General features: G+C 37.4%; 2 pseudogenes; both read right to left on the bottom strand.

Moving 5' to 3' along the window:
- Nucleotides 1–3,466: 3,466 nt before the first annotated feature.
- LOC113696628 (uncharacterized) lies at nt 3,467–20,020 on the bottom strand (annotated as a pseudogene).
- A 236-nt stretch (nt 20,021–20,256) lies between these two features.
- On the bottom strand, nt 20,257–22,241 carry LOC113696629 (mediator-associated protein 2-like; annotated as a pseudogene).
- Between the last annotated feature and the right edge of the window lie 49,848 nt (nt 22,242–72,089).

A 72,089-nucleotide genomic window follows, 5' to 3' on the forward strand; every position in this document is an offset into this window, starting at 1 on the left:
AAGACCAACCCGGTCAAGCTGGAATCTGGACTGAATGAAGGTGAATCCTGTAGCAAACGAGTATTTTTCTCATTTGTTGATGCAGGAGTGCATTCACGTGGGTTACCGCAGGTAAAATCTCCAATTCATAAAAATCTGCCAGAAAATTTTCTGGAAGAGGCTGTTTTTGGCTTAAAAGATCACATCTAAGCCTCAACAACTTTAAACATTACAGAATGGGGCCAAACTAGGCTGGAAAGGACAGTAAGGTCTGCATCCTCATTTTTTCTTTGCAATCTTACCAAAGAAACTTGAATCTGGTGGAATCAGTATTGTAGATTTTTTCCTCAAATGTAAAAGAATATGTTTTCTCCAAATTATCCGCTCAGCCAGGTATTTTGGCAACACAATAATTTTAATCTTAAATCAAGACCATTGGATCAGTTTGTTTATTCCACAAAGCTCCCTGAGGAGATCTAGACTACACTTTCTTTCAGCTAATGTTGCCACAGATGTTCAACATTTCCCTAATCTTTTAAATAGGCTCGGAACTTAGACGTATGACAGTCAAAGTGATTAACGAAGATAATTCCAGTTCTGTGATCAAAGGGACAACTAGAAATGATCACACACTGTTGCACCATTGGCCATGCATTGAGGGTGAAGAAATTTAAAAAACTCCTGTAAATGCCCACTGATTTTTCCAGGCTGCAAGGTTTTGAGATGATATCAGATATGTTTAAAGCTCAATGAGATCTTGCCTACTGGGGTCAGTTTAATTTGAGATGATATCAGCTATGTCTAAAGCTCAATTAGACTTTGCCTATCTGTGCAAGTACTTGTCGGTCAGCATATCTTTCTTTTTCCTTTTCTTTTCCTGGTTAGCGTATCTGTTTTCAAAGAATTAGTCATTGGACTTTGTTCATACAATTCACACGCTTCTGTATTCTGATCAAGAACGGACGTGTGCTACTGATAGATTGCACAATTTGTAAGAACCTAAGTTAAAATCATTCAAGCTCAAAGTTTCAACATTAAGGTGAAAAGCTATGTATTCTGAGTAGATCTTTGAGGCTGAGGTTTTCTTATAGATTTCTGTATAGAATTCATGAAAAGAATACCAGCACTGATAAACTGCATGAAATCAGAAAGAAACTCGAGTCACATCTCTTCTTCTTTTATTTGCTATCGTTACTGGTCCTTTTTCTTTCTTTTAAATTTTTTTGGAGACCTCACCATTTCTTGGTTACAGCTTACATGCCACTTCGAAGAACTGGAAGTGCTTAACTGATGCAAACGAATGAGCACTGCTAAGACACAAAAGGCAAAACATGGATACTACTGGATATAGAGGACTTAGCTAGACAAAAAACACTACTAGTACTTGGTACTATGAAAAAAATTTTCTTGTTCCCTTTGTTAGAGTAGTTGTTTTGAGCACTTGAATTCTTGTAGAATTTGATCATCAAAACGTCATCTAACAATTAGAAAACTGTAAATGCTCCCGAATATTTAGTCAAAGCATTAATCTTAATTGGGCCATCCTGAAATTTATGCTGTGGAGGCAATGGCAATCATTCTTAATTTATCCATTGGTTATGCCGTAGGGCAACAAGCTTTACATCCAGCAGAGGAGAGGGAACAGAAGAATCTTAATGCCTTGATAATCACCAGGCCTGTGTTCTCCCCCTCTGACTAATCATTTACTCAGGACAGGATCACCAATCATGAAACTTTTCATTTGATGTATCCTTAGTACCAATGTAAAAACCGTCCATCTGTACATGCCAGTAACATGAAATGGTCGAAACTTCTTGTGCAGGTCCAGCTTCAGCTGCACTCAGACAGTGTCCATCTATGTCTTTATCATAGACGTTGAACTCTTGTTGCTTGGGATCCCACCAAAAGTGGCAAGAGTAGGTAGGTTGTCCAGGCGAATCTGCAAGAAAGACGGTGTTGAATTCACTTCTATCTGCAAGCGATACGTTGCCGAAATCACGACCTTGGGATGATTGACAATGAACAACTAATGCAGGGGAGTCATTTGTGAGGGAATTGTTGATGTGGAGAAATACTTGCTTGTATTCACCATCACCACCCTCAATGACGTGACTTGAGCAAGAAACCTGCAGACATAATTGAGCAAGGAAACAAAGAGAAATGGCAAGCTAGAGTACAAATTTGCTGGCACTACTCATGATGTTAGATGGTGTTTTCCGTTGTTTGGATGTGGATGGATCATGGATAGAGCCCTTATATACCAGAATTGCAGGGAAGGGACAAAAATACCAGTCATTGTGGAATTACGTTCTTGTTCTAGTTCTTGTTCTTTTTTTTTTTTTGGGTAAAAAAATTTAATTTTCTTATTTTCTTTCTATAGAAAGCTTGAACATTTATGTAGGATACAGATCAGCATAAATTACGAGATTTAATTACCTGGATATTGTTTTTCTAATTGGAAATTCAATTTCTACTCGATTTTTTTTAATTGTTTATAGAAATAGTACCACTCCATGTAGCAACTTTATGTTTTCATGATTATAGGAGGAGGAGGGGGGAGCACATAAGAAGAGATAAATGCATGAAGGTCTTAAATTCAGCTACTCCAACAGTATATTTGAGCATGATGTCGTATTCAAATATATGTTGCATCTTTTCTCACAAAAACTTGCGTAAGTTCATAAATCAAAATTAAGGCTCCAATTGAGGTGCCCTCAATTTATTCGATTGTCACTCACAGAAATATTACGTGTCTATGCAAGCCATGCTGATGCTTCCCTAATACAAATTGTAAAAACTCACAATTTATTAATTGAAGCCTTAAATTGTTAGTTGTGAAAATCTATTCTTGACTTTTGTAGGGGTTAAAATCAAAATTAGTATTTTAACTCTAAATTACCTGCCCTCCACTTTTTTTGGCAAATTTCATCTCCTATTTATGCACAAAACTTAGTCAGCAACACTCAATTGATATGACAAATACTATATTCTGACGTTCTTGTGATAAAATACTACTCGACATAGGTTGCTATTTAGAACGATGGTTTTAAAATCTCCTTTTAAAGTAGCAAATTTTAAATTATTTATTTACACATCTATGCCATACTACACGTCTCGAAAACATAAAATTAGTATTCTAAAAAATAACTTGTGTATTTTAAAAAATAATAAAATAAGATGAACGGACTGAATATTAAAAAAAGAAAACCATTATTGTGAAATTATTTATTTTTTAAGCTGCTTATAGAGGTGGTTATATTAATGGGAACCTTGGTAGATTACGAAGCTCATCATCTACAGGCCAGCAATTACCAACTTTGAAATCTTTTACGTATCCATATATTCACCGGGTCATTGGGCTGATATGCAACGTTGAAATGCGCACGCAAAATCTTCTATGCCGAACATGAGCCGTGCGTTGGTTCGGTTTCTGTTCTTTTTTGAGCGTGAAGGAAGCTAAAGCAAATTAGGAAAAAATAGATCAGCATTAGAAAGGCATATGATCTCGCTTTTATCAATTGTAACACCACCACCATCATCATCATCCACCCTATTACAGAGTCCCTCATCACAATACGCTACCCAAAACTTTTCTGCAAAATTTCAAGTATAGCAAAATGCAGACTTACTATGGGGCTGAGGTGGTAGGTAACCCCTACAGGGTGACATCTCATCTGTACACAACTTCCTCATCGTGCTGGAAAACAATGAGCTATATATCAAACTAATAAACTAAGCTTTCCTGTATACATCTGTAGTAAGTACCCCGCTAACAAAAGGTGCTAGTTGCCAAATGCCACTCAAAGAGGCAGCCATTTCACATGCTCCAACTATTGAGGGCCAGGCAACTTGTAGCCCTCACTGTCACAACTTAAATCCCATTTTTACAGCCGAAATGCCTCGTTTGTGAGATGCCTGGTTAAAAGAAAACTTCCAACACCAACAAAGGCTCAGTTCAACAGGCTAGTTAGCACCAAAGTCTACTCTCTCGGTTCAATTTACTCGCTAATCTTCAGACCAAACTTCTTTCAAAACTTTGCTGCAGGCCAATTTCTCCTGCTCTCTTCCTGAAATACACAACAAAATCTCCTTTACTCGTATTTTACAATTCTGGACTCGTGACATTTCCAACTTCCCATATTAAAGGAAGCATGCATCTTCAAGAGCTAGCTGTACACCGCGAGCATATCAATTCATGGATGCGTTCAACAAGCGACTTGTAGCCCATGGTAAATATAATTTACGTGATGAACTCCCATCACACTAATTCACGGCTTCAAAAAAGAGGACTTGAGGTTGCAAATGCCCCCTCTCACACATGGTAAGAACATCCTCCCAGCCACCAATTACCTATATTTCAAACCTCAGATGTTTACTTGTTTCGTGAAACAAAGGTATAGAAGGCATAAAAGCAAGACTAATGGGATTTACCTTCACGGTTTTGTCATCATACATAAGCCACCGTTCATGATCCTGACTGTACGAAAAACAGTGATAATGCTGCCCGTAATAGCAAACCTAGAAAAGAAATTGAAAAAAAAAATTCAACCATTCTTTTTCAAAGATGAGGGTCCATTCACGTTCATCACTAATACAACTAGAATAACCACTTCACAAGCTATCGAAAAGCATTTAAATGCATTAGAAGTTGTTCACTGTACCTTGTCCATGGTGCTGAAAAGATCAGGAATTTTAAGCAACATATTTTTCAGAAGAGGTGTGTATGTGTGTGTGTGTGAGAGAGAGAGAGAGAGAGAGAGAGATAGAGAACAGCCTTTAATGGGAAGGTTTCTCTGTTGACATATTTGTCTTTGCTAAGAGTGTGTCTGAGTATGGGAAAGGGAAACATCCCTCGCCCGCCGGGGAGGGTGGATATTGATGGTGAGAGCCTTTGAAGTGACAGACACTAATCTAAAGTTGGTCTGGACACATATATCTAATGTCAAACAAGTGGAGTGAAAAAATGATGGCTTGAATGAGAGCAACTAAACATATCACAGATTCCTTCCCCCCCCCCCCCCAAACACCAAAAAAAAACCAAAAACAACACCCGAACCCCCATCCAAAACAAAAAAAAGAGCCTTTACTAAAGTGATAAAATATTTGTGAAGTGCATAAATATAGCTCAATTCAAAAGGCAAAGGTACAAAACTAAACATACTATTATATTCAGAAAGAGATTCTCCAAACAACCAAATGCTCTCTGGATATTAGGTAAGAGTAGTTATTAAGGAATTAATAATGGCATGTCTAATTTCCTATGGTTTGCTTTTCAAAGTAAAATCCACCAGATAATTGATATCAAGCAACATATAAGAGCACATCATCCATGTGTAACTTCTTTCAGTTCTCTTATGATCTTGATATGTCATTGGCCACAAATAAGTCAAATAGTGGTCTTGTTATCAAAGACAATTAAACTGGAATCAAGCAAGAAATTATTTATTTATCCAAGGGATAATGTTCAGTGGGATTAAGCATCAATGGTCCAAAACTTAAAAATTGGGATAGGACCAGATGGTAATGCAATCCTTTAATCCCAGGAGTCAACTGATCCTTATGGCTAATGACATTCACCAGAAGCATAGTTAATGCAAAATTATTCAAGCAAGTTTGCGCTCTCCATTCTGTAATTTACCTGCAGAAATCATAGACTTAAAAATTCTATTATTCTTAGATGATCTTCATAACCCCTTGTGAATTTGGAAATATAGTAAACTCTCAAATCCCTCAATAGTATTTTTAGAACTTACCAAGAATAAATGTCATTCATATTCTTGCAACATTTGGTTTTGTAAAAAACTTCCCTTCTTCACATTAGTTCTACTCTGACAATTATACTCCAAAGTTTTATTAAAATATGTATCATATTTGAAGTCTTAGTATTCTATTTTTCAACAAATATGAACCCTTCCCATCCCCACCCCACCCCCTCCCAAAAAAAAAAAAAAAGAAAAAAAAACCAACACCACCACCAAAATAAACTTCTGGGGTCATTGTAGATGTTTTGGTGGTGGCTTAAGATAATCTTAAATGGAATCAGGTAAGATATCTGAAAGCTAAAAAAGAATAAAGAAAATACTGCTAAAATTAGAAAAATGCCAAGGATAAATTAAAAGATGCCACAGATGGAGAGACAGCAGACAATTTGCAAAGTGTCCAATTTGCCCTTGTAATTATCAATTATGAATTTTGGCTGGAATTTTCAACCACAATCAAGAAAGTGAACAATTATTTTAATCATGTATCAAGTGCAGCTTTGAGGTGATCATATAGCTTTTCCCTTATTTCTTTGAAAAAATTACTTACCTGCACAACAGATGTTTCAAGAGTTTTAACTATTTTTAGCCCACAAATAACCAAGCTGTAATATTAGCAAACATAATTTTGTGAAGCTTAAGTAGAATGCTCAAATCATTTAAACCTTCTAACTGTTCAATCAAAATCTCTTAATATTTTTTTCTTATCTTCTCTAGGGATTTGCCAATGTTGTATTTGACATCCAGCATAAAAGTAAAAGAGTTACAAATGATAATTAACCACGACACAGCTTATGTCATCAATTTGAACAATATTCAGTAACCTATTGTGAAGCTTGAGTAGAATGCTTAAACCATTTAAACCTTCTAACTAACTGTTCAATCAAATAGCTATAAATATCATGCAAGGTTCAAAAGCTTCTTCATGAATTCTTTCACAACTCCAACCAAGTGAATTATTCAAAATAAATTACCAACCAAGACAGAAACGCAAAATTCATCTTGTAATATAAAGCTTAATTGTTGTTACCAAGTCTCACTTGATACGAAATGAAGAAACACCAAAAATTCTCTAGAAAAATCAGAGAATCACAAGGAATTCAACATCTTTTAGACATCTGATCACACAACAGCCATCAAAACTCTCATGGGAAATATATGAACTCATGTATGCATACCTACCTTAGCTGCGTCTCTTTTTTTTTTTTTTTAAAATAAATTTCAGAGTACAGGCAGAAGAAAAAGCAACGATTTAGGGGAAAAGGGAAGCAGGAAATCTAATGCTAGTTCTAAACCAAGGATGCTAGTTCTAAATCAAGGAAACCAAGACTCTTGACCAGCATAAGATCCTCTGAAACAGAGAAAAGTAAGCACAATTTAATGGACCTTTGCCTTGCACATCTGCACGTACCACATATTTGTATGCAAGTCTAAGGAACCTCTTATCTGATTATATTGAAATGTTAAAGGATGCAAAAATAAGCAAATGATCAAACTTTTCCAGAAAAATAACAATAGTTGGGACCAGTAATGATAGGACAACTAATCCAGTTTTCAGATACAAGTTCGCTCATAATCACCAAAACATAATCCAAAGATGCATACCACTGAGACCAAACAGTGCCTATTTTTTGGATCAAGACCACGATAAAGGACACTGATATCCATCTCTGTAGATAAGGCTGTCAATGTGGCCGTTATGTCATCAACATGTTCACAGGTATTCTGCCAACCCAAAACTGAAAGATGCATAGGCAAAGAGGTAATTTAGATCTTCTGCAATATCGACAATGAACAAAAAAAGTAGTTCTTTCGACATCCAATTCACTCTTGCATTTAGGCAAAAGACTGAAAAAAACAAAAAAAAAAAAAAAGATAGATACCTGTTGTGAAAACATGTGGTGGGGTCGACAGAATATGATGGATGTAGTTAAGCTTTCCACAGCCACCAGCTTCAGGATCACAAGCTAATTGGTGATTCATCTCAACAAGGTTCAGAAGCTCATCAAAAGAGCTTTCTGGACACATAACCTGAAAGGTATCTGCAGACAACCACATTTTTGGTTAAGAGGATAAGAGTTTCCACTATCATTTATGTAATAAACTTGGATATTTGACCAGACTCAAACATAATATACCTTCATAGTACGCAGAGCACTGGCATTGATATTGTGGAAGAATGAAGTGTACTTTAAATGTCTGGACTCCAGACCACAATTGTAACAATTCATTCTTTCAAATATGTCCATGCCAAAAAGAGAATGTGAAACGCAAGCACCATTTGTGCAATCCCAAAAGCCCATGCAGTTGCTATCTAATGATTTGGCATCAGAAGTACACATGGTTGAGGTAAATAATCGATGAAGGCAATCAAATATGACACCCAACACTTCAGAAGCATCATTCATCTGTCCCTGTATGTAGCATTTGTGTTAGCCAAAATTTATGAACTGAGGAGTAATCAGACACCACAAGCATTCACTCCTGTAGGTTTTACAGGCTAATAAAATTGCAGATAGAAGGAAAACTTGAAAAAAAAATAAATAATAAAGAAGAACCATCAGAAACAGCTCAAAGATTTACTTCTTGGAAGAAATTACTATACGGATAGAGGTTGCTAAGAGCAATTCTCAGGGAAGTAGGGGCAACAGCTTCTCTTCGTGCATCCACTGAAGCAGTGTTCAGAGCAGAAAAAATATCATGTAATGCACATACAACACAAGGATCCCAACATGTACATGTTCTGATAATGACCTCCTCAAAAATTCATCTCGAAACCGTTGTAACTTGTAAGTGCCACAAAGACTGAAAATAAAAGACGCCAAAAATAACAGAGCTCAGCATAGACATGATACTTGAAGATAAAAAAACCAAGCTAATCGTTGACCCCAAGAAGAAGCCAACACCACAATGACAAAGTAATACAGGGAAAAGGTTCCTATATCAAACCTGAATAATGACATTTAAAAAGCAATTGTATTCGCCAATTTCATTCTTTAACCCTGTACCATATACATCCATCTGATCTAAGGTTTCAGTCATGATCTCATCAGCTTAAATGACTGAGTCAGTTGTTGCAGGAAAGGTTTTGGGTGGCATTCCCAACTTCGCTGCAAGAGGCAATTTCTGATGCTTGTGAAAAGAATCTGGCATTAAAAACACAAAAAGATGGAAACATCAGGTATAAGAAACTATAACAATGAATTTGCAAGTAAGTACATCACCATGAAATATCTCTAATGATCAGACTAAATTTAGTCATGGTCCCTGGGTCAAAACCCAAGAAAGTTAGTTGTGTTCCAATCATTACCAAATTCACCAAACCACCTTATCCTTTAGTAATTTTTTATTTTGCAGACAAGTACTGATTAAGCCAGGAAATTTTGTTCATGATCACATCAAATAGGTTTGGGAAAAGCCAGAAATCAGGCCAAGTTATCTTCCAAAATGAGGAAACTAATCTTTTTCATATAAGAGATCCCATTCATTCTTGTGGGCAAATTTTCCAACATAGTACATGCAAAAGGAAGCTTTAGACAAGCTGAACGAGGCTGTACTCAGAAGAGAATAAGGTCATTCTGCATCTTCCAAAAAAATTGGTATCAGGAAAAAAATTGCTCACTTGTTTGTAGAAGACTCTGACAAAAACAATCCAAATATATGCATGTTCACTACAGACAGAAACAACACAACAATCACATACATGTATAAAATTACATACATAAATACATGCATGTATACGTAAATCATCAGTGACCCACTGCAATTCTTGATTTCTCCAAAAAAAAAAGACTAAAAGCAAATAACAGCACTCAAAACACAGAGATAGGAAAACACGCAATGGATTCTTGATAGACAGCACAAGATTTTAAATCTTAAAAAAATGAAAAGTTCAAAAGATTATACTAATTCTAATATGCTACACAGGTAAAATATACAACGTGAACTGTAAGTGGAACTGATGACTCACTAAATAATTAGCTAAACCAGCAAACAAAATAATTTAAAACAAAGAATAAGCATATCATGTCTTGAGAAAGAAACAAACCAAGACTTTGGCGTACAGCTTTCTTGAGGTCAGCTTGGAACCTTTCTTCATCATCCTCCTCTGCCTGTAGTTGTCTCAATGTCTTTGTTGCATCATCTGCAGGATAAGAACAATGATATTTTTCCTCCAAAAAAAAGAAAAAGAAAGAATAATTTTATCCTGTAAATCTTACTAAAAGATGAACTCAAGTAAAAAGATATCATAGGAAATCTTAAAAGTTAATTCTGCAGAAAAAGAAACTAAAACAAAAGAACAGGAGTGTTAATCTTTCAAATAATTGTGCAGTTGTAACATAATACAGTAAATCTCTTAAAAACATGCCATTAGGATGAGCACCAAATATGATAGAAATCAGTGTGTGCATCAAAAAAAGACAGGAGAATACTGTAAATGTTACATGAAATAACAAAAGCAATGTAAACTGATAGAAATCAGTGTGTGTATCAAAAAAAGACCGGAGAATACTATAAACGTTACATGAAGTTACAAAAACAATGTAAAATGAAAACATGTGTGATTTGAAGAAAAGTTAATTCCATTACAATGACAATAAAAATTCACGAAGCTCAGTTTCTGAATCATTTTGCATGTACATGAGGTTGCACATTTAACTCTAAGCCAAGGACCAAAAAACCCCTTCAATCACGTGTAGGAGAGCACTGCTGCCACCACCACAGAAGAAAGTGAAACAAGAAGAAGAAAACAATGAAAGGGAGCAAACTCAAACGATAATGATCATAAAAAAAGACAAGAAGGTTGGAACCCAATAACATCCAGTTGACTGAGAATCAGCTGGAAACTACAAGAACAAAACCAACATACCAATGTCTCGATGCATGACAAACTGGAAACTACAAGAAAGTTAAAACCAAAAGACACTCAAACAGATCAGCTAGTTAACTCGGAAAAATAAATCAAAAAATTGTTAACTAGCAAATGGCTAGGTGAGAAAGATTATGCACAAAGATGAATTCAAAATAGATACTTAATCGTTCACCTAAAACCATCAAAGGAACACATTCTATGACAGGGCGCCAGACTTAGGATCAACAGAGTCTTCAAATCATTCTGAAGTCTTATACAGTTGTTAAAGTTCCCATTTGAGTACTGATCTTATGAGCAAATCATAAACTAAAATTCAACTTAAAACTGTTTCCAAAATAATACACATCAAAAGAGTCTTCATTATAAAGTGAAATGTATATATTGAACTCACCATGTGCTTCATCCAAGGGTCTCAATTCCAAGTTTTCCTTTTCTGATAGCACGGGCTGGTTAAGTCTAGCTGCACATTTTTGCCATTTATTTCTCCTGCCTGACCGTCGATCAGAAAGCAAAAGGCCATCCTCTAAGCTTCCCCCGTTGGGCAAGCCTATAAGACATGGCCAATGTGATACCCCGAATTTTAGGACAATGTTTTCTCTCGTTCTTTTAAAATTTCGATTTCTTTCTTTTGTCTTGTTTTAACACATTGTTTTTTTAATTGGACACTTTAAATTTAAATCAAAACCCTAGTTTTATTTGTGACTAAAAGGTTATTATGTAATTGAGTTTGTGTATGACAATACATATTTTATTATAGGTAATTATAGTGATTGGGTGATTAGTGGAGTAATTGAGGTGTAATTAGGTTTTTGGAATATATCAAGTATGTAAATTGTGGAGTAAATTGGTAGGATTGTGAATTTAATTGGGCCATAGTGTGACTTTTGGTTAATTACAAGTTGCTAGACTTCCTAAAGGTTCCATGATATTCCTAAGCTTAATTGTGATTGGCCAATCAAAAAGGTAGTGGACTTTGATCAAGGGACTTAGTATTAATCTACTTAGCAAGACAAAAGCCAAAAGAAACAAGCAAAGTTTCGGCCAGCTTGTGGAAGAAATGAAGAAAGGAAAAACCGAGAGACATAAGAGAAAGAACAAGAGAAAAATTCTGGTTTTGTATAACCCATCCAACTATCAATGGTAGAGATTATGGCATAAGATGATGGCAGAAATTGTGGCAAAGATTATGGCATAAATCATGCCCACGATTTGTTCATTAATTGTGTATATATAGTTACCTAGAATAGAATATCATTAATTAGGACATTAGCTGTAATTAGCTATGTATAGATGACTACCTAAAATAGATTGTACAGAAATTCTTATTTAAGGGAAATGATCATGAAGTAAAAAGGGCATTCAGCCAATTTACTCAAAAGTTTGACATGGTACCAGAGCTAGTCTCTTGAATCCATAGCTGGATATTTGAATCATTTGGTTAGTTTTCTGGGTTGATTAATTTCTAATCAACATTTTGGCTTTGAGATTTTTTTTTTCTGTCTCATTTTTTAAGAATGTCTATTGAGAATTCGTTTGGAAGCTCCCCTACAGAGACTTCGGCTATCAAGTTTACAGGAAAGAATTATGCGGCCTGGGAATTTCAATTTAGAATGTTTCTGAAAGGGAAGGAGCTTTGGGGTCACATTGATGGGACTTCTCCTGCTCCCGAAAATGAGAAAGAACTTGGTCAATGGGAGGCAAAGGATGCTAGAATTATTTCTTGGATTTTAGCCTCCATTGAAGCCCATATGGTGAACAATTTGCGTTCATTTGGTACAGCTAGGGAGATGTGGGGTTATCTGCAGTGCATATATCATCAAAATAATACTGCAAGACGATTTCAGCTTGAACACGAGATTAGTACCTTCAGTCAAGGTAATCTCTCTATTGAGCAATATTATTCTGGATTTATTAATTTATGGAGCGAATATACTGGTCTTATCTACTCTAAGGTACCTAAGGAGGCCTTAGGCAGCCTTCAATAGGTTCATGAAGTTAGTATGCGTGATCAATTTTTGATGAAACTGAGATCAGAATTTGAGGTTACTCGGGGTGGATTGCTGAATAGAAATCCGGTTCCTTCTTTGGATGTTTGTCTTGGTGAATTATTACGGGAAGAACAGTGATTGGCTACACAATCTGTTCTAAGTGCATCTGGAGGGACATCAGAAGTTGTCAATGTTGCTTATGCTGCACAAGGGAGGAATAAAGGAAAGGGATCAATGCAGTGCTACAGCTGCAAGGAGTTTGGACATATTGCTCGCAACTGTGGTAAGAAATTTTGTAATTACTGTAAACAGAATGGACATATTATCAAGGACTGTCCTACACGACCAGAAAACAGGCGCGCTCAAGCTTTTCACGCTGCAGTTCCAGATCCTACTGTTATTGGTCCTACACTTACAACCACCAGCACCAATCAGGTTGTTATTACTCCATAATTGGTCCAACAGATGATTCTCACAGCGTTTTCTGCCCTTGGGCTTCAGGGCCAAGGTAAGACAATCTCGTCTACTTGGTTTGTTGATTCTGGAGCATCCAATCATATGACCGGCTCTACTGATTCGTTACAGAATTTGCAGCAGTATACTGGTAGACAAAATAGACAGATTGCTAATGGTAGTAATCTTCCAATTACAGCCATTGGTGATCTTGGACATTCTTTTCGTCATGTTTTTGTCGCTCCTAAGTTGTCTACTAGTTTAATTTCTGTTGGTCAGTTGGTGGATGATAATTGTACTGTCAACTTCTCTCGTGATGGTTGTCGTGTGCAGGATCAGATGTCGGGGAAGGTGATCGCAAGGGGGCCTAAAGTGGGAAGATTATTTCCGTTGCAATTTGCTATTCCTAAACCTTTATCTTTAGCTTCTATGATTGTTGAAAATAAGGTTGACGTTTGGCATAGGCGATTAGGTCATCCAAATAATGTGATATTATCTAATTTGATGAAGCATGGTCTTCTTGAACAAAAAGATCAGTGTTCTACTCATGCATTGTCTCTTGATTGTTCTGCTTGTAAGTTAGGAAAGAGCAAAACTTTACATTTTCCTACTTCTGGTAGTCATGCTAATGCAATTTTGAGATAATACACAGTGATGTTTGGGGCATTACTCCTGTCATTTCACATGCGCATTATAGATATTTTGTGACGTTCATTGATGACTATAGTCGGTTCACATGGATATATTTTTTGCGCACCAAAGCTGAGGTATTTACTGTTTTTCAAACTTTTGTGGCTTATATTGAGACACAATTTTCCACAACTATTAAGATTTTCCGATCTGATAATGGTGGCGAATATGTGTCACATAACTTTCAAGCCTTCTTGCAATATAAAGGCATTCTCTCTCAGCGATCATGTCCTTATACGCCCCAACAGAATGGGGTGGCTGAGCGTAAAAACCGTCACCTGTTGGATATTGTTCGAACATTACTCTTACAGTCTACAGTGCCGTCTAAATTTTGGGTTGAAGCTTTGACAACTGCAGTATATTTGATTAATCGTCTGTCTTCTCAACAATTGGGTTTCGACTCTCCTTATTATCGTCTTTTTGGTGTCCATCCTGATTATCACATGTTACACCCATTTGGCTGTGTTTGTTTTGTTCACTTGCCACCTCATGAGCGTCACAAGCTTACAGCCCAATCAGTTCGGTGTGCTTTTATGGGTTATAGCACCACTCAGAAAGGATTTTTATGATATGATGCTGTTGCTAATCGTTTCCACGTTTCTCGAAATGTAATTTTCTTTGAGCATGAGTACTATTTTCAGCAGCATGTCTTACCTTCCAAGCGTGTCCTTCTTCCTAGCTTTGATGATATCTCGCTACCAATTGAGCGTTTTAAACCCGGCATTGTCTATCAACGACGCAGGGATTCATCATCTCAAATCCTTCCCAACCCAGAACCCATGCCTGCTCCAGTGGTTCTTCGAAGATCTTCTCGTATCCGTCAACCTCCTACTAGGTATGGCTTCTCTGCTACTTTATCTAATACTGCAGTTCCTACCTCTTATTCTCAAGCAACTAAGCATGCATGTTGGGTAAAAGCTATGCAAGAAGAACTTCATGCTCTCCAGGAGAATCATACTTGGGATATTGTTCCATGTCCTAGTGGTGTTAAGCCCATTGGTTGTAAGTGGATCTATTCCATTAAGCTACGGTCTGATGGCTCGCTTGATCGATATAAAGCGAGGTTGGTGGCACTTGGTAATAAACAAGAATATGGAATAAATTATGAGGAGACATTTGCCCCCGTCGCAAAGATGACAACCGTGCGCCTTGTTCTAGCTATTGCTGCTTCTAAGGGCTGGTCATTGCGACAAATGGATGTTAAGAATGCCTTTTTGCATGGGGATCTTAAAGAAGAAATTTATATGACTCCACCATCAGGATTATTTTCTACACATTCATTTGATGTTTGTAAGTTGAAACGATCACTCTATGGTTTGAAACAGGCTCCACGTGCTTGGTTTGATAAATTTCGCTCTACGCTTCTTAATTTCTCATTTGTCCAAAGCCAGTATGACTCCTCTTTGTTTCTTTGCAAGACACCTAAAGGAATTGTCCTGCTTCTGGTATATGTTGATGATATTGTTATTACAGGGACTGCTACTGACTTGATTTCTAAGCTTCAAGACCATCTTCAGACTTCTTTTCATATGAAGGACTTGGGTCCTTTACAGTATTTTTTAGGTCTTCAGGTGCGTTCCACCTCAGCTGGTATCTTCTTATACCAGCATAAATACATTCAAGAGTTAATTGCTTTGGCTGGCCTTCAAGATGGTCGTTCAGTTGATATTCCCTTGGAGGTGAATATTAAATATCGTCATGATGAGGGTGCTTTTCTATCTGATCCTTCTTTATATAGACAGCTGGTAGGCAGCCTCAATTATCTGACTATTACTCGGCCTGATATTTCTTTTGCTGTTCAACAAGTCAGTCAATTTATGCAAGCCCCTAGGCATCTTCATCTCGCCGCTGTTCGTCGCATTGTTCGCTATTTGAAAGGCACTTCTGCCCGAGATCTTTTCTTTCAAGTCGACTCTCCTATTAGTCTGGTTGCATACAGTGATGCTGATTGGGCTGGTTGTTCTGATACTAGATGTTCCATTACCGGTTGGTGCATGTTTATTGGTAACTCTCTCGTTTCTTGGAAAAGCAAGAAGCAAGATCGGGTGTCTAAGTCTTCTACTGAGTCTGAATATCGGGCCATGTCCTCTGCATGTTCTGAAATTGTTTGGCTTCGTGGATTGTTGGGTGAACTTGGGTTTCCTCAAATTGAGCCTACTCCACTCCATGCAGATAACACTAGTGCTATTCAAATTGCTGCCAACCCAGTATTTCATGAGCGTACCAAGCACATTGAAGTAGATTGTCACTCTATTCGTGAAGCATATGATGCTCATATCATCTCTCTTCCACATATCACCACTGCTCTCCAAACTGCTGATGTGTTTACTAAGGCTCTTTCCAAACCTAGACATCAGTTTCTTGTTGACAAATTGATGCTAGCTGATCACCCCGCATCAATTTGAGGGGGGATATCAATGGTAGAGATTATGGCATAAGATGATGGCAGAAATTGTGGCAAAGATTATGGCATAAATCATGCCCACGATTTGTTCATTAATTGTGTATATATAGTTACCTAGAATAGAATATCAGTAATTAGGACATTAGCTGTAATTAGCTATGTATAGATGACTACCTAAAATAGATTGTACAGAAATTCTTGTTTAAGGGAAATGATCATGAAGTAAAAAGGGCATTCAGCCAATTTACTCAAAAGTTTGACACCAACAAGCTTGGGAGTTAGAGCAAAAGAAAGCTAAGGAACTTGGTTCTTGAAGTGCAACCTTGTGAACCCATCTTTGGAAGGTAAAACAGTTTTGAACTCTTGTAAAAGCTTATAGCAATTGAGTAGAAATGTTGATTTTGTTGTAAGATGCTAATAAGGGTTAATGATGGTTTATATATCACTTTTGTGGGTTTCTGTGGAGGATTTGGTGATTTCTATGGTGGTTTGAGAAAATTCCAGAATTGAGATTTCTTATGGTTCAGTTCTGCCCGTTTCTATTTGAGTATGTTAGAGACCGAATTAGCCTTAGCTCAAAACATGAAAGTTGTAGGGAATGATGTTTTATAGTTTCCTGTAAAATTTCAACTCAATCGGAGCAACGTAACCTATAAAAAAATCGAAATATCCTGACTACCATAGGAGTAAAGTCAGTGGACAGTTTTGACAGTGCACCAAGTTGGTCGTATTTATTCACCTTGATACATACTGAACTAGCATTTAGTCAAAACACGAAAATTGTAGTGCTATCTCTTAGCTTTCAACGCCCCTGGAATCACCTCAATCGGATTTCGGTAGCTTGAGTTATTATCGTTTACGCATAATGCGGTTAACTAGCCCGAATGTGAGATTTTGGTTCTGTAATCCGGACTTTTGACTTAGATACACTATGAACTGGGCTGAGTTGTCTTCATCAAAGTTGTAGGCCTTTGTCTTACCTTCGAAACGGTATAAATTTCACCCCAATCCGATAAGCGTAGCTTTGGTTGTGCTCGTTACGCTAAGTGACGGCAAATCTGTCTTTTGTTTTATAACTTAAACTTCATTTCCGGACATTTTTCTAGTTTGATTTCGTACTTGTATGACTTTGAGCCTATTGAACGGCTATTGAAATGAGATAATTTTGTGTATGACTTTGGGGCTTTATTGTGATTGAGTTGAAATGTGATTTGTAATGTCTTGTAGGATGGAAAATAAGGAATTTAAGGGGAAGTGCTGTCCAATCTTTAAAAACGTTTAATCGCTGTGAGTTTGGGTTAATTCTTGGTAGAATGAAGAGCTTGGACTTAATCGAGGAAAACTGTCTATGATGGATGAGAATTAAGAGCCGTGGTTGGTGAGTGACCCAAACTATTTCCAATGCTCCTTATGAACTGTTTCTTGCATTATTTACTCGATTGCATATCATGTGTGCTTGCATGTGAATTCATGACATGATTTGGCTCCAATGAGTTCTTGAGAAGTCTTGTGCTGAACACTAACGTCTCCACCACTCTTTACTTGGAGCAAGTGGCTCCCTATCACTGTTTCACTGTTACTGAATCAATTTGAGCGTTGGATGTTTAAGTACAATGATTTCACTGGTTCACGAGAGCAATAAACGTACATTGGATTACTAATTCATGACATCATTGAAATGAACTATTGAGAAACTGATTTGATGACTGCTTTTACTGGTTATTCGCTGAGTTTCTAGCTCACCCCCAAATGTTTTCTTCTCCCCACAAGGCTGAGGCAAAGGAAGCGCTTGTATTACGTTATTTGTGGGACTGGATGACATATATCTTGTACAGTTTAGATTTGGATTCATTTTGTGTAATAGTTGGGCTAGTGTGACTGTTCGGAATTGAAGTGGATGTATGTGTACGTTCCACGCTTAGAATTAGTTTCCGCTTCGCTTATGATATGTAACTCTTGGAGAATTTGATGTATTATTTGAGTTGTACCTTGTAATTTATTTGAGAACTGTAGTGAGTGAGTGAGTCCCGACGAGAGTTGGGTAGGCGGTCCGCCAAACCCTTTGATACGCCTTAGGGGGTGGTGGGGCTGTCACAGCCAACTCCAAGAAGTTACAAGCATTCCAATTCTAAAAATCCTTGCAAAAACAAATTAACATTTACACGGCCAAGTAAAGTTACCAGCTTTTTGTCCAACTCCTCCAACTCCATCCTCTGGAAAACCTTCCATGGCATTTGAAAATCCATTCCTCTGTACCATGGGTTCCTAAAAGTTGCAGGTCATAAGTTACAGTCTGTTCAATAATGTCCTCTGCAAACTACACAATAAGCAGCACTTGACAAGATATGACTCAAAGAAAGAAAGCTGAAAGGCACCAAATATCCATCTATTTTTTATTCCAGGAGTTACAAATATAAAATACTCACTTTTTTTCTATATTTCCATTGGACATTGACATCATGATCATCTTGCTGTTGCTTCAAGTAAGTATCAGAGTGAGCAATTGCTGCAACTTTTTCTGGATTTATCCCCACAGTTCTTTTATGTTGCTCAGCTAGATGCTTCTGTTTAGCTTCATTTTCAATACGCCTTTGATATTCCAAAGTTTCTTCTAGCTTTCTCTCCTGAGCTTCAAGTTCAATTCTACGCCTGACTTCCTCTTCCTCTTGTTCTAAGGTGTCACCATTTCTAGCATTCACTATCTCAGCCTGTATATCTTCTCCCTTGTGTGCGACTGGATATGAGCTGCAACAAAACCTTACTAGTATTTATAATACAAAGATCAACTTCAGATCATTCACATTAACATGCTCAAAGACTAGAAAACAAACATACATTTCTTTAGTAGTCTCTGAGGAAAGCATATGTAGCTCACTGCCGCTATTAGCCTGAAAAGGAATAAATTGCCAACCATAAATGCTCCAGCTGAGCAATAAACTACCAACTAGGAAGGCAGTAACACAAAGGGATATCTCAACACAAAATTCGAACCTTTGAATCCTTGCTCTTTTTCTTATCCTTTGTTTTCTCATGCATATGACGAGCATTATCACTTCCTCCGCTGCTGCCATTCTTAGAATCAAGAGCAAGTTCTGCCAAAAATGCTTCTCTGGCGGCATCAGATTTCTCTGTGGCATCTTTCTCCGCAAGATCCTCCAAGTGAGCCTGGAAAAAGGGAACATAAAGAAAGACAACAAGACAAAGCCATCAAAATTAAAAAGTGAGCAAAAGCATAAGATGAGTCAACTAGAAGGTAAGAAAGTCCAAAACAAACCCGCATATATGACTTCACTAGGGGTACTAAGATTGCCCGGTAATCAAAAGCAGATGCAGGCTCAAGTTTAGCTTCCAACTGCTGCATCGTAGCTATTACTCGCATAATTCTTGCATCAATTTTACTGAGCTGCATTTACAGAAAGTAAGGATAAGTAGCATAGTAGTACAATTCACATGTAGGAAAAGGATCAATCAATGAGTAAAGCACCAACCTCAACAGACACACGTTCTTTTTGTCTAGATATCGCAACTTCTATACAGGAGTCAACCTGATGCAGATAATCCCTCGTTCTCCCACTTTTTTGATTTTTTTTTTGCCAGATACGATAGACCTGAAGAGACTCAAGGGGAAACCAGTGGGGACTGAACCACCACCGGTCCAAACGAGAGACTACACACCCATTTGGAACCACTTTTAAAGTGGCTGGCCACATATAGTGGTAGATGGTGGAAAGCAAGGTTCGAATTCTTGACCTTTCATCCCACCAAGCCTTACGAGCCTTACTTGACTAAGCACTTACTTTAGTTTTGAACCGAGAAGAACTGTAAGGAAAACAAACAACTTATTTGTGCCAACAACAATGCCCTTTGTTACCATTTCTGCAAGGTTTGTACAACAAACTTATCAAGGGATGTGCAATATGATCTGTGCAATGTCTGATGTTTTGGTTACTTCCAAGTTGCATTCTGGATTTGATGATTATATCAAATGGTTGGTTTTGAACTCATTTCCTGAGCAGTTGCAATGAAAGCACCTTAATGGTCAAATCAAAATTTCTCTTTTTTCAGCTCATTGTTTTCCATGTACATTGGAGAACAGATCCAAACTAAAAATTGGTACGGTATATAAATAGGATACATTGTGAAGAAGGATCAATTGTTGCCATGAAAAAGTTAAAATTTGGATCAATGCAACATATAACTGAAACTGAAGTTCTTCCACATCTCTAACAATCAGAACATCTTCAACCTTCAGATTTCCTTTTCTTATTCGATTTTTTTTGCTTAGGATGTTCTAATGATCCAGAAGAGACATCAGCTCTATGTTCTTTTCCTAAAATCTTGGAGGGAATGGTCAATCGACCTACCGGCTCATCCACATGTCTTCTCAATGGACTCTTTGATGCATCCCCGGACCCAGAACTTCTGTTTCTTGGAGTACGTATAGAGGAAGTATAGCCACTCATAGCCCCTAAACTTCTTGTCCTTGTACTTTGCGTAGGAGTTGTATAACGATGCACTGAACTTGTCAAGGAAGCAGCAGACCTTTGCACCATTTGTTTAATGGCTAACCCACCAGATTTCAGTTCACTGGGCTCCGGATAATGCAGTAGAGAAACGCGCCATGAGATCTTCCCAGTTGTTACCACATATAAGTCATATTCAAGTGTAGTGTCATTGAAAACAATAACAGCATCGAGCTACATTTCATTCACACGAAAATCTGGAGTGAGATCTTTGATTCTTTAGCTTTAAATAAACCATTTGAGCAAAACCATAATTGGATTTGTTGTTTTAGTTTTACATGATTCTGCTAGCAATACCTATTTCATCAAACGTCACAGAAACTTTTGCATGCAACAAGGCCCGTGATATTATAAATCCATAGAGTAATTTAGGACATGCCTTTGTTAATATAGACTCAAACTCAACATCTTAAATAGGTAACCGGAATAGGTTTCTCTATCTTCACTTTCCCTGTTTCAACAACTCAAATAACTCATAACTTGCTTTGACTGTAATATTTTTTTGGCCAACCAATGTTCAACTTAGAACCTACTCCCATTATGGGAGCTTGATAGATATTTCTCCAGAAACTTCTCTCCTAAAAGAGCTGCATTTGGATATAAAAAGCATGCACTTTACAATGATTGTCAATTTATTATTTTTCTTAGATAAAATAAAAATGCCACTCGTGACTCAACCAATAACAACAATAATAGTAGCCATTGCATGTTAAATATGCAGATAATTACCGATTCTGGACTCTGATGTTGATGACAGGAATACAGTCGCTTCTGGCTCCTGTGACTTGAAACTTACCACTTCATACGATTTTCCTATGACAATATTGACATAAAACAATGCCATCCATCATCATCGTTGACATAATATTGGATTTCAACAAATTTAGAAACCACTTTTGCACAAAACCATCAAATGCAGGAAACAATGGAATAACATAGAAGTGATCAGTGACACAGCAGTACCAGATGAACCCTCAAAACTACCCAGATGTCCATCATGATGAAGCATCAAAGACACTTGCTGTCCAGTCAAATCAAGAGCCTGGAACACCCAAAAGCATGATAATGTAACACGTAAAACAAACAACAACAGCACTAACAAAATTAGGCTTCATATTACTAGACTGACTTCTCTTCTGCAATAACCAGCAATCACCATCAAATTCACCAAATTATGAATGGTAAAGCATCCTCTATTGTATAATCTTTCAAAATTTTCAAATTTTACTCGAATTGATTAAAGTCAAGAAAGATTAACAGAATATTAACTGAAAATTAATTTCTAAAAATTGATCGTTTTCAATTAATTGCGCATTAACAAAAATTAATGATCTCTCAACTGGAAATCCCGCATAAATGGAGCTAAAAGTATGAGAAAACTAATGAAAATGATAAGCGAAAGCAGAAATAAAAGTAATTGGATTAAAAAAAAAGGTTACTTGATTAACATTGAATCAGCCAGAGCTCCTTTGAATCGTTCAAATTGAGTTCAATGAGAGGATCCTTTTTCACTTCTTAAAATTCTTCTGGAGCTCTATACATCGCGAGTTCTTCACTGCTACTCCCCTCCATAGGTTTTAGGGTTTTAGCGGCGGAGTTTTAGTACAGAACTGGAAGTGACGCAGGTTAACGGGCTTTAGTACAGAACTGGAATCCTAATCGTATCCTATCCTATCCTAATCCTATCCTAAACTACATAAAGCCGCAAATCCTCATCTACAGTCAATTGTCCTGGTTTCCATGTAATTCGGGTGCTGATTTTGGACTTTTGTGTCTTTTCCCTGGCTGTGGAGTTGATATCTCATAGTATTGCTGTCCTCATTTCTCATTTTATCATCATTTACATTTCGATTATGCCCTCTTATCTTGGTTTCTTTGTAATTAATATCCCAATTTTGTACTTTGTGGTCTTTGGCTGTCATGCCTTTAGGGGTATGAATCGAAATCGGTAATTCAAAATATTGAAATCGGAATTTTTCGAAATTTTGGTATCAAAATTTTCGACCAATTTCGATTTCGAATTCACCAGCTTCGAATTCAAATTCGTTCCGAATTCAATTCGAAATTCGGTAAATTTCGATTTCACCGAATTCATAAATATAAAATTATTATTATTATTATTATTATATAAATGTTATATTACATATATATAAAAATACACATATGAGAATGAATTTGAAATCGAAATAGGAATTCCAAATCACCAAATTCAATAATATAAAAATTATTATTATAATATAAATGTTATATTATATATAATAATATTATATATATATGAAAAACATAGTTGAAATCCAAATAGGAATTCCGAATTCCGAATTCCGAATTCCGATTTCGAATTGTGAATTCGAAATCCGAATTTCCGATTTGAAAAATCCCGTTACCGAATTCGATCCGATTTCTTCTAATTTGAAATCGGATATTCTGATTTCCATTCCAAATTGCTGAATTCAAAATTCCGAATTCAATTCGAATTCGATCGATAAATCGATATTTTACGATTTTGCACACCCCTACATGCCTCTGCCTTTGTTTCCCTCGAAAAATCTACATATGAATCTACAATATACATGTATTGGTTGTGTCCGTTTTTATAATAGGATATGAATTTTATGCAAAATTTGAGTCTATAATCTAGATATATTAAATGTCTCCGTTTTTAGTTTTTCATATATGAATTTTCTGCAAAATGTATATATGAATTTTTTGCATGACATAAATACATGCACAAAAAATTTGCATCTCTAGAAATATTCATTTTCTCACCAAAATAAATATATGGACAAAAATTCCTTGTTTGCTCAATAAATTATAAATCAATTGTGCTCCTTTGTATTACCTTATATTCATATAAAAATCCGAGTTGAACAGTTTTTGTTAATTATATTTAATTATTAGCTTATAGCTTTTACATTTTAAGACTGAGTGACATAAAATAAATATAGCAAATACAAAGTGATAATTAGTTAGATATATGTCTATAAATAAATAAAAATATTTGTTTTACAAAAAATGCTTGCCAGTAAAAGTGATCATTAATTACATTCTTGTTCTAAAAAATGTAAGATAATTTCCCTGCATTTCAAAAATGTTACTTTCACGATATTTGTTTTCAGCGTTGCTTTTATTCTCTATACAAATGATAATTAATCGGATATTTGCTTGAAAAAATATAGGATAGTTTCCCTCTATTTCAAAAATGTTACTTTGATAATATTCCTTAATTAATAAATTATTACCATGGCATGTGTCTTTTCTATAGAATTGTGTATTCACAATTTTCTATTTTCTTTAACCGTCTCTCTTTTTTTTTTTTTGAAAGAAAACCTCCATTCATTGCAAATCGTCAAGGGCAGCATCTATAACAATCTTGGGGAAGTTTACAAACCATACCCTGCTTCCCTTAAGAGATAACGACAATTTTGACATGATGTGGGCAAGAACATTGTTAGTCCTCCTCACATAACTAACCTTGACAAAATCAAAAGAATTCAGCATAGATCTGATGCCATGAATTAAATTACCTATCAATGACAAATCGGGTCATTGCTGTTAATCCTTTGAACAATATTTAAAGCATCCCCTTTGAGCAAAAAAATGTGTGATTCCAAAGTCTCTTGCAAACTCCAAAGCACTGAGAAATGCCAAGCATTCCACATGTTCTGCATTGTGAGCTCCATTGACCCGTGCAGCCATTACAACCTCCACTTGACCTAAGCGATTCCTGAAGACCACACCAACTCCAACTGCTTCTTCAGAGAAGGCTCCATCCATATTAATTTTCAGATAACTCTCATCTGGTGCAACCCATTTGGTAGTCTACATATGTCGTCGTGTTCCTTTCTTGTTGTGGATATTCCAATACTCATGCAAGAAAGCCTGAGCATATTCACCCACTTGTGTTGCATCCCGATCCTTGCCTGCGAATAATGCCTGGTTTCTGCTTTTCCAAATCATCCACATGGTTACCACAATGAGTTCTGCTATTTCTTTTCTTGAACCTTCAAAAATAGTCAAACCAGTCCTTAAAGTTTGATGCAGCATGCTTGCAAATTGCTTTCAGCATCCCCATTCTCGACCAGACTTCTTGAGCAAAAACACAATAAAAAAATATATGCTCATCGGTCTCTTGATCATAGCCACACCAATTGCAGCTCAGTACACCTTTCTTAAGCCTATATGATAAATTCTGCCTCGTTGGCAAAATACCAGAGCATGCTCGCCATACAAAGATTCTGACCTTTGGAGGGATGTTCAAGTTCCAAATTTTAAGCCAGAAAGACTTCTCATTACTGCTGGATAATGCCCCCTCCCCACCTTGTTCCAACCTCTGCAAGGTCCTTGCTAAATGGTACGCTGACCGTACGTCAAAATTCCCATTTTTATTATAATACCATACTAACTCATCCTTAGCCCACCATGGGGAGAGAGGAATTTTCTGAATAATTTGTACCTCATAACTCAAGAATAGAGCGTAAAGCAAGTCCAGCCTTCAACCACCAGAATGGGCGTCAATTAAGTCACATACTCTAGTGTCTGGCCACAGAGTTTTTGAGCATTGTGACACTCGGAAGGATGGAGGATAGGGTAACCAAGGATCATCCCAGACCTTTATATTTGAACCATCACCCACTCGCCAAACCATGCCTCTTTGTAGTAAGCTTCTTCCTTCTAATAAACTCCTCCATAGATAAGACGGATTACTCCCTAATTTGGCATTCAAGAAATCTGTCTTAGCAAAATATTTGTATTAATATCCCAACTTTGTATTTTGTGGTCTTTGGCTGTCATGCCTCTAGGGGTGTGAATCGGAATCAAAATCGGTAATTCAGAACATTGAAATCGGAATTTTTCAAAATTTTGGTATCAAAATTTTCGACCAATTTCGATTTTGAATTCACCAACTCCGAATTCAAATTCGTTTCGAATTCAATTCGGAATTCGGTAAATTTTGATTTCACTAAATTCATGAATATAAAATTATTATTATTATTATGAATATTTCGGAACGGCATGGTATGGCGAAATTCGAAAGGCTTGAAAAGTAAGTTTGAGAAGTAGGTATTTGGAAGAGGAGTTTTTGGGATAAATTGGGTAAAGAGATTGAAGAAGTATTTTTCTGGATATATTGTGAGAATCTTCTTGACATGAATATAGGCTGCTTTTTGGTCAATTCTGATCTCAATTTCATGAATGACCAATTTTGCCAATGAAGGTTCAACCTGTATCTCTTGTTTAGTAGTCTGCCTTTCTTCATTTTTTTGTTTGAGCAGAGGGACAGTCAATCCTCTACGGAAAATATAAAGGCTGAATGTGTTGTTTTTGTTCGAATATTTCGAACATCACCTTTCTTGGAATATTGATTGGAGATTTGACCAGATTTGTTTGAGGAAATATTTCTTGTATCTGAGACTGTCTTCTTGACCTATTGAAGATCCATGTCTCTTCTGTTTATCCCTTGTATTTGCTGGAAAACCATGTTCCTTCTGTATAAGTTTCCACCTTGAGGTTTGGGTACTCAATATTAAGTACCTCTAGCTTATTAGGCTGCAATTGTTTGTATGTTATGAAAGAATATATAGAAATTTAGGAATTTCTTTATTATTTGTAGAATTCTCTTTTGAGTTTTTCAAAGAAATAAGTTTGTTATTATCAGACAAGTTTGAAATAGATGATTGTGAAAATTCAGTAGTACTTTGGCTTTTGACAATCTGAATTTTTTCTTTAGAAGAAATAATCTTTGTTTCTGAATTTCTAATAGCCATTGGTTTGACAAGCGTTTGGGAAGGAATTTTATCTTCAGCAATTTCTGCTTGAAGATTTTTACAATTTATTGGTTTGGCACTAGGTTGAGTTTTGGTCAAAACATTTATTGTGGAATATCCTATGTCTATAGAATCTCCTACGTCTTTCTCAAGATTGGTAGTATTATCAGGACTATTCATTGGTTGATCGGATGCCGGAAGTTTTGGAATTCCTGAAAAATCTTGGTTTGATAAATCTATTGGGTTTAATCAATCTATGGGCGAATCTGATAGATCTATAAGCTTGTTTTTTAGGAATTTTGTGGATCTGGTAGGTTTATAGATCCTGGTGTGGATATATTTGAAAATGATTTTGGTGGATCTATTGATTCTGTTGGGAGTTTATGAAGGGATCCTTGGATAGGAATTGTTTGAGACAGACCTTTGGATAGATCTAAGGGTTTTAACTTAGTTTAGACTGAATCTACAAGATCTGGTATGCAATCCTGAGTTTTTAAAGTTTTTGATATAGAGGATGCAGGTTTTGATACAGTTTGATCTAGATCTACGGAGTCTAATGTAGATCTATGAACATTTGTATTTTCAGGCATAATTTTTTATGCTATTTGAACTGGTTTTATGAATTCTGGTGTAGACTCCTGAGACTCATACCAGTCAAAGAAATGAATATTTTGTTTTATTTTTCTTAAAAATTCATAAAAGTTGTGTTGTATATTTTTTCGGGTTTCACCCTGGTATTTTTCAAAAAATTGTTTTCTTTTAATTTGATTGTGGTTTGCAAAGAATTCAGATCTTAGTTTTTGTTTATCAATTTCAAATTTAGGGAGTTTGTTTTCAAATCTTTTTTGAATAAGGATTGATTGCTCAATTCGAGCAATTCTAGTTTGAAGATCCTCCATTTGTTTATTGTTTAAGGAAGACTTGAGAAGGCTAGAGTTTGTTTAATAAGAAGTCATGAGTAGAGGAAAGTAAATAAATAAAAAAAAACAATTTTCCTGAAATTAATCGACCTTATAATCCTCTTCCCTTTAGCACAGAATCCTTCAGGATCCATGGAGGATAAACTATTTTTCTTAAACCATTATAATAAAGATAGTGAGGACGCTATAAGAATAAATCTAATCCTTTGAGAAAGATTGACTATACATGACGACCATATTTCCATCATAATAAAGATAGTGATGAGGCTACAAGAATAGATCTAACCTTTTAAGAAAGATTAACTACGCATGACGACTATATTTTCAAACAAAAATAATATCAGCAGTATAAACCTATGAAACCAGATCTGAATCTCTGAACACTTCACTGTCCTAGATCTCGGACCACAGGAACCTCAACATCGCTACAGGACTTATTGCTAAATCCCATGGCCTTACTGTCTGGACCGAAGGTTGGCAATTACAGGCTCCATGTCCATTAGTCCAACCATAGTCCATAAATAGATACTATTAATATTATAATAAGTTTGAATACATGAGATAGTAATCACGAAGTTAACCAGTCTCATTAGACAGGTCTAAACTTGTAGATCTACACTAGCAACATCATAAATAAAGAAATATGGTAATCATGAAGTCAAGCAATCTCATCAGACAAATCTAAACTTGTAGATCTACACTAGCAACATTATAATTAGCAAAGAAGGATAGCCATCACCCACTTCCCCCTCTGGCTCTGATACCAGACGGGTCGAGAGGTTAGCCTCTTAAACCAGGAAAGTAGATAAAATAATTAAAACTTATCACTTTTCCCTTAAAATTAAGTGATAAGTTATTCACTTATCACTTAATGTGATACACACTCAAATGTATCAAATCTAGTACTTAACGATTTAAAAAATTAATTGATTCGTACTTTAGATTTTAAAATTTAGACTTCAGTTTTTAGATTTCAATTCTATCAAATGCACTCTTATGGCTAGTTTGAGAGATGAGATTTGATAGGAAAAGAAAAGAAACTGGAAGGAAGGAATATTTTTCTTTCATTTGCGAGTTTACTCACGACAAAAAACAAAGGATTTGGTCTTATTTGAAGGGATTCAGTGTTTGAATCCCACTGTCGATTCCCTCCAGTGTTTGAATTCTACTGTCAATGTGAGAGTTGTATTATTGGATGATTTGTAAGAATTTTTATAAACGATATATGGTTCTAGAGGTATGCCCAAATGGAGTTGGTCTGATTTGGAGAGATTCAGTTTTTGAATCTCGCTGTTGATGTGAAAACTGTGTTATTGGGCGATTTGTGAGAACTTTTGTAAGCGATATATGGTTCCGGAGCTATGCCCAAAAATATTTAAAAAAAGTGATAGTTCATATACAAATGTCTCGGATGCATGTCCTGACCTATGGTGATAATCGGAATCAAATTCATTCAAACATTTTTTTTTCTACCAAAAAAATGGGTAGTTCATAAAATTTACGATACCACAGCATGACGATAGTAGCTCTCCATTATTGTGAAATTTTTTTTTAACAGTTTTGCTTTTTTACCAATTTGATTGAGACAAAAAATTATCTCGTGAGTAAATCACAGCCACGCATTTTAAAAGATGAAAATTTGAGCCAATCTGGACCCTTAATCTTTGCTAACTCGCAATGGCAATGGTCCTCATGCTCAACAGCTTCCACTGTAAAGGACTCCATAAACTATTACTTACTAACGAACTAGGAGAGATAAATCGCGCTTTGCATGGTGGAGTACAAAATGTGAATGCCCATGAAGGATTAAAATTATGTAAATAGTAGTTGGGATTGCTGATAAGTAATTTTAGATTGGAATTAATATTGGAGTTATATGTATTGATTAACAACAGAAAATTGTGGGAGAAATGTAACAAGATAATTTGGTAACCGAGCTATTTGTTTTGTTTTAGGAAACGATTACTAATATATTAAAGGTGAAATGTATGATGCCATGGATACATGATTTCTATTCCGTTGATTCCGAAAATTAAAACAGCAAGGGATGTATGGGATTGGGGTATGTATTTCTCCTTGTTGAAGACCATGATCATCAACAAATTTGTTCCAGTTTTTGTGAAATCTGTTCTCGGTCTTTCCAATGATATGGGTTTTAGTTCCACTTGTGAGGACCATAGTTGGGGTTCTTGATTCATGTAATCTCGGATGAGCATCCTTGGGAATTTCCTGCAAAAAAAGAAATCTGTGTAATAAAGATAAACAAAGAAGGAGTGGATTAGAAAACCATGAATTTGTTTAACAGGAGAACGTGCACACTATTGTGTACTTAGCATAAGACGAAAAAATTTGGTAAAAAGCATCTAATGCCATAAGATCATGAGAAAAGAATCGATTGATTGATGAGGTGACCAAAGTTGCACCCGGTTGGCTTTTGATATTTTTTGTAATGAAAGGAAAGGATGTGTGAGTGCATATATAACTTAGGAATATAGTATAAGAGCAATAGAACTGCAGTTCCCTCATGAAATGAACAATTCATAAGGGATCATTGGCAAGTGCAAGTCCAGCTTGTCCAGATTTGTAGATGATTGGTCAAGAAAGTCAGTGCATCATTTATGAAATTGCCCCTTCTTCGTAAGAAAAGCATATCATTTAGGTCAATATAGTTGTGCTTGCAAATAATTTTCCATTCTCCTTCAAAACAATGATCTGTGATTTTCAAACTCCATTCGGCAAGGCCATGTTTAACTGTAATGGTCTATCCCTTTGCAAAGTTATTATAACGAAACATTTCCACAGGAATTTTCTGCGAACATAAGACATCGGTAAATATATAATAAAGGTAATCTAAGAGCTAGCACCAGTTATTAAGAACACCTGTTTCTCCATATCTGTGCAGAAGAGTACCTAGCATCAAGGCTGTCTATTCAATATTCGGGTAATCTTTGGTGGCTCTATGGAAAAAAGAAAAACAATAAGATTTTCATGTATTTTATAACGCTGTTGTAATCAGGAAAGGATACTTGCCTTGGGGTATGAATGCCTCTGAAGAAATAAGGATGATATTTTGCAACCATTGTTTAACCGATGCAAGCGAAAATAACGATGGTTCACCCATGTAGGCAAATACCATGGGGAAAGCCTCTGCAAAATTTTTTTCGACATAGTATACTATTTTTCCCTCTTGGTTATTAACATCGGTTGCTGCGTGGATCTTATTATGATCAAACGTGCGAAGATAAAACTTGACCTTGTTGGCAACTCGAACTAACTCCCATCTTTTAAACAGATTTTTTGTCCCATTCATTTCTACTGCTAAATATTTATGGGGAAAGGTTAGGAAGAAATGCTAAGTAGAAAACTTTGGAGAAGTTTTCTATTGTAAAAAGAGTAGTGTCTAAATTTTTTGTTTAGATATATTCGCAGCGAAGTTGCACATTTGGCCGCCTTGTTGTGTAGAAAAAGTATGAAAGAATGAGGAGCAGTTGGAAGGAAAAGAGAACATAAACAATGCGCGAACAAATATGAGTACCAATGCGACTGTGTAGCATTTTTAAACAATAAGTAAAGATAGCGAGAGAGAGAGAGAGCCATTTAATATAAATGTGCTACTCTTGGTTGAAATTCTTGAATGTAGGTGGACGTTGGATGCAGCATTGACTGAAATGCAATTGTGCATTAATGAATATATTTGTTGTGTTTGCATTAATTGGAATTGATCATCGAGACGTTAAAAGTTGTCAATCTATGGGTAGAAGTCATCCGATTGTTCATATTATATATAATGAATTGTAGCAGATAATTTAATGACTAATAAGGGATAGCAATACTTCTAAGACATTTGTTCAGACGGTTGATAAAGCTAATGCTTCAAAAAGGTGGGTTATAAGTTCGAGATATAGTTTCAAAAGCTGCAACATAGTCGATGCTTTAAGCATTAACAAAATACACAGACATCTGGATTCATAGTCAGAAAACAAAGGAACGAAAACTCAATCAATTTTTCTTTGCCTTTTTGTTGATGTTTGCCTTCTCATCTTTGGATGTACCTTCATTTGCATCTTCAGATTGTTCAAATTTTGTATCAAGACAAATTCGCACCTTTAATGAAGAAACTTGGTTTTCTAAACAGCAATTTATTGAGAATCATCAGCGAACGAAATAAATTGAGTATTCATAGCTGTAACAGTTTTTTTTAATACATACAAACCTGGTGCTGCAACTGTTGGGACAGTATTGCCAATTTCCTGAGAAATAGTCTGGACATTAGGATCTGCAGACCTGTTAGCAGATTCTTCAGTGCTGGCATCCTTAAAATAGTAGACAATAGTAGCTGATGACCTCCTCCATCTCTGGTAGTTGCTGGCTTTAACTGTATTATGAACATCTTTGATTGAAGTTCTTCATGGACTTTTTCCAGTGGCAATTCTGAATTCTATGTATAAAAGCAATAAAAATGTCATTGATGTTTTCAAAATTTCTTTAAGACTTTTTATGGATACCTATCAAACCTCTTTGTGATAATTCATTGCTTCAAGTGCAGTAAATGTGAGCAAACTTTTAGCTAAGTCACTAAACACGGATGCAGTGAGTGTGTCAGTGTGGTCAGTGAGGTCTATATCAAAACGACACCTGCATGTAATAAAGCCTGAGTTAGGATTAGAGAATACGTTGATTTTGAGTAACACCTGGTAATTTGACACAAAGTAATGAATTGCATGTTGAGATTGCCTTCCTGGGAGAAGCTTGTTGTTTCTCATTATAGTGATTGCAAGTATATATAGTTCCAAAGTTTGCTACAGTCATGCGTTGGCATTTTACGCAACCCATGTAATAATATTTTTGAACAATGTGCTGGAAAGAAACCTTTGCCTTAACCCATGAAACCTAGAAATATCGAAAATCAAAGAGACGAGTTATTTTTTGCTGCCTACTGAAAAAGGGGAAAAATTAAAAAGGATACAAATGTAAGCCTTCCGTGTTGGAACAACATCAATGATAGAAATAATTTTCTGTTGTGATTGGTGAAATAGCTGAGGACTTTGTTTAGCATGCATGCTATCCTAAAGAAGCCCCATAAAGCTGTTTTCATTTCTCGCAGCCCTGTGGAAAATCATAAACGTAAGTGGTAATACCAAATACTAAGTAATGGCATGTGAGAAGAACTGGAAAAAATCTTAGGAAGAAAGGGGAAAAAACCAATGCTTTAGATAATTAGCTTCTCTGACAAGTGGATTGACAAGAATAACCGAGTCATTCTTGGCTGACAAAGCAATTCCTAGCAGACAAAGATAGTCAGACAAAGTATTAATACGGGGCAGTTGAGCATAAAATATATCTAAGCACCATTGTACATAACAGCATTGAGTCTGCGACATATTAAAACATGATGCTTATCTTTTAGCTCAGTGATAGATTTTCCTTAATTTTCAATGAACTCATTCCAGATAGACAACAGAATAGGAGTCATTCTATGCAATATCAAGAACAGAAAAATGCCTGTTACTTTTATAATAGCGATGTAATTGTCAATTGTTTCATGATTCATAATGCAGCAAAGAAAGAACCAGAAAAGACTTTACTCTTCCTTCACATGCCAAAATTTTTGCACCAGTGATTCACTTGAATCTTTATGGACTGGAATAACCGACGATGCATGAATGACTATTCCAATGACATCTATATTAAGCAAAACAAGCAAGATAACTCAGATACGATTTTTTTCTTCATATAAGATCAATAGAAAATATACTATAGATTGTGTTCTATATTGACCAACAGTTTCATGTTTCAAGTCTGCGTAAGGAGCCAGGTCTTTATAAGCCGTGAAATCAAAGTGGAATGGCAACACACTTGAGTCAGCTTCATCAATTTCGTCTACAACAGTTTTGGTGCTTATAATCCACTGGAGCTTAAGTCCATCAAGCTGGAACCTTTCAGCAGTAGCCCTGACTTCAGCATTTGAGATGCGATATTTTTTCTAAAGCTTGAGCTTACCCATTTTCTGTATGGCATAGTCAAAAAGTACTCCCTGGATTTTTGACCCCTGAAAAAATAAGTTTCATAGAAAAAAGGCTATTTTATGGATATTGAGTACAAATTAATAAAGTTGTTAATAACTGTAAAAGATACATAGCATTATAGAAAAATAGATTTTGACAACAAGCTTTCAAAAGTAATATAAGCATACTTTTGAGTCAACAAAAATGAACTTTTGCCATTTTGTTGGAGTAGAGAGGGCAGAGCCAACATTCAATTTTTCTTGGACTGTTACTATAGCTGTCCAAGATTTTATTCCACGCTTTATGTTTTCAATGAACAAAACATCACCCATTCTGCACCAAAGATGTACGAAAGTCCATAAGGTCATGGCAGAACAAAAAAAAAGTTAGAGATAAAGATACAAGTCTGATAAAAACTGCCACTAAGTTCAGAAAAGACGTGCATAAATCTACCCAGGTGGCAATACCTTAGTATAGATAGTCATTTAGCAGCTAATTCAAGGATTTCACGATAGACAACATTCATTGTTTTAGATTCAAGCACAATATTAGCATCATAAAAGGTTGGTGGCATTATGAGGACCTTAACTGCACTAGCCATTTTAGAGCGAGACAAAGCAACATATAACTGTCCGTGTGAGAACACGGGTTCATGTTGATAAATACCAACCCGATCTAATGTCTGGCCCTGCGACTTATTGATGGCCATGGCAAAACACAGCTTCACTGGAAACTGTGTGCGTTTAAATGGAATGCCATTTTTTTCATTATCAGATGTTTGAAGAGGAATTCTAGACAGGATCACTCTCTTGCCTTGATGTTGGCCTACTGCAATTTTTGCACAAAGGGCATGTTGTCTAAGCTGTTTGCAAACAAGCCTTATTCCATTGCACAATCCCTCTGTGGGATTTAGGTTCTTAAGGAGAATGATTGGACAGTTTTCCTTTAAGACTAATTGGGGGGCAACCCTTTTGGATTCAAAGAATTCAGGAAATCTTAATGATATCCCTGATCCTTTTCATTGAGAGTCTTGTCTGTACTCATGAAAACAAAAGCTTGTCCAGGGAATCAATCAATGAGCACATCATTGATATCATCAACACAGGAATTCTTTGGTGTAAGGATACACCTACTGATCATTGCATATGGATCTATTGAATAAGCATGCAGGTCTGAAAAGGCGAAGCCTATCAATCTAAGTAAATAAGAATCTGGGTAGATATATATGTATATACTCAGCATATCAAAATGTGAATCATGTAAACTAAGATTGCGAAATCTGTACTGACTTGTCGAGTGATATATCTTTATTATCAAATTGAATTAATATGTCTTTACGCAAAGATATTTTCCCTTCCTCATCTTCTGGCTCGTGTCCCTCTCCTACTCTCAAAAGAAACCTCGAGTATTGGTGATTTGAAATAGCTCGCATATTCTCTGATAAAGTTATTTTTTGAAAAGTTCTCCATAGAGGTGAATGAACAAAGCTAGCCTCAATCTGTTGGTCCTTTGAACCATTTGGTATAACATGCAAGGTTTGATGGAAATCACCTCCAAAAACCATGATCTTACCTCCAAAAGGTTTATCAGAATCCATGACATTCTTTAGTAGCAAGTCAAATGCCTCAATAGTATCTTTTTTAGTCATGGACGCTTCATGCCAGAGAATTAGTTTAGCAAGCATGATCAGTCTTGCAATAGAGCTTTGTTTGCTAATTTGACAAATTTTGTTTGCGGAAACATCTAAGGGAATTTTAAATCGTGAGTAGGCAGTCTGTCCTCCTGGAACAATAGAAGCAACCACACTAGATGAAACAACAGTTATCGCTATGTGGCCACTAGACCTAAGCGTTGCAAGAAAGGAATGATAAAGGAATGTTTTTCCTATTCCACCAGGCCCATCAACAAAAAAACTTCCACTTCCTGAGGAAAGAACTTCAGGCATAATAACATCAAAGGCAGTCTCTGTCTTTTCTTTGACTGTAATTTTTTTTGGCCAACCAAGGTTCAACTTAGAACCTACTACAATTATGGGAACTTGATGGATATTTCTCCAGAAACTTCTCTCCTAAAAGAGCTGCATTTGGATATAAAAAGCATGCACTTTACAATGATTGTCAATTTATTATTTTTCTTAGATAAAATAAAAACGTCACTCGTGACTCAACCAATAACAATAATAATAGTAGCCATTACATGTTAAATACGCAGATAATTACAGATTCTGGACTCTGATGTTGATGACAAGAATACAGTCGCTTCTAACTCCTGTGACTCGAAACTTACCACTTCATACGATTTTCCTATGACAATATTGACATAAAACAATGCCATCCATCATCATCGTTGACATAATCTTGGATTTTAACAAATTTAGAAACCACTTTTACACAAAACCATCAAATGCAGGAAACAATGGAATAACATAGAAGTGATAAGTGACATAACAGTAATAGATGAACCCTCAAAACTACCCAGATGTCCATCATGGTGAAGCTTCAAAGACACTTGCTGTCCAATCAAATCAGGAGCCTGGAACACCCAAAAGCATGATAATGTAAAACATAAAACAAACAACAATTTCAGTTATAACAAACAATAATTTTAGTTATAACAAAACGATGAGTACATGTAATAAAGTATGATAAAGTTTAGTCGAGCTAGATCAAGTGCGATAAAGTACACACTTGCCTATGAGCGATAATTCAAGTACCTAGCAATTTCTAACAACAATGAATATGTAACACGCAGTTAGAACTGTAAGGCCTGGTGCAACCCAATGAGTACAAACAATTTCACAATGATGCACAAAGATATATCAAATTTAAGCACAATAAAGAAAACTTAATTAAAGAGAAAAGATAAGAAATGCAAACCAAATATCAATCCAATAGCCTCTTCAATAGATGGCGATGCTAACCAAGATGTACAAGTGAAGGCTCACTCCTTCCTCACCCCAAACACACTTTGGTTGAGCCAAGGAGTTTTACAACAATTCTAGTTAACCCTCAACAGCCTACACTTGAAAGATCACTCACCCAATTAAGAACTATTTTATACAAATGAGGCAACCTTCACCAAGGTTTTACCACTTCAAGTGATAGGTTCACCTTCACCAAGGTTTTACTCCTCCTAGAGAATAACCTTCACTTGAGCAACCTCACAACCCAACTTCCCCAACCCCTTATACAACCAACAAAGAATCTTTCTACTCAAAAATCTCACTTATAAGCTTGTATTTTGTGTTGGCAAAAGTCTTGTGCCTTCTTGTGCTTTGGGGTGTTTATAGAAGGTGAGAAATGGCTCCAAAAGGCTCTCCAACGGTCAAATATTAAATGCTGTCAAAACTAGCCGTTGGCCTGTCGGACGTCCGAACCACCTGTCGAACGTCCGAACCCTGCGTCCAAACCACCTGTCGGACGTCCGAACCATGCGTCCGAACGTCGTCAGAGAGTCATCAAATCTTTGCGAAATTTCTCGGACGTCCGATGCGATCGATGTGCGTCCGATGCGTGCGTCCGATCCTTCCGGACGTCCGATGCTTCCTCACGAGCGTCCGACAGAGTTTCCTTCTTGATGTTCTTCATCCTTTCGGACGTCCGATAGCTTCCTTTCGGACGTCCCACATGAGTGCCCTGTTTTTGCTTCTTCTTTTGTGCCACAAGAATCTGTTCTAACAAATTGCTCACATAAAAACATTAGCCCAAATCTACATTTTAGTTTGTTAATCATCAAAACCAAGGATTGATCGACCAAGGTCAACAAGAACACTCACCAATCAATTGAAATCCTTCACTTTAACCCTGGTTTGTCCTCTTGAACTCTCTCGAGTCCTGTGGTCATATACTATATTAAAAGACTAGCAATACAAAACCAAAATATACGAAGAAATTAAGGTTTTCAAAACTTCATTTCCTTTCATTTAAACCTCAATTCCACTCATAAACCCAACTCAAAATAGTTTACCAACTCCAAATCTTAAAGTTAGAAATGAAAGTAAGAACAGTTTTAGGAAAACAGAATTTTCCTGTTTTGTATGATACTATTTGAAAAATCATATCTCAAGCTTCTTAAATCCAGAATTTATAAACTTTATACCGTCGAAAAATAGATTCAAAGGGTTACAATTTTCCAGAAGATACATTTGTAAGATTCTATCCACAAATTAGTCAAATTCTAACCTCAAGTTGCTGCTTCATCCAGTAGATAGACAAAACAGGAATAGAAATTCAGTCAAATTTGAAAAATCACAGATATTCATAAGAACTGAGAAAAATTATGAAATTTTCACGGTTGAAAGTACCCCGAATCTAGTTTCAAACGCAATAAATAGAACCATATTCTGAATTTTTTACACCAAGATATAACAGATTTCCCAAGACTGCTCAAGGTTCCCTGCGGAAAATTTCAGCAGCACCTCCCCTTGTTTTCTTTACTTTTCCATCCAAACTCAACACCAAATTTCATCTCAATTCAACCTCAATCACAACCACAAGTCATAAGCTATCAATACACTTGTTTTAGGCCACTAAATCATCCAAATATAGCAAGTTTATAGCTCAAGAACTACCATAATAAAACTGAAAAATGGAAACCCTAGGCTAAAATTCATAATCACAAGCTGGAAATTTCTATTATAAAGCCAAAGAAGCATATAAAAGCTGGAAAAATCACATGGCAAGGATAATAGAACATAGCCAAACTTAAACCATCATATCAAGGCTGAAAATTTTTACCAAAAACTGAAATTTGTCAACCACAACTTAAACCATGAAATTTTTCGTCTATACTACCAAAATCCAACTCTAAAGCCACTAGCATGCAAAGATTAAAAGTAAAAGAAGTTTCTTGTCATAAATATCTTGAAATCCCAAGAAAAATGGAAACCAAGTGCTTCTCCCTCCAAAACCCCTCCACCAAAGTCCTTAATCCTTCCTAAAGGTCAACTTTTATGGAGTAGATTGTAAGTTTATGGTAAAAACTCAAGGATTCAAGCTTGAAATGGAAGTTGAAGTTGAAGCTTATTTCCTCTCTTTTTATCTCATGGAAGTTCGGCCAAAGCTAGAGGAAAAATGGAAGAATTTTGGTCAAAATTTGGTTTTAGTAAAGAAGTAAGAAAGTTTTTGGTCAAGGTAAAAAATTCAAGAATTTTGTGATAAATGTTTAGCCAAGGTTAATCCTCATCTTATTGTCTTCCAATTACTAAAATATCTAGCCAACCTCTAATTATCCCTTAGCACCTTATAAAATTATATCCCTTTGCACAAAACTCCTCCTATTCCTAAAAAATTTATCACACTTACCGCATTAGCGGGTCCCACTTTTATAATGCATTTCAAATTTAACATGTACTAACTTATACAAAAAAAATGATTTTAAAACTTGACTTATAAAAATATCGAGGAAATTAAGGCAATAATTTAAAGTAAAGAAAATGCATTCAAAGAAATAAAATAACATACAAAATAATTTTCCGGGTCCTCACATTCTCACCCCCTTTACAAAATTTCGTCCTCGAAATTTCTTCTTTGCTCACAAAACTCGATTTCATAGTTTTTCTTCTACTTTTCAAGAGCATTCCCTCACTCATGTCGATACCACAATCTTACCTAGAGAGAAAATCTTAATAATGCAATGGCTAAATTAACATGCTAAGAAAGATCAATGAAGGTATCAAAAGATGAAAAGTGACACAAACTTCAATCTCGATGAAAAGAAAATTTGAAACTTGGTTACTACCTTTGCTAGCTCTTAAACGCATACACTGTATATTGACAAATCACCAATAACGTAAGACCCCTTTCATCTTTACAATTGTACCACGAGACCCGTATCACCCTCTCAAACCAAAATTTCTTCCTTTCGAACCACAAATAAAGAATTCTCGCTTAAATCCAAGACTAAATTATGATAATTAATTCATGGATAGAGATTCAACGCTACCCAACCACAGACATTTAATGTTACTAACCAAAACATTAGACTCCAAGTTCACTGTTTCTAACAAAGATACAACTTACTACATAAAGTTTGCATAACACATAGTTCAATAAATATAACTATTTCAGGCAAAATCTCACTAATTGCTAACTTTGACTAGTACAACTGTTTCACCATCCCAAAATTCATTTGTTTTGGGCAGTTCCTCACTTGATGTCCAAGTTGGCCAATTTAAAACATGCACCAATTTTCAAATAACATTATCCCGTATGAATTTTGTTACATATTTCACACTTAGCAGTTACGCATCTCTTCTTGAAGTGTCCATTCTTTCTTTTTCTTCCTCTCTTTATCCTTCATAACAAATTCATTTTCTTACATCTCTTTACGTTTCCCTTTAGTATCGCGAGAACTTCCTTCACCCCTTTTATCTTTATTATTAGAAATGTCTTGAGATACTATTCGACTAGACGAATGCACTAATTCAAACTTATTCCGCACCTCTTCCGGGATCCCTTCGTATTTCTTTTTCAGTTTTATGTTCTTGTGCAGCAGCTCAATTTTCTCCGAATATTCTTGTTTCCATCGCCCTTCCCAGTGCTCAACTAATCTCTTTTGAAATATTATAATTGAAACCCTAACCATATAACTTTTAAATTCATTCACTCCCAATCCAACCACGGAAGATTAAATTTAGATATTCTCAAATGAGATAGACGAGAAAGTAGAATATAGTAAGAGCAATATTTTAAAATACTATGCCACTTAATCCCTTTTTTTTAGAGTCTGAATACAAGGGGTATCCTTATCACTTATGTACATAACGAAACCCTAAAACATATTTCGTACATCAAACGTTCCACACCCTATCTCAAGTTTTTGCATATAGGTATAGAACCCAAATCCCCTTTTTTGAAAATCTCCATACCTAATTTCAAAACTCTAAATTTTGGCATGATAATAATCAAAACCAAATCTATACTTTGACATCAATGGATAGGTATCAAGGAAGTATAGGCAAGGATAGTTCATCAAGAACCAAACTATGGGTATCAAACATCACAAGAGGGGTAGAAATACCTATATAGTTGCAGTTAAACCGCCTCAAAATCAGGTAAATACTTATCAAGTTCTCACATTCATAGGAGAATAGAAACATGTCTTCAGTGCTAATTTTTCAATGTACACTACAATCTAGCCACCATTTATAGAAACCCTAACTAGACTATTACTAGATTAGTCCATGATAGCACTCCTAGATCCAATCCCCTCGATCAGTTCAATTCTAGGTCAAATGTTAGAATCTTCCGCGCCTTGACCTTTACTATCAAAACTTACCTCAAGTGCAATCAAGATACAGACTCTTATTCTAGTGCTCTCCACTTTTTGGTACTCGGGTACAAGAATCTAAAATAAAATAATTCACAACTCGAACCGGTCGGTTCCAAGAGTAAATCACCTATATTAGGGATTCCTACCTGACGTACATATCTATCTTCCTCAAGTATGATGAAAAAGGGTTTACGCTTATAACAGTTATGATTCATAGTTTACGCCCAAGAAGAGTACTTAGTCCTTTACATTTATTCACATAATCGGGACCATAACACCACTTGGCTTCAATCTCACCCCGTGCAGAGACCACGCGAAACAACTCTGATACCACCTGTGACAGCCCCATCTTCCCCTAGGGCGTACCCAAGAGTTTGGTGGATCGCCTGCCCAACTCTCGCCAGGGCTCAGTCACACATCATGAAATTTATGAATAATAATCTCAATAATACAAGCGGTATCAATTACAACTTTCAATATAGATATACTCATGGACCTCCAATGTCCACACAATCTATAATACAGTCAAAGAGTCAAACTTGCAAAAAAATTTCAAACCAAACAAGCTGGCTAGACATCTAGGAAGTGCTCATATAAGCAGCTACCAAAACCTAGACAAAGTCTATGTTTTCTTCACTCCCATTCTCACGTTCTTACTCCTGTAAGGAAAATAAATTTTATGGAATGAGCTAGAAATCCAGTGAGCTTCCAAGTAACCAAGCAGGTAAAATAATAGGCAAGATACCATACCCGGATATCAAAAAACAAGTCAAATTCAAATAGATCATGATCGAGTATATAGTAAGCAAGTAGTCAGATAAATCATGCAAAAGTGTACAGCAAAGAACACATTCATGGCAAAGGATATAGATTGCTCTCAGGAGCAAGTTCCACCGCAGCTTGATCAAGGTCCGTTGACTCTCCGTCAACCACGAAATTATAATGTCCGTAGATCACCACTTTACATCAATTTTCGTCCACCAAACATATCCCTTACCGGGCCCGAGAAGTACCCAAGGTTCGTCGATCTCCTTGACCAAACCCTTACCAGCTCGATTCGATCAACTAGTCTTGGGTTGGACTTATAATCCCAGATATTTAGTAATTCAGCATCTGGCTTATAGCCCCAAGTATTCAGGTATTCAAGATTGAAGTCGTTGGCTGTTATCCAACGCTCATGCAGTAAATGATTGGAGACGTTAGTTGTCACTTAACGCTCTGTATTCAGTAATATCAGAGTTTAAGTAATGAATTCCAGTCAGGAATAAACAGATTAGGAACTTGTTCTTTACCCAAAATTGACCAGCTTACCCGACCGCTCTGAGACTGGTCTAAAGCAAGAGGTCCAATGAGGGTTCAGTTCAGCCATTACCGACCTACATTTACGCATAAGCATGAGTAACCCTAATTTTCCCTTACCCGATGTCTCGGAAGGCCTAGTTCAACCACTGCAAGAGAAATGCAACTCGTCTACAATTCAACCACTACAAGAGGAATGTAGCTGGTCTACTATTCAACCGTCACAAGAGAAAATGCAGCCGATCTACAGTTCAACTGCTGCAAGATGAATGCAGCTGGTCTGCAACCATACACATAAACATACAAGTCCGCATGCAGGATCAATTAATTCAAGTTCATGGAGGTCGAGGGCGAATAAGGGTACACTCGCCTCGCCATAATCAAGTCACAAGTAATGTCCAGCAATTCACATTCTCAAGCATTCCAAGTATTTCAAATCAATATACAGGTCACATATAAATCAAGTCACTTGTTCATGCATGAATGAGATATCAAATGTTTAGTCGAGTCAGGTCAATTGATTGTACATAAGAGCACACTCGTCCAAACAGGCTTAAGTCACAAATAAGCTCAGCATATCATGTTTCAAACATTTCAAATATTTCAAATCCAAATAGTTGAAAATGAGGTGGGCGCGAAAACTTGATCAAACAAGAAAACTGGAGGAAAATTGCAAAAATTAGAAATTTCTTCAGCAAATTCGGCCAAATGTTGACCGAATTCAAGGCCGGATTGACAGGGAAGGCGGAAAACAATGTGATTGCGTACTGCCTCGAATCCGGCCAGAAAGTGGCCGGATTCTGGCCGCATTTCAATTATAACAAAACGGCCAGTAATGTTTTAACATAATATCAAAAGTTTAGTCGAGTTAGTTCAAGTGCGATAAAGTACACACTTGCCTATGAGACGATAATTCAAGTACCTAGCAATTTCTAACAACAATGAACATGTAACACGCAGTTGGAACACTCACCAATCAATTGCAATTTTTCACTTTAACCCTAGTTTGTCCTCTTGAACTCTCTCGAGTCCTGTGGTCATATACTATATTAAAAAACTAGCAATACAAAACCAAAATACATGAAGAAATTAAGGTTTCCAAAACTTCATTTTCTTTCATTTAAACCTCAATTCCACTCATAAGTCCAACTCAAAATAGTTTACCAACTCCAAATCTTAAAGTTAGAAATGAAAGTAAGAACAGTTTTAGGAAAACAGAATTTTCCAATTTTGCACGATACTATTTGAAAAATCATATCTGAAGCTTCTTAGGTCCAAAATTTATAAATCTTATACCGTCGGAAAATAGATTCGAAGGGTTACTGTGAGGACTCATGTTTTATTACTTAAAATAGTCATTTTATAATTATTTTCCCTAGTGATATTCAATTATTTTAGTATTGCATGAATTACCCTTAAATTTCGTTTTATCGCGCGCACATCGAAAGTTTCTCGAAAGTCACACTGTGCGATTTATTAGAGATTTGAGAAATTAGTATTAGACTTGTAAGTGTGAGTAATTACAGTGTTAGAGGAGTTACCTTAGAGGTTTAGTGTATAAGTGTACCAAACAAGAGAGAAAGTGGTAGTGTACGACACTATTAGAGACACTAGTGAGAGTTGACTTTTGGCAAGCTTTATAGCTACTTTTCCCTCCAATCTTCCAATACAAGCTAAACACTCAACTCACCCATCTTTCTCTCTCCTCACTCTCGGCCAAAAACAAGAAAGAAAAGGGAAGGAAGAAACTCCATTTCTTTTGCTTCAAGTTCACTTGCAAATCTTCATCCAACTTCATAGATTCTTGGGTTTTCATTCCATCTAGGAGAAAGGAGCAATCTTGTGGATTTTCTTGGAGAAACTTTGGTGGAAAAAAATCTGGTCTTCATCTAGGGTTTAAAGGGTAATTGCATCATCTCTTTAATCTTTCCAATTATCTAAAGTTTAACAGTTAATCTTCATGGGTTTGAAACCCTAATCGCGTTGATAGACTAGCGGACTTGAGGAACCATTATCTCGCTTTAAATCATAGGCTAGCTGTCTTGATAAGGCCTCTAGGTAGCTGACTTGAGGTTTGATTGTTTGATTATGGTTGTTTATATGATGAATGAGATGATTATGGTTAAAAAGTGGAGAGAAATCAAAGGAAAATTGCGAAAAGAAGCTGGTCGAAACTCTGGTCATGTTGTTCTGTTTTAGTTTCAAAATTTTGATACTTGGTTGATTGTTAAATTGATGGATATATGTTGTATATTGTGTGTACAAAGTGCCTTTCAAAAATCGTATCTAATGGTTGCACAAAACTTGAGTTTTGGGAAAAGTTTCAAATCTGGAAACGCCTAGCAGGGTACCCGGACAGTGGTTCTTTGTCTGAACATAACTTTCTGTGCAAAAGTCAAAATCGAGTCATTAGTGGCATTCAGAGCTTTCCAACGGTATAAAAATCCCCTACTAGTTCGTTTTGAGTGATCCGTAGCGAGTCAGCAAAGTGGACTGTCCTGCTTTGCCTATGTGTCCGGATGAAACTGGGAAGCTGCATCTTGTGGCTTGATTTTGTCCCACTTGTGAAACAATTTTCAAAATGATACCTTCTGATGAATTATAGAATTTTGAACCTAGTTTCCAACGCCATAAACTATTCTTAATTTGGACTTGTATAGAGTTAGATATGGTTTGATTTCGGAACTGCGACAAAGCTGGAAACTGGAAAATTTTCTCTTCCTTGTTGATCGAATGGCCAAGTCTGTTTTGGGATGTTATATTTCGAAAATTTTAGTGTCAATTGCTCATTAAATGTTTTTGGAATCTTGGTTTAAAAAATGGAGCGAATTGGGGCTGATTTCGTCGGACAAAATTTTTGAAAAGAGAAAGAGAGATAAGGGGGCAGATTAGTTTTGAAAATTTCACAAACTTGGGTCGTTTTGTTAACTGCCTTCTCGTGCAAATTTTTGCTTAAATTTTGATAGAGAGGTAGTCCACATATGGAAGTTTAAGTGTACCAAATTTGGTGTAAATTCAATACCATTTCTATGCCCAAAGAATGCCTCAAACATTGCTCCTCAAATCTGGAAATTCTCTAGTCAGGTTGTGAAAATCCACCGACTTCAAACTGTTATATCTTGTTGCTCAAAACTCCCAATTTAGTTTCGCTTATTGTGTTTGAAACTTTATTTGGGACCCTTATTGTGTTATAAATTTCAGAGATTGATTCACTTCCTGTGAATTTTACCGAATTTCCAAACATCACTGAAAACCAAGACTGGTTCTATCTTGTCTTCATAAATCCATAAATTTAAGCTGAAATTTGAATACTTTTTGGCTGGAATCTTGAAAAAGTGTCTTCGGGGAACTTATAGTACTTTGGATCTAGTTTCCAACGGTATAAATTTTTCTATTTTTGGACATACCAAACTCAAGATCTAATTTTACCAAGTTTGTCGCGCAAAGCTGAAATTCTTGATTTCTTAGGAAACGAGTTTTTAGAAACTTTTCATTTCCTTTTGATATTGATAGTTCGTTTTAAATCCGATTCCATGGAGGATACGAGTTCTCTCTTGTGACTTTAAATCCTCACTTTTGAACCTTAAATTTCAATAGAGTGATGCTCTTTTAAGACATTGTCTTAATTTTAAGCAAGTGTACATTTTTCCTTGATTGATAAGGGGTTGTGAGTATATGAGAGTGATTGTTGGTCATTTTTCTTCAGGTTCTCAAGAGGATCTTGAGGAGAATCTCGGAACGGATCACTAAGGACTTTCTTTACTCGCTTATTTTGAATTGGTGAGTGTCAAGTGTATGAAGTGTTGCTAAATGCTTAAATTGTTCCTCATTGATTGAGTATTTTGGAATTTGTCGAGATGAGTGTGTATTTTATCGCACTCGTTCTCTTTTATGTAAATTATAAGTGAATTGTGTGAAATGAAATTGCTAAGTGAATTAAATGAAGTGTTACAACAGTGAGTTATACTTATGTTGGATCAATGTCGATTGGAACGAATCTCATCGACTTCTACTTATAATAGTGAGGGACGCCTAACCTCATTAGACGACCTTGCAACTCGAGCTGGCATAGGCTTGGTCATGAAGTTTGGTGAGCCATGAGAAAATCGTAAGCTTGATCTATTTGAGAGATCTCGCTTGGCATACTCGAGTAGTATAGCCTTATATAAAAGAAGTGCGGGCACGGAACATGGGGTGTAATGGTGAATGGGAGTGTGAAGTAAGTGGAGTTCTACGGACTTAATACCTACCCGGTTGACAGAGTGTCATCACGTGGAGGTATTGGATCGAGTCTCGGCAAAGCAAGTGGAAATTAACTCCTGAGAGCTCTTGTATCCTTATTGAGTGTGTTTTATTGCTTATTGTGAATTACTTGAACTTTATTGCTTTAATTCTTATATAAGTGTTATTGTTACTTGAACTATGTATTTGCATATTTTTCTTGGTGTCACTGAATGTTTGCTCACCCCATTAGTTTGTTTTCCTTAACAGGATCGGAAATGAAAGAATTTTGAAGAAGCCGACTTGATTACTTTTAATTAGAATCTTGGAATGTAATTGATTAGTCGACTTCTAGTGGTGTAGACACCAAATTTTAAAATGTCACGATTTCAGTTTTTAAACTTTTAGCATTTGTTTTTATTTTAGTTTTTACTTTTCGCATTAGTTTGGTCCTTTTAACTGTTTTGTTTTTTTTGTGTGTGTTATTATTTTATTATTATTATTATTGTAAGACTTTAGCCTAAAAATTGTCAAAAAGGAGAAAGTTTCATAAAAAAGGGGATAAGTTTCATTTCTTTTAGTGTTTTTAATCGAAAAAGAAAATCATCAATCAAAAGATTTTTTATTATTAAGATTAGCAATTTTGTTTTATTTTTTAGTATTTGTTTATTTTAGTCGTGTTTTCTTAATTTGTTGATGGGTTTATTTGGGAAAAAGAAAAAAAGAAAAAGAAGAAAAATGATGAAAATGAAAATTGCAACTTCGCTGTTTATTATTTCTAGTTTATTTATTTTTATCCGATGTTAGTTAAATTGTTGTTTTTTTACTTAATTTCATTATCATTTTGTTAAATTACTTTAAAAAGAAAAAGAAAGGAAAATTAGCATTTCATTTTTGTCTTTTTGTCTTTTTTTTCTTTGCCTAATTCGGCTCATTGTATTCAATCTTTTCTTCATTAGTTATTAATTAGTTATCCATATTTTGTTAAATTATCATTAAAAAAAAAAAAAACAGAGCCGCGGCATGCAAGCTGCGTATTTTCGCAGCTTGCAAGGACAGCCGTGCATGCCCATCGGAGGGCTGGATTTTAAGGTAGAGCAAGCCTTTCATCCTCACCATTGGGGTGAGGGTTTAGGAGCCTTGGGTTCCATATAAAAGGGAAGCAACAGCCGAGAGAAAGGGGGAGGCTTTTGAGTTGGCGGCGGTAGGAAATTGCAGGAAAATCCTGGGACGAAAAAACAGAAGAGTTGCGGGGAGAGTTTGAGGATTGGAGTTGACGGCTGTAGAAAGAAAAGACTAGTGGGGGGTTTTTGAGTGAGCGGCGGTAGAAAACCAGAAAAGCTACGGAGAGTTTGAGGGAGAGCTAAGGGGGATAACGGCGGAGAGTAAGAAATAACAGAGCAAAGGGAAAAGAAAAAGGACGATTGAGGGGAGGACTTCGGCTGCGAAAAGCAGAGAACCAGGAGGCAACGGCGGAGGAAAGCCAGAGAAGCTGGTTGCCGGGAAGGAAGGAGAGCAAAGCCTTCATCTTTCGGTTACATCGAAGCTTCGGTTAAAGCCAAAGGTAACATTTTTCAACCTGGAAGTTGCTTATGGGTTACTCGATCATGTTAGAGTGCTGCAATTCTTTCCCTTTTACACTTGTTTCACCTTCCACGCGTGTGCATCTGGAAAGCAGTGAATAGGGTTGGGTTCAGGGGAGTAGAAGGGCTGTGTTCCATGAGAGTGAGTTAGGCTAGATTTGCCATTGTTGTTTTCTTGATTAAGTTTTCTTTCACTTTTTTTGAAGTTCCATTGGTTTTCCCGTTGCTTTCTACTCCCGTTGTTTTGGTTGATGTTTGTTTTACCAGATTTGTGTCGCGCCCCACTTTTCGATCGTAGTGTGAAGTGTGGTGTGAACGTGTGCAAAATGCAAAGTAAAAGGCCATGGGACTTTGGAAAGCGACGATTTGGCCAAATGAAATTTAAAAAGGGTTTTTTAAATATGAAAACGGAGTCGCCACTTGGTATAGATTTGGGGTGTACCAAGTCACCCAAAAAGTGTTTTTTAAAGACAAAGTAGTAAAACCCTTTTTAAAACGACTCCTAGTCCACGTAAACCAAAGAAAAAGGTTCGGGAGTCACATTTGACGAAGGGGAAGGCAAGGATAAAAATCCAAGGCACCCCTCCGACCTAGCCAAGGCTAGTTGCGCGACTTAACCTTACCTTTCCTAGTTTTCTACCCAATGTATGTTCGCACGTTGGATATGACTATATGAATGCAAAACGGAAAGGAAAATGCAATCCTAGATTCTACGATGTCTCTCGTGAGGCCTTTGGTCCCAAACCACATGAATTGTGGCGGCCAACAAAGGAAAACCCCATAGAGGTCGATTAATGCAAATGAGATTCAAGTGTGCAAGTGTGAAGGTGTATGAAAGATGCAAGAAAAGTAAGTGCAAGTGTGTGAAATTGTATAAAGGTGCTTGTGTGAAATTGTATAAAGTTCAAGTGTTTTTCGTGTGCAAGTGTATGAAAATAGAATAATAGATATATAATGTAAAGTGGAATGTCATTTGTGAAGTGAAAATAAGCAAGTGATAGGTAAAATGTAGTAAAAAAAGTATGGTTTGAGAAATGTGAAAAAATGTGGTTTAAGGGAGTATGTAGGTGATAAAAATGAAAGTATGACCCTAGAGGAATGCAACAAGTCGGGTACGGGGGTGGACTCCTAACTTTTCGACTTTTGATTTTCCCTTTGATTAGAAGGCAAAACTAGCGTGCTAAGGCTATCGAGTAGCCACACTCGCTCGTTTCCCTTATCAGAAGGGGACTCTCAAGCAAATGAACCCTATAACTAGTATGAGATGCAAAAATCCTAAAATGAGGGGAAAAGGGGTTCGAGGAGCATGCCAAATGATAAAACTAAGAAAAATGCATGACATGTAGTGAACATGCAGATATGCACTATCGAAAGGGAAATCCTAAGGGTCTAGCGTTGGACTAGCCCATTCTATGAATTCCGACTAGCGTTGGACTAGCGGGAACGTACATTCATCCATCACATTCATTCATAGTTATGGAAAGCGAGTAGTCATGCCAAACACTCGTAAACACATAGCACATAGCATTTAGCATGCTCGACTAGATGCAAAGCCCTAACAAAGCAAATTAACACGTAGCAACTAAAGCAAACAACCAAGGGGAAGGGGAAGTGGACCAGATGCTCTCCGAGCCCTATCTATTACAAGCCAAGAGGTGTACACATACCCCATAATGAATAACTTAAAGAGCCTAATAAAGCAATTAAGCAAGCAACCAAGGGGAAGGGGACATGGACCAGATGCTCTCCGAGCCCTATCTATTACAAGCCAAGAGGTGTACACATACCCCATAATGAATAACTTAAATAAAAGTAAAAAATAAATGCAAGGAATTAAAGAAAGGCAAGGAAAGCAACGTAGACATGCATATTCACATAACACATAGGAGCACGTAAGAAAAATAAACTCAAGAATATAGAAGTTACCTCCCTTGCAATGGAAATCGAGTAAATGAGATATTAGCTTCAAAACAATAAAAAGGTCAAGGTACCAATTTATTTGGCAAATAATCACAAAGGATACAGAACAAGCATGAATTTGAATCAATTAAATCATGTCAACAATCCACATTTAAGAAGTCAAAAGAAGAAAGGACCTGATTGCAAAGATTGACAAAATTTGGAGGTCAAAATTAAAGAAAAATAAAGTTCAAGGGCCTATTTGCAATTAAACCAGGGACTCAATTGAAAGGAATGGAAATGTCTAGGGCCACAGTAAAAATATCCAAAAGTCAGGGGACTGGAATGAAATTTCGTCATTGGGCTACTTGACTTAACAGGCCATTGGGCCCCTTTTCTCTATTTGTTTGGGCCAAGACTCCTTAGCCTGCCACAAAGTCCAGAGGCTACATGTGGGCTGGCCTCTACTTATCAATAAAACAAACCCAACAAAAGAGTGGGCTTTACCCCCCTTAAGCCCAAGTCAAAAATCCAAACAAAATAAACTAAACCCACTTTCATAAATCCAAACAAATTATTATTACCCACAACCCAAATCATAATATCAAACCTAACAAGATTAGCAAATCAACTAAAATTATTAGGCCATACTTATAATCCAAATCCCAGAATTAATCTATCCAACAAATCACATAAAATATGCAAACAGAGGAATAAGCTTAAAAGGGCAAAATTAGTTTGGTTTTTCCAGATTTTGAGCCACAATGAAATTAGACAGAAATTGAGGGATTAAATTGCAATTCTTTTGGAAAACCCCAAACAAACTTACGAAGAACAGGTTTCTTTCTCATTTAGACAAAAGCTTCTGCAACTCAGCAATTCACAAACCCAACTCACAAACACAATCAAATCTAGCTTAATCTTGAACAAACAAAGCTACTACCTATACCTTTACTTTGCAACATCCAATCTCTAAATTTAAGCCCAGAAGTCAGACAAAAGAGCATGCCAACATTAAAACCACATTCTGTAATTTTCCGGCTGCAAGCCGAAAATGGTGACCATGCATAGCAATGGAAATGAGTACGTCGTGATCTGTCCACCCAACTCATATGAATTCCAAGTCCTCAACTTTATCATAACTCAAGCATAATTGCAAAACATCGATTCATCAGAATTTTCTCAAATGCAAAAAATGAACTTGCTAACTTATTCAATTTCTTCACACGCAAAAATGCAGACTAATTATCCTTTAATTAGAACACTTAGTTGGGCATTTCATCAAACAGGTTGTAGGCATCAAAATCCTACCAGATTTCTGCTCAAATTGAAGCATGGCTAACCCAGAAATTTGTCAAAAACCAAGGAAATCAGTCCAAAACTTTATCGGCAACCCAAGAAAACTAAATCTAATCAATACATGTATGTTCGACAAATTCAGACAATTTAACAGGAAAAATTGCACTAAAACAAAACAACGGGGAATGTGTATCAAAAACTTGAAAAAGAAAACGGAAATCTTAAAGAACAAAGGCAGCTTACAGTGCTCTGCTTGGCAAACTTTCGCCGATAACGAAGACGGTGGTTCCAGCGGTGGTGGTGATGGCAGATAGCAACAACGACGAGTGTGGCCTGGAGGTGGCTTGGGCAGGCGGTTGATTCCGGTTCTTTGCCAGGCAGTTGATGGCGATGGCGGACAGCAGCGGCAACGGACACAAACTGGTGGTGGCCTGATTCTTCCTCCCGTTTCTCTTCTTGTCTGCGGCTTCCCCCTTGTTTCTATTTCACCTTTGGCCGAAGACCCTTTTCCTTCCCCTGTTTCTGTTTTTCAAACCAAAGCCCAAGCTTTTCAGACTCCCTTTCTGATTTACTCCTCTGAAAAAGTCCCCTCTGTTTTCTCCTTTTTTGTTCTCCCCCCTAGCCGCTGTTTTTCTTTTTGCTTTCTGTCTCTCTCGTTTTGCCTCTCGACAGCTTCCCCAAATTTCCAGATTCAATCCCCCCTCCTTTGTCCTTGCTCTATTTCATTTTTTAACTTCAAAAGCCTGCTCTGTTTTCCCTTTGTTCGCCGCCTCCCTGTTTTTTCTTTTGCCCTTAGCCGACCTCTCCTTTGCCGTTTCTTTCTTCTTTCTTTTTTCGTAACTCTTTCCTCTTTTGCTCACCGAAAAACCTAGCTATCCCACTAGATTCATCCCCCCCTCCAGGTGTCTTAGACACCTGGCCTTTTACAGCTCCAAATTTCACCTCCAGGACCCCCTGCAACTTTTGTTTGCAAGCTGCGTTTTACGCAGCTTGCTGTCGCGTGTTTGCCATTTTTTTTTTTTTTTTTTGAATAAGTACAAAATTGATAAAACATAAATAATATCAAATTAAAAAAACCAGGTAATAATAATAATAATACTAATAATGATGAAAACAATTAAAAAACTAAACAACTAAAAATGGCCATTTTTCAATCTTTTTCTACATTTTCATTTTTCCTTTTCCTTTAAATAATGAAACTAAATCCTAAACAACTAAAACATATTTTTTGAACACTTTTCTTTTTCCTTTGAGGAATTCTAACTAAAATGGCTAAAATAACCAAAACTAAAAGTAAATAAAACTAAATGTGACAAATAAAAATAGAACAAAAAACGAATAGTAAATAAATAAATAAATAATAAAACACCAAAAATTTGGTGTCTACAGTTTGCCCCTCTTTGTCTGAGTTTTGGAAAAACTTGAGACAAAGAAGTAGACACCAAATACTTACCTGCATTATTCGGCTGCAAAATGATTCGAACGATGGGGACTGACCCATTTTGACGAGATTGACTGGGACGAAAAATTTATAATGGACTAATCTGAACAAGAAATTTAAAACGGGACTGACCCGAACAAGAATTTAAAACGGGACTGGCCCGAACAGGAATTTAAACGGGATAGACCCACGGGATAGACCCGGACAGAAATGTAAGTGGGATAGACCCACGGGATAGACCCAGACAGAAATTTAAATGGGATAGACCCACGGGATAGTCCCGACAGAAATTTAAATGGGATAGACCCGACAGAAATTTAAACGGGACTGACCCGAACAGAATTGAATTGTGGGACTGACCCGCATAAGCTTTGAGTCGTGGGACTGACCCGAAAATGCTTTTGATCGTGGGACTGACCCGAATAAACTTTTGATCGTGGGACTGACCCGAATATGCTTTCGATCATGGGACTGACCCGGAAATGATTTTAATCGCGGGACTGACCCGAACAGGCTTTTGATCATGGGACTGACCCGAAAATGCTTTTGATCGTGGGATTGACCCGAATAAGCTTTTGATCATGGGACTGACCCGAAAACGCTTCTGATCGTGGGACTGACCCGAAAATGCTTTTGATCGTGGGACTGACCCGAAAACGCTTCTGATCGTGGGACTGACCCGAATAAGCTTCTGATCATGGGACTGACCCGAATAAGCTTCTGATCATGGGACTGACCCGAAAATGCTTCTGATCATGGGACTGACCCGAAAATGCTTTTGATCGTGGGACTGACCCGAATAAGCTTTTGCTCGTGGGACTGACCCGAAAACGCTTTTGATCGTGGGACTGACCCGAAAACGCTTCTGATCGTGGGACTGACCCGAATAAGCTTCTGATCATGGGACTGACCCGAATAAGCTTCTGATCATGGGACTGACCCGAAAATGCTTCTGCTCGTGGGACTGACCCGAAAATACTTTTGCTCGTGGGACTGACCCGAAAATGATTTTGATCGTGGGACTGACCCGAATATGCTTTTGCTCGTGGGACTGACCCGAAAATGCTTTTGCTCGTGGGACTGACCCGAAAATGATTTTGATCGTGGGACTGACCCGAATATGCTTTTGCTCGTGGGACTGACCCGAATAAGATTTTGATCATGGGACTGACCCGAAAACGCTTTTGCTCGGAAATGATTTAAAATTGGGATAGACCCACGGGATCTTTGGAATGTTGGCGGCACAAAATCCAGGCCCAACGTGATATTTGGAATGTTGGCGGCACGAAATCCAGGCCCAACGTGATTTTTGAAATGTTGGCGGCACGAAGTCCAGGCCCAACGCGATCTTTAGAATGGTCAGTGGGATAAGACCCAATCCTGCCATCCAATTGGTGAAGAAATTGAATTTGATTTGTCAAAATACAAGAAATTAAATTTGATTTTCCAAGAAACAAAATTTTGAACTTGGTTTTTTGATTTTTTTGAATTTTTCGGATTTTTCGAGAGAATCTTTTTCCCAAAAATAATTTGCCCCAGTGTAGGGCCCTTTTCCCTTCTTTCTCCTCTTTCTTCGGCATCGGCCTTCCATATCACCAGACGCTCTTTCGTCGATTTCAACTATGAATACCTGCACAGGGCTTACATGCACTCAAATGAGCGTGACTGATTTGAAAAAATGCATTATTTTGATTCTTGGACGAAATCCTCAATTGGACTACAAAAATATTTGCCCCTGTGTGGGCTTATTTTGCGAAATTTTGCAAATAAAAATTTTGCCCCAGTTTGGGCCCATTTGATTGCAAAAATTGGTTTAAATGATTTCCCATTTACTTGAACAAAGAAAAACCGCACTTTCTAAAATTTAGAAAAGAGTGCACATACAACAATGTGAAGAAACTTTAATCGTCAAGTTTGAACTCATGCAGAAATTTCATGATGAATTCCTCGAAATAACACCAAATTTAAGAAGAAGATTTCTTCCTTACTTTTAGCATTGGTGCTTAGGGTAACGGGTCACCACTTTTGGTTGGCTCATCTTTTCAGAATCAATCAAGTGACTTTATTTTTGAAATGGCTAAGGAAATGGGAGATAAGAATCTGTCTCATTTTTGTGCCCCAGTTGTATGTAATCCATTCAATGTCACATCTTAGTGAAAGCAAAGAGTTTGTTACCCTTATTTTCAAGAAAACTTAGTCAACATACAAGCTTTCTAGGCTTGTAACGTATGGACAGAAGTGATAGCTAAACATGTGGAAACGGGTTATGCCCTTATGATCACAAATGATTTGATGAGTTTCTTATGAGCATGATCCTCACTTTGGATTGTCATGAAGGAATAAGTCAACGATGGACTTTCTTAGCTTGTAATTTGGCTTGAAAACGATAGTTTAAGACTTTCAAGGATATTGCACCATAGATCGCATTTTTCCAAAATTGCCCCTATTTTGAAATCAAAAGATCTCAGACTTTGTTTGCATTTTTCTCATCACTCACCAGAGACTTCAGCGTCAATTTTTCTGCATTTTCTTGCATTTACTTTCCTTTCTTTGCTTTTTGCCTCTTTTCCCTTTCCCTCGAGCTGATGGGTCTTCACATGGTGAGTAGCGTCAACCTCATACTCAAGCAATTCAGAAATACAGCTAAAATTTTCCGGCATCAGAAATTTTCTTGACGGGGCCATTGCAAAGAACAGGAGTCAGGACTTTCGGCTTTGTAATGGGGTCAGGTGGGGTGCTTAGAAAAGTTAAGGCCTGAAAACGGATTTCAAAACTGGTTTGAAGAATCTGAGATCGCATTGTTGCGCCAAACCCTATTTTAGGGTAAAATCGGAATTTGCCCCAGTTTTTGCTCAATTGAGGCTTTTTCTCTTTCATTTCCTTTTTCCTTTTGACTTTTCGGCCTTTTGCCATTCTTTTGAACTTTCACAAAATTTGCCCCAATTTATTTTGAACTGAGGTTCTCTTTTCTTCTTTTGTTTTTGATTTTGTTGCTTTTCACTTTTTTGAAATTTTCTTTTCAACTCAATCTCGCCCCCAGTGTGGGGTTTGCGATTCTCAGGGGTTGCCAAACGAAATAATTTATTCTGATGGCTCAAAAGGGATAACTAGGGATAAAGTGTTCGATTGGAAAAGAAGATGGCCTGACTTGTATTCCATTCCTTACAACAGCTCTGAAAGGAAACTTTCGTTAATGCGAAATTTTTTTGCGTGTGTCTGAATTAATTGACTGAGGAAGACCCTTGCTCATCCATATTTGTGAAACATAGGCGATTCACATGGACAAAAACCCTTCCTTTTCTTTTTTCAAACTTGGAACCCAAGTGGAATCAAATTTCCCCAATTTGCAGTTCCCTCCTTATTCTAGCATTTTTGCTTTTTCCCTTTTCCCTTTTTTCTTTTTTTGTTTTTTTTTGAAAATTCTCCAATCTCCCTCCCCAATGTGGGGTACGACCATGAGTGCATTAGAAAAGAACCACCAATTTTAGCTCAAAATGGGGATGCAAGGGGTGATCAGTGTTTAGGTTGTAGAAACGACGGCCAAAGCATCATTCTTACACCTCATGACAACCAAAGTAACGAAACGGTTATTGAAAATCCATTCCCCTATTTGATATTTGAAAATTTTCCAATATAGGGTAGTGATCATTAGGGCTCTTATCTGAAACGAAATTATTCTTTTCATAGGCTCAAATGGGAGAGCAAGTGATAAAAATCTGTATAGATAGTGAAACAAATGCTCAAAGTATCACTCCAAATTTTCCAAACGAATAAGGATGATGCACATTTTTGCTTTCACTTAGATGTGATTGAATCGATTAAACACAATGGATATTTTCAAGCAAAGATGGCCCCAATTTGCGATTTATCAATCAATGTGACTGATTTTATTTTGGGGTTCAGTGAAGGAAAAAAGATATCTCATTGGGCCTTCTGAATGACCTCTTTTAATTCTGAACACTCTTATTGTGAATTTTCAGGTCGGAGGTTGAAAAAAAATCCCAATTTAGTCTTATTTCTTAAAATTCATCATGCAATCTCCAATGAATAAGAATAAAGAATGAAATGTACATAAATATACACAAAACAATGATTGTCCAAAAAATTTATTGCTGAAAAAGTTTGAAACAAAATTTCTCATTCAATTACGATACAAATGAGAAGAGAGAAAATTGTAAAGAGCTCCACATATACACTTTTTGTCTCCTTTTTCAAATATACAAAACTTTCCTTTGGAAAACAATTACAACATTTCTCAGAGGGTTTTCATCGTAGGACCCGCCCAAGAATCAAATAACACTTGTAATCTTCAAACTTCATTGGATTAAAATTATCATCAGATATAGAAGAATATTTCCGTCTTATTGAAATATTTTTATGAATGCAAGGGAGGGGGGAAACAAAAGAAAAATACCCCGAGTTAGTAGACAAAACTGCAAAATCGGTATGCATGTCCTATGGGGGGAACCCTTTTTATGCCAAGGGTAGGCCTAGCATGAAAATGCAATCCTCTAAGGTAGGCACCATACCATACCTGATGGATCTGATCAACTCATTGAGCGAAAAATAATTTTGAAAGAATTTGGTCAATTAGGGTGACGAGAGATATTTATCAAAATGAGGTCAACGTCCGAATAGATTGATCACCTTTGATCTGCAAAAGGCACGGGTTTGACCTTGACGAACCTCCCATCGAAAAGATTGGAATTCGTTTTAACAAATTTTCTCAGTGAATTACGGGTCAAAACCCTAATTGATCAAATGATTGGATGCAATGGACGATTTTTCAAAATTGACTAGATCTCCCAATTTGAAATTTGACAATGAAATCCTAATAGGGCAAATGGGTTGAATGACATTGACAATTTATTTAAAATCGACCAAATTACCCTAAAAAGGGAAATAGGTCAAATGAATTAAAAGAAATTTAATTTATCCAAAATTAATCAGATCACCCTAAAAAGGGTAAATTGATCAAATAGATTGAACGAAACTTGATTTATTCAAAAATCGGCTCGGCTGCCCTAAAAATGGGTAATTGGCCAAACGAATGAAATTGAATTAGGGATTTATTCAAAAATCGGCCGAATGACCCTAAAAAGGGTAAATTGGTCAAAAGACCCTAAAAAGGGTAATTTGGTCAATTGAAATGATAATTTATTCAAAAGCGACCGAATGACCCTAAAAAGGGTAAATTGGTCAAAAGAATTGACGATTTATTCAAAATCGACGGAATGACCCTAACAAGGGTAAATTGGTCAAATGAATTGGATGAAATGAATTTATTCAAAAATGATTAGATTGTACTAAAATTGAATGAATTGAAAAAAAAAATGGATTGGATAAGATGGATGATTTGTTCAAAAATCGATTGAATTATTCGCCCACTGGGTGGTTTCAAGAAATCATTACAATGCCTTGGTCTATGAGCCTCCAAAATCAAAATTTGGCCTCTATATTTATCGTCTCAACAATGAGGAATCATTTGTGAATTTTCTTCGAATTAATGTCCTTTTACGCAAGGGAATTTTACCAATTTTGAGAAAATGGCCAAAAAAGTGATTATTAGATGCTCATATTCCAAAAATTGCTTCATGAAAATGATCGGATCTTTACCTTACCTTGTGCACTACCCCTTCGGACGGTACGAGAAAGGTAAACGTGCAAGTCTCATTTGGATTATATATCCGAGACATGGGGTGGTTTATTCCTAACACGGGATCCCCTAAATGGCATTCCCCTTCTAGGGTTTATGCGTGATGCCAGTTTATTAAAGCGATGTAAATATGTGACAAATATGAAATGTGAGCTAAAGGACATAAATAATGCAACGGGGGGAAAAGGTCTAAACATGAAATGTATTTACTGAAAGGTAAGTGCAAAGACTGAAATTTAGACATGTGAGCTATCTAGTGGGTGAGTCACTAAAAGAGTGCCAAAGAGGCCCCTTATTGCTAAGGCACATGAATGCAATCCAAGAAAACAAAAGAATGGTTAGTGCAATTGATAGTACACATAACACATTGGGAGCAATTAAGAAAAAGAAATACAATAAAGCAAGTAAAAGGGGTGGAACCCCCTCCCTCGTGCCTAATGTGCTTAAGAAAAGGTGAGGCCGACTCTACCCTAGGCAAATGCTAATATGGATGCATGAGGTTTGGTTCATTAATGCCTAGACTCGATAAAGCTTCGGCTCCCAAGCCTTCAGACCTAAAGGCGAAGGGTCATCACTCCCAGGGCCTTCGATCGGTGGCTCGAGTGATCCCTTAGGTAGCGCTATGGGCGCAGAGCACACCAGCCGCCTACCCAAGGCAATCGATCCTAATCCTACAAGGCGGTGTGGGAAACGCCCACGAAAAATAAAATAAAATGGGATAAAAGCAAGTAAACGTGCACGTATGAAGTGTTCCCCTATTTTGAGGGAAGGGGTTGAGAACCACGCGGGGCTCTAAAGGTGACACACACCCCCCCCAAATGCAATGCAAGCGCGAGATAAACAAGTAAACATACATCCAATCAACCAATCACACATTCGTGAGTGAGGGAAAAGTTTGATACGCGCGCGAGGCAACAGGCCCTAAAAATGGAAAATGCAAGCCTAATATCCAAGTGCAATGCATAAAAAGGGTAGAAAAGGAAACGAATGGCTAAGTCAAATGCTTGGACCCACTTAGGAAGTCCCCAGTGGAGTCGCCAACTGTCGCGCCCCACTTTTCGATCGTAGTGTGAAGTGTGGTGTGAACGTGTGCAAAATGCAAAGTAAAAGGCCATGGGACTTTGGAAAGCGACGATTTGGCCAAATGAAATTTAAAAAGGGTTTTTTAAATATGAAAACGGAGTCGCCACTTGGTATAGATTTGGGGTGTACCAAGTCACCCAAAAAGTGTTTTTTAAAGACAAAGTAGTAAAACCCTTTTTAAAACGACTCCTAGTCCACGTAAACCAAAGAAAAAGGTTCGGGAGTCACATTTGACGAAGGGGAAGGCAAGGATAAAAATCCAAGGCACCCCTCCGACCTAGCCAAGGCTAGTTGCGCGACTTAACCTTACCTTTCCTAGTTTTCTACCCAATGTATGTTCGCACGTTGGATATGACTATATGAATGCAAAACGGAAAGGAAAATGCAATCCTAGATTCTACGATGTCTCTCGTGAGGCCTTTGGTCCCAAACCACATGAATTGTGGCGGCCAACAAAGGAAAACCCCATAGAGGTCGATTAATGCAAATGAGATTCAAGTGTGCAAGTGTGAAGGTGTATGAAAGATGCAAGAAAAGTAAGTGCAAGTGTGTGAAATTGTATAAAGGTGCTTGTGTGAAATTGTATAAAGTTCAAGTGTTTTTCGTGTGCAAGTGTATGAAAATAGAATAATAGATATATAATGTAAAGTGGAATGTCATTTGTGAAGTGAAAATAAGCAAGTGATAGGTAAAATGTAGTAAAAAAAGTATGGTTTGAGAAATGTGAAAAAATGTGGTTTAAGGGAGTATGTAGGTGATAAAAATGAAAGTATGACCCTAGAGGAATGCAACAAGTCGGGTACGGGGGTGGACTCCTAACTTTTCGACTTTTGATTTTCCCTTTGATTAGAAGGCAAAACTAGCGTGCTAAGGCTATCGAGTAGCCACACTCGCTCGTTTCCCTTATCAGAAGGGGACTCTCAAGCAAATGAACCCTATAACTAGTATGAGATGCAAAAATCCTAAAATGAGGGGAAAAGGGGTTCGAGGAGCATGCCAAATGATAAAACTAAGAAAAATGCATGACATGTAGTGAACATGCAGATATGCACTATCGAAAGGGAAATCCTAAGGGTCTAGCGTTGGACTAGCCCATTCTATGAATTCCGACTAGCGTTGGACTAGCGGGAACGTACATTCATCCATCACATTCATTCATAGTTATGGAAAGCGAGTAGTCATGCCAAACACTCGTAAACACATAGCACATAGCATTTAGCATGCTCGACTAGATGCAAAGCCCTAACAAAGCAAATTAACACGTAGCAACTAAAGCAAACAACCAAGGGGAAGGGGAAGTGGACCAGATGCTCTCCGAGCCCTATCTATTACAAGCCAAGAGGTGTACACATACCCCATAATGAATAACTTAAAGAGCCTAATAAAGCAATTAAGCAAGCAACCAAGGGGAAGGGGACATGGACCAGATGCTCTCCGAGCCCTATCTATTACAAGCCAAGAGGTGTACACATACCCCATAATGAATAACTTAAATAAAAGTAAAAAATAAATGCAAGGAATTAAAGAAAGGCAAGGAAAGCAACGTAGACATGCATATTCACATAACACATAGGAGCACGTAAGAAAAATAAACTCAAGAATATAGAAGTTACCTCCCTTGCAATGGAAATCGAGTAAATGAGATATTAGCTTCAAAACAATAAAAAGGTCAAGGTACCAATTTATTTGGCAAATAATCACAAAGGATACAGAACAAGCATGAATTTGAATCAATTAAATCATGTCAACAATCCACATTTAAGAAGTCAAAAGAAGAAAGGACCTGATTGCAAAGATTGACAAAATTTGGAGGTCAAAATTAAAGAAAAATAAAGTTCAAGGGCCTATTTGCAATTAAACCAGGGACTCAATTGAAAGGAATGGAAATGTCTAGGGCCACAGTAAAAATATCCAAAAGTCAGGGGACTGGAATGAAATTTCGTCATTGGGCTACTTGACTTAACAGGCCATTGGGCCCCTTTTCTCTATTTGTTTGGGCCAAGACTCCTTAGCCTGCCACAAAGTCCAGAGGCTACATGTGGGCTGGCCTCTACTTATCAATAAAACAAACCCAACAAAAGAGTGGGCTTTACCCCCCTTAAGCCCAAGTCAAAAATCCAAACAAAATAAACTAAACCCACTTTCATAAATCCAAACAAATTATTATTACCCACAACCCAAATCATAATATCAAACCTAACAAGATTAGCAAATCAACTAAAATTATTAGGCCATACTTATAATCCAAATCCCAGAATTAATCTATCCAACAAATCACATAAAATATGCAAACAGAGGAATAAGCTTAAAAGGGCAAAATTAGTTTGGTTTTTCCAGATTTTGAGCCACAATGAAATTAGACAGAAATTGAGGGATTAAATTGCAATTCTTTTGGAAAACCCCAAACAAACTTACGAAGAACAGGTTTCTTTCTCATTTAGACAAAAGCTTCTGCAACTCAGCAATTCACAAACCCAACTCACAAACACAATCAAATCTAGCTTAATCTTGAACAAACAAAGCTACTACCTATACCTTTACTTTGCAACATCCAATCTCTAAATTTAAGCCCAGAAGTCAGACAAAAGAGCATGCCAACATTAAAACCACATTCTGTAATTTTCCGGCTGCAAGCCGAAAATGGTGACCATGCATAGCAATGGAAATGAGTACGTCGTGATCTGTCCACCCAACTCATATGAATTCCAAGTCCTCAACTTTATCATAACTCAAGCATAATTGCAAAACATCGATTCATCAGAATTTTCTCAAATGCAAAAAATGAACTTGCTAACTTATTCAATTTCTTCACACGCAAAAATGCAGACTAATTATCCTTTAATTAGAACACTTAGTTGGGCATTTCATCAAACAGGTTGTAGGCATCAAAATCCTACCAGATTTCTGCTCAAATTGAAGCATGGCTAACCCAGAAATTTGTCAAAAACCAAGGAAATCAGTCCAAAACTTTATCGGCAACCCAAGAAAACTAAATCTAATCAATACATGTATGTTCGACAAATTCAGACAATTTAACAGGAAAAATTGCACTAAAACAAAACAACGGGGAATGTGTATCAAAAACTTGAAAAAGAAAACGGAAATCTTAAAGAACAAAGGCAGCTTACAGTGCTCTGCTTGGCAAACTTTCGCCGATAACGAAGACGGTGGTTCCAGCGGTGGTGGTGATGGCAGATAGCAACAACGACGAGTGTGGCCTGGAGGTGGCTTGGGCAGGCGGTTGATTCCGGTTCTTTGCCAGGCAGTTGATGGCGATGGCGGACAGCAGCGGCAACGGACACAAACTGGTGGTGGCCTGATTCTTCCTCCCGTTTCTCTTCTTGTCTGCGGCTTCCCCCTTGTTTCTATTTCACCTTTGGCCGAAGACCCTTTTCCTTCCCCTGTTTCTGTTTTTCAAACCAAAGCCCAAGCTTTTCAGACTCCCTTTCTGATTTACTCCTCTGAAAAAGTCCCCTCTGTTTTCTCCTTTTTTGTTCTCCCCCCTAGCCGCTGTTTTTCTTTTTGCTTTCTGTCTCTCTCGTTTTGCCTCTCGACAGCTTCCCCAAATTTCCAGATTCAATCCCCCCTCCTTTGTCCTTGCTCTATTTCATTTTTTAACTTCAAAAGCCTGCTCTGTTTTCCCTTTGTTCGCCGCCTCCCTGTTTTTTCTTTTGCCCTTAGCCGACCTCTCCTTTGCCGTTTCTTTCTTCTTTCTTTTTTCGTAACTCTTTCCTCTTTTGCTCACCGAAAAACCTAGCTATCCCACTAGATTCATCCCCCCCTCCAGGTGTCTTAGACACCTGGCCTTTTACAGCTCCAAATTTCACCTCCAGGACCCCCTGCAACTTTTGTTTGCAAGCTGCGGAAAACGCAGCTTGCTGTCGTGTGTTTGCCATTTTTTTTTTTTTTTTTTTTTGAATAAGTACAAAATTGATAAAACATAAATAATATCAAATTAAAAAAACCAGGTAATAATAATAATAATACTAATAATGATGAAAACAATTAAAAAACTAAACAACTAAAAATGGCCATTTTTCAATCTTTTTCTACATTTTCATTTTTCCTTTTCCTTTAAATAATGAAACTAAATCCTAAACAACTAAAACATATTTTTTGAACACTTTTCTTTTTCCTTTGAGGAATTCTAACTAAAATGGCTAAAATAACCAAAACTAAAAGTAAATAAAACTAAATGTGACAAATAAAAATAGAACAAAAAACGAATAGTAAATAAATAAATAAATAATAAAACACCAAAAATTTGGTGTCTACAATTTGCATGACCGTTGTCTGTTTCCTATGATTCGCATCTGTTCATGTTGAAGTCTGCCTTTGGGTTGATGGCTGCTTCATCATGTTATTTCCCCAGACGCACGAAGTAGAAAAATGACCCGAAAGAATTTTTTTTCTCTTCCCTGTTGTTTCCTTGCATTTCGTGGGCATTTTCGCTTTCCCAAAGTCATGTTTATAACCTTTTTGGTGGGAATCAGGGACATGAGTTATTGGCCCCCTTTCATGCGCACTTGCTGATTCACTGTCTTTGTTATTCCTGAATTTTGAGTTGAAGTTGGGTAAAGGGTCAGGTTGTTGTCGTGCATTGGAGCTCAAAAGCTCACACGGCGTCTCCCCTTTCCTTTGTTTCACGTTTTTGCCTCTTAGATACATTGAGTCATTTTCTAGTGGGCTGGTATGAGGATCATAGCATCTGGGTTTGTTTAAGGATATCAGTAGAACTTGTTTGATTCGTTTCGTATAGGCATCCTAGCTGAATGATGAAGCTGCGGCAATGTTACATTTAGAAAATGCAGAAATGTTTTGATGTTTGCGACTTGTTTCTGGTTTGTTTGGGTCAGAGTTTAGCATGAGTATGTGTCATTTCTGATGTATTTTGAATCTGAAGGTTTGTTGGAAACTCATGGTATGAAATTGCTGAAGTTGCCAAGTTATTTAAGAGTCATTCTCTTCAAAAACGCAGCAAGGAGAAGCTGCTGCATTTTTATTTTCCCTGCCGTGTTTCCTTCTCCTTAGTTACTAGTTGAGTTTTGCACTTCAGTTTATCTTGTGTTGGGGGGAGGAAATGGAAGGTTGGGTGTTGAGTTTATATGTTTGAAAGTCTGAAACACTTGAACTACTGATCAAACACTTTGCTAGAAAATGAACGAATCTGGTTGCCGAATGCTTGCTGCAATCTTGCTCTAGCATTTGTGTGATTCTCCCTCTATGTTTTGGTTTGTTGGGATGTTGGAATTGTGTGTCATGTTGCTTAGATCATAGAGCTGCATTTATCCTTCTCACTATCCCAAGTCCACACGAGCCCACATTAGTTCATTCTCCTCTCCCATCGCACAATCACTTTTGGCTAACTGAAAATGCAGCGGGTTGTTACAGCAGGCCTGCATAAAATTTTAAGAGCTTGCATTGTTTCTTTCTATGTTTTGTTGATTGTTTGAGTTGTAGTATTGTTGTGGCTTTTGCCGTAATCCAAAGCTTTTGATGCTTGGTTGGAAAAATCCTGATTCATTCTCAATTGCCGAAAGCTTCCTGACTTGCTGAAACTTCGCTGCATTTTTTCCTTTTCCTTTCGGTCAATTCCAGTTCCTTGTTTGAATCATGCAAACAATTTCATGTTTTGATTTAGTCAGCAATTTCTGGTTTGATACACTTGTTTGTATGATGAAACTGATGGAGTCGCTGGCTGGAAATTGCCTTGTTTGTATGATGATACACTTGTTTGTATGCTGGAAACGGATGGAGCAGCCTTCATTTTTCAGTTGCAGAAGCTTAAGCTTCTACGTATGCATGCAGGAAAAAAGAAAAATTATTTTTTGCTCCCTCTAGTCTCTAGTAATGCCACTATGGCCCAATTACATTCCAATCTCTTGCAATTAAGTCCTAAATTGATTGCAACTTGAACCGTTATTTGGCCTCTTATTATTTTTGGGATTTTCGAAGTGCTTAAATGTTGTAACACATGATTGATTAATGTTTGCAATTGGATCCCTTTTACATGATAATTTGCCTTGATATGTTTTCACGGGAATTGTGGACAAATTTCAATGAATTTCTAGGATAAAATCATGAAAGCTTAATAATTTGGAAGAATTTATAGTCTTGGTTTCGTTTGATTTAATTTTTCTTAGCTAATTTTGTTATTTAACCATAATAAATAATTTTCCATTCTTTTTTTGTGATTTTTGCATTTGATTGTGATGGATTCCACCTTAAGCCATTCAATTTAGTACTCCATTTTAGATTCTCGAAACTTTTTATCTGGGACCGAGTTTTGCCTACACATGCATGGTTTATTCCATATTTAATTTTCATTTCGTGCTTAATTTCCATTTTTTGTGTTTAATTTTTGTTCCATGTGATTATTTGATAATTAAAGTGGTACCTTGACCTTTTTATTATTTTGGAGGGTAAATTAGTAATTTCACTTCGTTAGGGCATCGATTCAAGGGAGGTACACTCTATCCCTCATTTTGACCTTATTTGACCCTATGTGATCCAACGTGCTAAGTGAGAATTGCATGTCTACTTTGCTTTCCTTGCTTTTCCGTAATTCCTTTCGTTTATTTCGTTTACTCTCACTTTTTATTAAGTCTTTCTTTTATTTATTTATGGGGTATGTGTACACCTCTTGGCTTGTAATAGATAGGACTTGGAGAGCAATTTTGTCCATTTTTCCCCTTCCCCTTTTGTTTTAGTTAGCAAGTGTAATAGGTTCATTGCTTGCCTTTGTTGCTATGTGTTAATTTGCTTTATTAGGCTCTTGCATCTAGTCGAGCATGCTAAGTGTTATGTGCTACGTGTTTATATGTGATTGGCATGCCTACTTGTTTTCTATAGTCGTAGATGAATAGGATGGATGAATGCACGTCGCCACTCTAGTCCAACGCTAGTTGTGGCTCATTGTCCCGTTTTCCACTAGTCCAACGCTAGTAGGAATTCATAGAAAGGGCTAGTCCAATGCTAGACCCAATAGGTCGCTCCCTCGCTAGCTCATACTTGCATGTTTCACTACATTTCATGCATTTTTCTTAGTTTTTTAGCATTTGGTATGCCCCTCCAACCCTTTCCCATTCATTTTAGGTTTTGCATCCTCATGTTAGGTATAGGATACATTTGCTTGAGGGTCCCCTTTCGATAAGGGAAACGAGCGAGTGTGGTTACAAAATAGCCTTAGCACGCTAGTTTTTCCTTCTAATCAAAGGGAAAATCAAAGTCGTGAAATTAGGAGTCACTCCCGTACCCGACTTGATGCACTCTTCTAGGTTCATGCATCTTCATTCTTATTATATCACTTCCTCACTCTTTTATCCCCATTTTCTCACAACTTATATTTTTCTCAATCAACATGCCATGTTCGCACATTTTTCTTCTTTTATCATTTATTTCCACCTCACAAATCACACCCGATTGCACTTATACGCATTTACTACTATCTATACCATATTTTCATCCACTCACACACGAACACCTTCATTTTTTTCATTGGCACACATGCATTTTCCTTACGCTTGCACACATTGCACCTTTCTCACATTTGCACACTTGCACGTTTTCTTACATTTTTACACTTGCACTCATATTTGAGTCTTCATTTGCATCATTCGCGACCTCTATGAGGACTTTCCTTATTGGCCACCACAACTCATGTGGTTGGGACCAAAAAGCCTCATAAGAGACATTTTAGATTTAGGATTGCATTTTTGTCATATCCATTAATCACATCCAACATGCGAAACATACTTTGGGTAGAAAAATTAGGAAAAGAGGGGCTAAATCACGCAACTAGCTCTTGCTAGGGTAAGGGAGTGCCTTAGGCTTTGCCTTTGCCTTCTCCCTTATCAAATGTGACCCCCGATCCCTTTCTTTGGTTACGTAGACCTAAAAGTTCTTTAAAAGGGTTTGTTTACTTTTTCGTTCAAAATACTAAAATCATTTTTGGGTGACTTGGTACACCCTAACTCTATACCAAGTGGCGACTCCATTTTCCATTAACAACCCTTTTTGAACTTTGTTTGGCCAAACCGTCGCATTTTCAAGTCCCATGGCCTTTGATTTTCATTTGTGCACACGTTCACATACATATTATACACACTACTCTCACACACTCACCATACATCAAAAAGTGGGGCGCGACAGTTGGCGACTCCACTGGGAACTTCCTAAGTGGGTCCAAGCATTTGATTTGGATATTCTTTTCCCTTTTCTACCCTTTTTATGCATAGCATTTGGATATTAGGGTTGCATTTTTCCTTTTTTAGGACTTTTTGCCTCGCGCACGTACCAAACTACTCCCTCACTCACGTATGTATGATTGGTTGTTTGGATGTATATTTACTTGTTTTATGTCGCGCTTTGCATTGCATTTGGGTGGGGGGACATACCCTAGAGCCTCGCGTTGGTTCTCGATCCCTCCCCTCCAAACGAGCACTAGTATACGTGCATACGCTTTAATTTTTATCCCTCCTTTATTTTTTCTTTTTAGTGGCTTGTCACGTCACTCCACCCTGTTAGGATTTTAGGCGACCTACTTGGACATGTGATCGTGACACGACGTGTGCGTAACACGATCCGAGGGGTCACTTAATCTTCCGCTTTAAGTTTTGGGTTAATAGCCTATAGCTTTTAGTCGAAGATTGAGGATTTTTATAGATTCACTCAGACATGTAGCCGTAACACGACGTGTGCGTAGCAATGTCTGGGGAATCGCTCGAGCCACCGACAAAGAACCTTGGGATTGATGACCCTTGGTTTCCAAGTCTGAAGGCTCGGGGAACTACCCTATCGAGTCTAGCTGCATTAGTGAGCCAATACCTCATGCATCCATGATAGCTTGCCTAGGGTAGAGTCTGCCTTGCCTTATTAGGGACACGATTCACGAGGGGAGGGATCCAACCCCTCTTTTCTTTTATCGCTTTATCTCTTTGTATTGTTTCGTTACAATGTGTTATGTGTATTTATGTGATTGAACTAACCTTTCTTGGTTTTTTGTCTCCATTGCATTCATTAGCCCTAGGAAAAAAGAGGTATGGCATGACCTTCTTTTAGAGGCTACCCGTGTAGATAGGATATTGCACGTTTAAAAGGTTTTGGTATATTTCGTTCATAAATTAATAATGTCATATCATTTTAGGCTTACCCTGGCAAATAAAGGGTCCCTTAGGTCATGTTTCATTTCAAATTGCATATTTTACTGCTTTAATAAACTGACATCATGCATAAACCTTAGAAAGGGAATGCCATTTAGGGAATCCCGCATTAGGGATAAGCCAACCCTATATTCCCGTGGGTATTTAACCCTATCTTGGGAATTGCACGTTTAAATTCATGTTTAACCGGAGGAATGGGACCCGTAGGTAAGGTATTTGACACCGGTTTTTGTTTCTAGATGGAAAGTCCTCGCCAAGTCCAACAGATGTTGGTAGTTCCGTTGGAGGTACAAAGGTGGCCCACATTCCTTTCACCTAGTGAAATCAATCAAGTAGCCACTCGATTAGGGCACATCGGGGATTTCAGGGACATTAAGTCCGACGGCTATTTAGTGGAAGCTTTAGTGCATCTATGGGACCCCACTTGTTCCGCTTTTAGACTAGGGAAGAGGGAAATGACCATAACAATTGAGGAGGTCGCCGGATTTCTCAATTTGCGGATTCAAGGAACTGCCGTGATATTTCCATTAGTGTCTAACAAGGCCGAATTTTGTCGCTTCACCGGGTTAAAGAAGTCAGCAATACGAGGGTCGGACCAAAATATAGAGGCAAAGTTCTTATTTGACCGATTCGCGTTAAGGGATGGGTTTGAGAGGCACCTAGGAGATTTCTCGTTCACCTCCAAGGAAATTTGGGAACGAAAAAGGGTATGGGTGTACAGTTTGGTTATGGCTGGAACCTATTTTTTCCCTAGAAAAGATAAAAAGATAGCCTTTAAGCTCACTAAAATCCTGTACGACCTGTTCCTAGGGGTGAAAGACAAACAGTGTTCTATTAAACCGACCATTTTGGCAGATATTTTCGTAGCCTGCACTACCTGTAAGAGAGGGAGAAAGTTCTTTTGTGGTTCAAATTGGATTTTACATGTATGGGGTATGGAGCACTTCATGAGACGACCGTCTATTCCCGAGAGTTTACCAATGACTGCGTACGACTGGATAGCCACACATTATAAGAGGGTTAAGAGAGAGGATCTGCCATGTGATGCATCCGAGTTCATGGATTTCTTGAAGAATATGACTGATCAAAATATTAGATGGGCATTGGATTGGACTAATTGTATAAAACCCGTTCTCCGCACCCAAGCATCCGAATTTGTTCTCTTACTGGGCACCCAAGGAGTCACCGCATACACACCAAAGAGGTTTCTTAAACAGTTAGGACGTACCCAAGATGTGCCGCCTGCATTTGATATGAGTGAGTTTACCATCATTTTCAATGGAGAAACGTGTCCAAGCCCACTCCATATGAAAGATCGGATTATTGAGGCCTGGGTGACGCTATCTGATGACGAAAGCTTTAGATACATCCCGGAGCTCAAGCAGAAGGGTTTGACGACTCCGCGATACGAAGACTGGGTGAGAAGGTCCACCGCACAAGGGAAACAGGATGAACCAGCCGAGGAGGTGAAAAAGTTGAAAGCCATTATCGAAGCGAAGGATAGGGAAATTCTGCAGTTAAGTAAGTCTGCCGAAGCATACAAAGGGATGGCGGAGCAAAACAAGCAATTGTATGAAAATGAACGAGAAAAGCGCCAAGAGCTGAAAAGGAAATGCGGAGAATTATATGACCAAGCTGAACGTGTTAGAATTCCATATGCTAGGGAAACAAGGGACTCTGTATTAGATAGGCTTAGAAGTTTTGGCAAACTTGTACAGAATCGTCTTCGTGACATGATGTAAATATTGGCAAGTTTATCAATGAAAGCGATTTTCCTTTTGCACTCATTTGGAATTGTTGTCAAAAACAGGTTTGTGTTACGGGTCCCATTTCGAAGGTGTTGCATCATGCTAGGCCTACCCTTGGCACAAAAGGGTCCCCCCGTAGGACATGCATCCGAATTTTTGGAACATCTATTAACTCTTGTCTTTTTCTTTTTCTTTGTTTTATTTTTGTTAAAAAGGCTAAGCCAGGGCTAAATCTAAAAGCACGTCATTTCGTATTTTCAGGTAATATTTAAACATAGCTTCTCGTCGAAGCCCCATCATAACGCGATCCCGAAGTCGAGCCCAAAGGAATCGTGTAGACATGAGTACTCAGCTAGAGTCGTCTGATAAGACCGCTGCAACTACCCAGCCGGAGGCCACAAGTCCCGGGTTTCAGTTGACTGAATTACTCACCAAATTTGGGGAAATGGCGTCTGAGATGGCCGCCCAGAAGAAGTTGATCGACGAGCTCATTAGTAGCGGAGTGCACCCCGAGCCTGCGCCCATCAAACAACCGGAATCCGAGCCATTTGTCATTCCTCCCATTCAAACCACTTTTGAGGGAGTTTTCAACCCACAGTATACTTACACTCAAAATCCTCCGTTCTATCCTCCCTATGGGCAAGGATTTCAGACTCAAGGCGGCCAAGGTGGTCCAAACATGCCTCCGGATCGACAAGCTTTTTATCAGACTACCGCAGAGCCGTTTGTGCCGGAGCACACTGTTCAAACCAAGCCAGAAGTGGGGAAGTCGTTTGCCCCGATTGATCTGAAGTTACTTAAGCGGTTGGATCGTTTCGATGAGTTCATCCGGAAAAGCCAAGGTTCAAGCAAGCAAGGGGTGTTAGACTACGATGATTTGTGCCTGTTTCCAAATGTACAGCTGCCCGTGGGATTCAAGACCCCGAAGTTCAACAAATATGATGGTACGGGCAATCCTAAGACGCACTTGCGTTTGTTTGCCAACAAGTTGGGCAAACCGGTGGATGACGAGAACTTGCCATTAAGATTGTTTCCAGAGAGTCTAGAAGGTGACGCTCTCGATTGGTATTCAAACCTAAAGCCAGAGGAGGTGAAGACTTGGCTTGATTTGTCCAACGCATTCATTAGACAATACGAGTATAATTGCGAGCTAGCACCGATCAGGACTACTTTGGAAAGCACCAAGAGGCGACCATCTGAAGATCATAAGACATACGCCAAAAGATGAAGGAAGATAGCTGCCAAGGTCGAGCCTCCGATGACCGAAGATGAAATCATTCGCACTTTCATAAAGGCGCATGATCCTCCATATTTCGAGGAAATTTTCCGTATGACTGGGTGTTCATTTGCTGCGATTGTGAATAAACTCGAAGAGTACGATGATTTTGTGAGAGCCGGAAAAATAGTTAACGTTTCTGCCTTAAAATCACAATTAGAAGCGTTGCAAGGGCAAGGAAACAGTGGGAAAAAGCCGCAGTTTAAGAAGAAAGAGGGGGATGCAACCTTTATCTGGAACCAAAACCCTTCACCCAAACCCTGATACCAACCCAATCCAACCTACCAACCACATTACCCTTATTATTCAAACCCGCACCATGTATATACTACCAATAACCAGCACCCTCGACCTCGCCCAAGCTATCCTAACCCACCTATAGCCCCTTTTCAAATCTCTCAACCAAATTCACCCCAAAACCGACCTCGCCCTCCATATAACCCAATATTTCCTCCCCCAAATAGACCTGTTTACAACCCTCCTCAACCTCCTGAACCTTACAACCGACCCCCTAGCCGTACATTTACCAATTTAGGCAGGCCTCTAGACCAATTGTATGACCAGTTAAAGGCCGCCGGGAAAATTGGTACGGTACCCCCTCCTACCTATCCATATGGCATGCCCGCTTGGTATAACCCGCAAGCTGTCTGTGCTTATCATTCAGGGGCACCCGGACATTTAACTTTGGATTGCAAGGCTCTTAAGCATAAAGTTCAAGATATGATTGAAGTTGGAGAGATTGTAATCAGGAAAAGGGAGACACAAGGACCGAATGTAAATAGGAACCCCTTG

Source organism: Coffea arabica, chromosome 6e, assembly GCF_036785885.1.
Source record: "Coffea arabica cultivar ET-39 chromosome 6e, Coffea Arabica ET-39 HiFi, whole genome shotgun sequence".
Lineage (NCBI taxonomy): Eukaryota > Viridiplantae > Streptophyta > Magnoliopsida > Gentianales > Rubiaceae > Coffea > Coffea arabica.